This window comes from Lepidochelys kempii, chromosome 18 (assembly GCF_965140285.1).
Source record: "Lepidochelys kempii isolate rLepKem1 chromosome 18, rLepKem1.hap1, whole genome shotgun sequence".
In the NCBI taxonomy this organism is placed as follows: domain Eukaryota; kingdom Metazoa; phylum Chordata; order Testudines; family Cheloniidae; genus Lepidochelys; species Lepidochelys kempii.
In genome coordinates this window covers 9,755,268-9,814,143 of record NC_136397.1, presented here as the reverse complement: position 1 = coordinate 9,814,143, position 58,876 = coordinate 9,755,268, and the positions used below count along the sequence as shown (strand labels likewise).

The 58,876-nt window shown below is 43.7% G+C and overlaps 2 protein-coding genes across 2 annotated transcripts; one reads left to right on the top strand and one right to left on the bottom strand.

The window, feature by feature from the left end:
* Positions 1-10,477: 10,477 nt before the first annotated feature.
* On the bottom strand, positions 10,478-38,820 carry MICOS10 (mitochondrial contact site and cristae organizing system subunit 10). The gene is made up of 4 exons (XM_073316216.2): positions 38,699-38,820; positions 17,642-17,689; positions 16,117-16,226; positions 10,478-10,725 (listed from the first exon to the last, which is right to left on the bottom strand). Exons 1-4 carry the CDS (start codon positions 38,763-38,765, stop codon positions 10,717-10,719), a joined length of 234 nt encoding a protein of 77 aa, XP_073172317.1. The 5' UTR covers positions 38,766-38,820; the 3' UTR covers positions 10,478-10,716.
* A 9,702-nt stretch (positions 38,821-48,522) lies between these two features.
* LOC140900212 (uncharacterized) lies at positions 48,523-49,923 on the top strand. The gene is made up of 2 exons (XM_073317069.2): positions 48,523-48,752; positions 49,406-49,923. Exons 1-2 carry the CDS (start codon positions 48,542-48,544, stop codon positions 49,921-49,923), a joined length of 729 nt encoding a protein of 242 aa, XP_073173170.2. The 5' UTR covers positions 48,523-48,541.
* The last annotated feature ends 8,953 nt before the right edge of the window (positions 49,924-58,876 follow it).

Here is a 58,876-nt window from a genome sequence, read left to right as displayed (position 1 = left end):
CACACAGAATCTGTCTTCTATTAAATCCATGGCTGCAGGGACACTTTTGATCAGAGGGTCTGGGAATAGGGTGTTGGCATTAATTCACAGGTGCCCTCTTGCCTTGCCTTGGAGCTCAACTCTTTTTTGTCTACTTTAAAAATATGTTCTCTTTTACTCAGTTAGAAAAGGCTAAATCCCTTCTGATAATGATCTTACTTTTCCTACAGGGCTTTCCTCCCAAATCTCTCTCAAAACATTTTTTTATTACAGTAATTTTTTATATTACACAAATGCCTACAGGCCCCAGCCAGGATCAGGGCCCCCTCATGCTGGACACCATTCACACAGTAAGATGATGTTCTTGCACCAAAGAGCTTACAAAATATTTGCAGACTGTACAAACTAATATGTACCTAGACACAGGGAACACTTCGTCCACTACTAGAATGCAGCCAGCACTGGATTGACCCGGTGACTTGGCCCAAGGAATACCACATTATAGAGGAAGTTAAGAAGACTACTGTAAATTCACATGATTTTATGGTGAGTCACACAAAGTTGGGTGCTCTTCTTAAAAACCTATCTTCTGGAGTCCTGCTACTACATGAGAATCTCAGCTTTCATTTTTTTCTTTCAAAAAGTATGCTTCTAGCCATCATAGTTAGTGAGAAAAACCTGAAAAGGGTGACCTGTAAAGGCTCAAACAACAGAAAGCAAATTTAAACTTTTTAAAAAATAATAATAATAATGATTTTTAAGCCAATCTCATGAATTGTGACTTTTGAATTCTTAGGGTTGGCAATACTAGTGTAACCAATTGGAAAATTAATAGTTTTAGAGTAGCAGCCGTGTTTGTCTGTATCCGCAAAAAGAAAAGGAGGACTTGTGGCACCTTAGAGGCTAACAAATTTATTTGAGCATAAGCTTTCATGTGCTAGAACTCACTTCATCAGATGCATGCAGTGGAAAATACAGTGGGGAGATTTGTTTCATGTTCTCTGTGTATATAAATCTCCCCACTGTATTTTCCACTGCATGCATCTGATGAAGTGAGCTGTAGCACACGAAAGCTTATGCTCAAATAAATTTGTTAGCCTCTAAGGTGCCACAAGTGATTTGGCCAGGAGACTTATCTTAATACCTCTTCATCTGCAAGAAGTGTCACTGGATGGGTAACAACCATGGGATTGTCTTCACTAGAAGATACATTGAGGTTTGGTACCTCCATGTAAATCTCCACCTTTTCTCTCATGTATACACAAGTTAACATTTCTGACCTCAAGACAGCTGGTCTACCTAGGATAGACCTGGACCAACTACATAGATGTAGAAGACATGAACTTGCACCAACACTAGAATAATGGTTGAGGCGTAAGTTAAGGTAGCTAACCCACATGTATTTTTCCCTAGCGTATATGCTCCCTGTGATGAGTCATGTCTCAAGCAGGTTTTGGTAAAACAGCTAACATCTTCAAAGGGGTGGGGCTTGAGAGACTACTTCCTGCCCCATGTTGCCTTGTTCTACCTCACTCTGAGCCCCTTCCACTTGTGGCTGTGTCTCAAACCTGTCCAAATGGAATTAAGGCAGTTCCCAGTCCAGACAAAACAAATCATTAAAAATCAGAGCCACTGCTGAAACAATTGCTGCAGGACAAGAATTAACATTCCAAATTATTTCATGGACTACTTTAAGAAAGCCTCTGTTACATATTATCATAGGTTCTTCCTGTGCTTATAGAAGTCACAGTGACCTTTTCTCTATCTGCCAGTCTACCTCTCCTTATGCCAAGTATGGCTATAAAATTCACATTTTAGCAGATAGTGAACGGGATCCTCCCCCAGCCCTCCTGACACTAACATGTTTCCCAGGATTTAGGAGTGTTATTCCTTCTGCCTGAAACAACAGCAAATTCCATATTCTGCACATGGTCTTATGTGGTGCAGGGAAAGGCACTGTGCAAACTTTCCCACACAGGCCTTGAAATTCACCTCCAGTCCTGACCTGCAAACCTACCTAACTCTGCCAGCCCTCACTCTCCAACTGCCCCTCGTTCACTGATGCATTTATTGACATAGGAAATACTCCATCTTGAGGCAGATTATCTAGGATACCACACGATCTTCAGAGAGAATTAAAAACTGGGCCTTATGCCCGGAAAACAAAACAAAAACACCATCAACATTCCCTCAAATTAAAACAGGCAAGAGAACATAGTACAAAAGGGAAGAACTGGTAACATTCATGAGGACAAAGCAATACGGATCTGAATAGAAATAGCTTACACTATGCCTCAAAGGGGGCCACAGACATATCCAGTGTGTGAGTCCCACAAATCGGATTCCTGAACTGAGAGGGCCCTGCCTCCCGTTCAGTTCAGATGAAACCATGGGATGGAGACCAAGGAAAATTCAGTCACCTCTAATGGCCTTGGGGGAAGATTGATGAGTGTTTAAGTCCAGAAGAGACCATTAGAATATTCAGTCATCTAGTCTGACCTCCTGAATATCACAGGACTTTAAATTTCACCCAGTTACCCCTGGATGGAGCCCAATAATTTGGCTCTAGTCCAATATTTAGCTAGCACATATCTTCCAGAAAGGTATGCAATCTTAATCGAAAGACATCAAGAGATGCAGAATCCATCACTGCCCTTGGTAGTTTGTTCCAAGTAGTTTGTGATTAACCATCAGTGTTAAAAATGTGCACCTAATTTCCAATTTGAACTTGTCTGGCTTCAGCTTCCAGCCATTGGTTCCTGTGATACCTTTCTCCACTAGGATCAAAAGCTTTTTAATACCCAGTGTTTTCTCCCCATGAAGGTACTTGTACACTGTAATCAAGCCACCTTGCAATCTTCTTTCTGAAGATAAGCTGATGGAGCTCTTCACATTTTTCACTGTAAGCCCTCAAATATTTTTTTGTGGCTCTTCTCTACACCCTCTCCAATTTTTCCACATCTGTTTTCAAATGTGGACCCCAGAACCAGATGCAGTATTCCGGTCTCATCAATGCCATATACAGGAGGTAAAAATCACATCCCTACTCTTACTCGGTACGCCCCTGGTTATACATCCAAGAGACTGCAGTGGCCCTTTTTGCCACAGCATCACATGGGGAACTCGTGTTAAAATTCTTTTCCTGTGGCCACAGCCAGTATTGCATCTCGGGGAGGAGGGCTTCAAAGACAAGAGGCTATTTTGCTAACCCATTGTGTCATTTAACTCACCTGCTTAGAGCATTCCATTTCTCCCTCCCCCATGCCCCAGGAGCTCCACCCTCTCCCACCCCCACACCATTCTTCCTTATTGCTCTGCGGCAACTTTGCCTTGCAGAAAAAGTGCGTGAATGGGGTAGGAAAGTGCAATATTCCTCACCTGCCATCAGGGGCTAAGTAGTTTCCCATCACAGGACTCGCACCTCCAGCTGGCTGAGGAAGCATGAGACCAGATAACAGACCCCCTGCGCGTAAGCACATTGCATTGCTTCTGTACCACTGGGTCACAAAATAGTATGGTTCTGCTGTTTAAGCAATACCCTCCAAACTTCTGCCCTCCCCCATCCCCAGTGACACGCGTCTTCCTGTGTAATTTGTAACGGACACCATTCTAATAAGCAGCATTAGTATCTGCACTCTATAAAAGTGACATGGGAGAGGAGACCAATATCCCTATTCCTGCTGGCAGGATAATGAATTATTACACCAATGCTCTTATTATCCAGGAGCTCTGGGTGTCAAGCATAGTGTTGGAAAATGGTTATAAAGTGTGACTCAAAAAATCACACATGGTACTTGCATAATAGTTTGTTCTTCTATAGCACCTTCCATCGGGAGAGCTCAAAGCACTTTATAAACATTAGGGTGAAATTCAACCCTGTGCAGATGGCTAACACTCAAAATAGGATTTAAGTGGTTCATAGACTTTATGCTGGCTCACTGCACAAAGCTGAATTTTACCCATGAATGAACTAGACCTCAATGCCATTGCAAGGTGGGTAGGTACCATTAGGCTCATTTTAAGGGGGAGGGAGAGAGAGATTAAGGGAGTCTGTATTGGAGCCAGGAATAGAGCACAGACCGCAAACATTTAGACACCACAGTGAGAGGTGCTCTACAGATGCCTGAACACAAAGTAACCCAGGTTTCCATAATAATCACCCATCAGTTTATGTTCCTGGGAGGTAGAACTGATAGTATCTCCATTTTACAGATAGGGAAATGAAGGCACAGAGCAATTAAGTGACTCATGCAAGGCCAAACAATGAGTCAGTGGGAGAGCTGGGATTAGGCTCAAGAGATAGGTGCCTGCTTTGGGTCACTAAGCGGTTTATCTCTAGTTCAAATCCAACCCTGAATTGGTCGTAGAGAAAATCTATGAAAAAAACAAAGTGGTGATTGTTTTTGCCCCAATTTTCTAACTTCCTTGAGTCAGCACCGACAATACTGTTCGTATCTGATGGCCGTTTGGTGGCTTCTCTGCAATAATGTGGTGGATTTGGTCTAGTTTCCCCGTGGACAGTCATCCACTTCCATGCTTGGCACCTCTTTTGGCAGATTCAACAGAAAGGGCAAAGACTGAAAGGGGTTTACAGATACTTAGACGACGAATCTAAAGTCCCACTTATGCTCCAGAAAAATTGCATGGTGGGAGACCTGGTTACACACTGGACAGTGGTAGTAGTAACTGGGCCACCCGATTTACACTTTCACATGGTTGTACCTACAGATTAGGGAGGGTCTATGATCACGTATACCGCAATATTTTTCCTCATCAGGTGATCCTGAGTGTGTCCCTCATCATGGATGTCCCCTATCCTTGTTAAAACACAGTTCCATCCTGTAGAATAGATGGAACCTAATCGTCCAGCCTTGGACAGCAGCTTTGCTCTGGAATACATTTACAGACTGAACAAAGTTTTAGAGAATAATCTTTTGCAGGCAGCTCTACACAAAGATGGATTTGAGCCCCCTCAGCTTTGCTCAGATCTGCATCTGAATTGTGTGTTTGTCCCTTACCTCCATAATGAGCCAAAACAAGCCCTAGGATCCAAACATCACAGTTCAGGCTTTTCTCTAACTTTAAATTGATGGCTGTTATCCAAATGGGAGCACTCTAAAGCTATTGAATAAACAATCATTCCCCATTATGTGGAAGGGAAAAAGATTTACAAAATGGAATCTGAATTGGTTTGCGCATGACCATCTCTAGGAATTGGCAAGTACTCCTAGTCCTGATCTGAGAGCCTCTGCAACCAATTCTGCTGTTTGGAGAGATTTTAGGTGGAGTGCTATTATCTACCAACTTTCTCAGCATCTTTACAATCTACAGAAGAGGACACGGTTCGCTGCCATGAGGAACATACAGATCTAAATAGCTGCCTGTGTTGGGCTGTACACCGCTAGCCAGCAGTCATAGTAGAGACAACAGGAATCCACAGCTGAATTTCCATAAACTGTTTTCCCATTTAGTTTTGATCTGACTCAAGTTGCACATTTCACTGTGGGTGGCCCGAAGGCAGGGCTCTCAGAGTACTTGGACACAGTCAGCATTGCATTGTATTCTCCTGCCTGCTGGAACTTGAGTCCATTTGCCAAATTCAGTACCAGTCCCTTCATCAGTTTACAGGAAATAGGGGCAAGTTCATTTGTTTGTTTTATTTCCCTACCACCAGGTGGATCAAGCTACTGATCCAGAATAAGAGAAAGGATTGGATCCCATTTGAATTCTTGTTCTCTGGAGTGGGCAGGAGCTCATGGACGGAAGTGTAGTAGTCACGGAGCGATAGGAGGAGGCCCTTGTGTTGATGGAGACCCATAGGACATTGTTTATAGCATTCAGGGCCAGTGATAAATAGTAATCCTCTCCTAGACTAGGTACCTGCATGCCAATTTTCTGCTAGGAACAGATTTACAGAGGCCCAATGGGGCAGAGGCAGGATGGGCTGGTAAGGATCCTGCTCCACTGCTGTGAAGAATATGAGAATTATGTTACATTTGTAAGAATATTAGGTAGCTGTAGGCTTCAGGGTAATGGTGTTGCTGGCTAAAGGGTAAATAAGGTTTAAAATCAATCTTTGCTTGCTTTGATCTGCAGGAACCAAAAGGCAACAGCTGCAGACAGCAGCTATGGCCAGAACTCAAGGAACAGTGGAGGTGATCATTTCTTTGAGGCTTACCTCCACTAGTCTGGACTTGGGGGGCAGAAGGAAGGAGAAGAAGAAGAAGAGTGATCCTAGCTTGCAACCTTGAAACTGCAGGGGCATTCGGGTAGGAATTCTCACACAGTCTGAAAACAGTTACAAGCTGCTTTTGAGGAAACAAGTCCGCAGGCTGCATCTTGATCTTCAAGAAGAGAAGGGGGCAACAGCTAGGAACACAAAGGCTAACTAGGTCATATGAACCAGCTTAAGGGAAATGCTAGGCTTAGGTAAGATAATAAGCATTGACACGTCTATTGTTTTAACCTTTTTCTCCCAGCATATATCTGTACAGACAAATATTTTGTTTTGAACAAGGTGGCTGGTGTCCCTGCTGTCATTAGAAGTCCAAAGTCAGTCAGACCAGCTAGAGGTAACACTGCTTGAAACAGGGAGTGCTGTAGCATGATGATGTAATTTAAAAAAGTGGGGTGAAATTGTGCGATTGCATTTCAGACCAGTGCAGGTGTGCCTAAATACAGGGGCAGGCCACAGTTAAAGCTTAACCCCTGAGCCATAACACCTGTATGGAGCCACTCTCCTAGATAAGCAAAGAAAATGCACACCTAAAGTCACAAATGACCTCTTGCTAGCCCAACTTAGAAGCAGTACTCCATTCTCATGCGCCAATTTTCTTGCAATCCTGTCCTCTCCTGGCTTCCATGACTCTGTCCTCTCCTGGTGGTATTCTCTCTCTAATCATGCCTTCAGTGAGTCCTTCAGAAAATCTTCCTCATCTTCTTCTCCTCCCTCCAGCAGGGGGTTCCACAATGCTCCGTCCACCATCCCCTTCTCTGCCCACACCTTATCTCTAGGTAAACACACAAATGCAATGGCCATCTATACCTGAGGCACACAGTGTTTCACAAACACAGCCTTCATGGGAGGGAGTAGTTATTCCTATTTGACAAGAGAAACAGAAACACAAAATGGTTAGAAGTCTTACTCCAAGGTCACACAGAGTCAGTGGGTGGAGAACCGAGACTAGCATATAGAAATCCTGATCCCCTCAACCCCTAAGACTAGTCAGTGTCAGTCAGCTATCTCCCTTTACTATGATAAATCGGGGAGCATGAGGTCTGCTGACTGAAAGGGCTGTAGCATAACTCCACTTTGATGACTCCCAAACTACAAAGAGTAAGCAGCCTTTCTGGAGAGTCTCTGACAATAAATCAAAATTGAAGGATGGTTAAAGCAACTAATTAAGTCCTGGGTTCAGTTCCCAGCTCTGTCACATTGTGTATGAGACTTTGGGCAAGATAATTTATAGTTTCCACCTCAGATCCCCATCCGTAAAGTGGGGCTAAGCGTACCACTCTCTGCTTTTATTAATATTAAAAACTCTCCTGCACACGGACTGTTTTTTACATCACCAAGCTCCCTGGGTCCCTAGGCACCACTGAAATACAAGGAAAAGACAGTATCTTGATCAACACACTAAGAACCAAGATCAACAATATCAAGCTGCATTTGTATTTTTTTCCCCTCCAGCAGTCTCTGCTTTTCTGGGACTTGTTTATGCATTTCAAAGCCTCGGACGACATCTAATCAAGCTGTTAAGGAGTCTCAGATTTGTGGCTGGTCTGGCACTTAGGGAGCTGTTAAGCAGTCAAAAACAGTTCTAGTCAGCAATTTAAAAGAAAAAGAAAAAAGATGGAAACATGGTTTCTTTATTCTTCACTTCCCACCCTCTATTTTCCTATTATGTTGAAATTGCACCAGGGATGACATAAGTAGTTCTCTTAGTGGAGAAGTTACTAAGTTCTCAGTGGGAATACCTGCCTGTTTTCGGCCTATATTGTGTGCACTCTGATAGTGATCCAAATTATGCTACAGAGTCTGAGGGGAAGCAATGATTTCAGCAGGCTTAAGGAAGGAGGAAAAATGTGATAGCTTCCAGATGAGCATATTATACTAAATTTAACATTCCTTTTGGTACTTAGAATTTCCACTTTTTCCCCTTCCATTTATGTAATTAGAAATCAAGCAGCAGGAAGCCATTCCTAGTCCAACCTCAGTTAGGAACATTACAGTCTTACTCCATAGAGTGAGACAGGAGACCTGCCCTCACATGGAGCCATTTTGCATAATTTATTTGGACAGGTTCAAGACCTATTTTTGAACCAATACAATTTAAATTAAGCCAAACAAAACCCAATTACGGGTTAGTTAAAAAAACAAAAACAAAAAACCAACAAACCCAGAACGGAGAGGTCTTGGAAAAAAAGAGAACATTCAATCTAAATTGCTAGCTATCCCTTTCCAGTCCTTACCTCTTTTTAAAAGTCACAGTTTCTTTCTGCAAATTGAAAGAGGTCAGCACTGCAGTACGTACAATGGTGAATTTTACAGTAATGCTTAAAAGGGCAATATTCTCCAGAGCACACAGACAATATATGCTGTTTTGTGAAAGGAAGTTAACTTCATGACCCTTGCAAAAGCAGGTCACCTAAACTAGTTCAATTTCTCTCTCAAGGCCAAGCCGCACAATCAGCTAGCGCTTTTCATACACAAGTGTTGGCAGAGAATATTTTTTTAGGGCACCACAGCTTTAAGATTCTTTTGTCGTCTACCCAGAGATGCTCTCCTCTCTGGCTAAACCCATTAGCTTCCCAGGCTATTAGCGCTGCAGCACACAGAGAACTTAAACAAAAAAACCTCTCCAAGCCACAGAGGAGCCGTGGCTCCAAAGTACACAGCTCAAATTAAAAATTGGGGCCAGATAAAATGATTCAAAATTGGAAAGAAAAAAGTTACTGTTTCCAATAAACTGTTTTAATGACTAATTAATGCTGCCCAACAAGGGAGAGGAGGTGGAAAAAACAAGGACATGCTCTAGCAATGGTGCTGGATGGTATCACGGTTTGGTAGAGTCCAATCCTGCTCTGGCACTGAAACCGTTTTATCCAATGAATCTGTTGCTCACTCTGGGTACAGCCTGGCATGTTTCTTTGGCAAGTGAGATTTGTACTCAAACCCCTCAAAGGGATGTGGGGGTGGATGATTACTGTAATGCCCATACCAACTCCAGTTACTGTTGCCCAGTAATATTAGGAAGGAGTTTCTCAAGCCTTTTCTGATCTCTAAGCACCTCCTTAAAGTCCACCCCCCTCCTTTTTTGGCGAGGATTTTAAAAGCATTGTGCAATTTTTATTTTCCAGTGTGTGTTCTTTTTGGAGAGAAAGTTATTCTTTCCTCTGCCTGGCTCACCATGGAGCAGAATAAATTTTCAAAAAGGAAATATAATCAACACAGGCCTTTAATGTTAGTGTTAAAGTTACCAGTGCAGGAACAAGCCAGGATTATAAAATAAGCCCTATATAAATTTTCCCTTTATCATACAGGATGCCTTGGTGGAGTGGACATACAACATGTGATAGATCACATACACTAAGAGAGGAGCAGGAAGCTCTCCAGTAACAATTATTCTCATCTTGTGCTACAAAAGGATAAAGTTTGCGGCAAATGCCTCAACAAGAAGAGGAGAATAGATCCGAGTTCAGTGAAAGCAAAAAAAAGTCCACAGGAGTAGAAGTTAACAGCTGGTACCTCTTGTGGGTGGAGACAATGCAAAAGAGACCCTTCCACCAGAGGTCAGCTAGGAGAGAGCAAACTGAGAACAAATAGCGTACTTTTTTTTTTTTAAAGTGTTTAAGAAAAAAAGGGGGGGGGAGGGGGCATTTAAACAGTTATTTACCTTAAACTACATGTTAAGCTCCAGAGAGAAGCTGGCACAATTAATTGCCAAAGCATAAAGAGCTGTAAGTACCATCTTTGTCCCATTCCAGATATAAAACCTTAGACTTAATACAGAAAAGAAAGAGATTGGGGGCTGGGGATGTGAAGGTAAAGCTCTCAGTCAGATAGCACATGCATCTGTTTAATTAGGTCACTATGCAGGGAACAGTTTCAAAGCCTAGCTCACTTCAAGACTCTTTAAAGTTTCAAGAAGCAGCATCAGTTAGGTAAGCCAGTAAAACAGTCAGATTTGCACTCTCCTATGCTTGGAGAGGACAGAACTTAAGTCTTAACAGCAATTGTTGTAGGGACAGAACACTGGAATTTGTGTGCCTCCTAAAACCAGCCCAGGCAGCTGGGTGTCCAGCAAGTGATGTGAGGTGGGGATATTTCTGTGAACTGCATGTTTGGTGCAGGCTGCCTGTTAGAGTGGGAAGGAACACACAACAGCTGCCATTTCACAAGGACTTGAACAGTGGCTTTAACCAGGTGGTCCCAGCTGCTACCATTACAATAGGAGTCCTCTCCTTCCACTCACACGCAAAGAAGCCAAAACACCAGGGGGGTCCACTTTTGTTTTATTTATTTTTCAGAAGAGTTCCTCCTGGCACTTTCTGGAGAGAAAATACAAAACAAGATGCAGAACTTTGTTCCACGTACATAAACAGCTTGTTGGAGTATAAAGAGCAACTGATAAGTGTTTCAGAAGAACGTTGGCTTACTCCAGGGGCACTTCAATATTCCTGAGGAATAACCATGATTTCTCCTTTCGTCCCACTGGGATGTTCTTAAGTCATTAGTCACTGTTCCTGTAAAGCAAGAAGACTCCCATAACATTTTGTATCCTATAGCACCTTCTACCTGAGAAGCTCAAAGCAAGCAGTTTAGCCTATAGCACCCACATGAGGCAGGTCAGAATTTTGATCCTTATTTGATAGATGGAAAAGCTGAAGCATGGAGAGGTTAAGCAACCACATTCACACAGGAAGTGTAGAAACAGAACCTAGATCACGCACTTCCTGGTCTCATGCTTTATGCCACAATTAGTAGAACTTCACTGAATACATTTGGGGATACTTTGGGGGGCAGTGTCTAGATTTAAGGGTAGTCTCCTGTGCAGGTGTTATTGCACTCCCCATTCACTTTGATAACCCACAGAATGGATTCAAATGTTGTATAAGAAAGTTAAAAATCAAGTTCTAACATCATTTTCTAGGAAAACAGATGAGTGTGATAATGCAACAATATTTTCCACACTGCTAACTACCAGAAGTGAAATAATTCCACTTTAATAACCCTGGAGCTTTTACTCATGACCAGACATTTTGGAGAGAATTAATGATATTAACCATTAGATAGCTTCATCTCTCCCTTCCCTCTCTCCAACATGTCAGACTCTTTGTGCCAGGGAAAGCCAGCAGAGACCGTGCTGGAAACTTTGTCCTCAGCTCTAGAGCCACGCAGGCAGCTGTGCTTCTTCTGTGCAGTGTCCCTCTGATGACCTCATTTTCAGAGAGACCACCCTTGTTACAGAGTTGAGATTATTCCTTAAGACAAATATAAACCCTTGCCAGGCTAGACTCAAGTCAGCCTTCTATTTCTCAATGTTCTCAGGCAGTTATTTTGCCATAACAAGCATCTTCCAAAGGACAGAGTGTTTCCTAGAGTTTCTGGATTGGGTGTTCACACACCCAGAGTCCAAACTGGAGAAATTTCATTCCAATTTATTTCTGACTGAAGTCCACAAAAATAAGACAACACCCCACAATGGTTTTATGTTAAACTCTCACACACTTCTGTGGCAAACACTCCTAGACGGATCTAGAACATTACGGGGTTACATTTGTTTCACTCATATAAGATGCCAGCTACTCCATGTTTTTATCCAATAGAAAAGTTTCTTTAATGTAAAGGGTTGGCACACAGTCAATGGCAGAGCACATTTCCAGTACAATATTCTGAACCAGGTGGATTTGCTAGGACTGTAAAAGCCTGTTGAAGGCTAATCATTCAATAAATCCAGGGATGATTCGACTTCATATTCTTGAGGTAAAAAACGGGCAGAAAAACCCTTCTTTATCCATCATGAAGGAGCAAAAAAAGGCATAGGACCATTCCAGGTGGTGCCAGAGAGAAGGCTTTGGATTCTTTGACCATGGGATGGTGTTCCATGAAGGAGGAGTGCTGGGCAGAGACGGGCTCCATCTTACGAAGAGAGGGAAGAGCATCTTTGCCAGCAGGCTGGCTAACCTATTGAGGAGGGCTTTAAACTAGGTTCACCGGGGGAAGGAGACCAAAGCCCTGAGGTAAGTGGGAAAGCAGGATACCGTGAGGAAGCACAGGCAGGAATGTCTGTGAGGGGAGGGCTCCTGCCTCATACTGGGAATGAGGGGCAATCAACAGGTTATCTCAAGTGCTTATATACAAATGCACAAAGCCTTGGTAACAAGCAGGGAGAACTGGAGGTCCTGGTGATGTCAAAGAACTATGACGTGATTGGAATAACAGAGACTTGGTGGGATAACTCACATGACTGGAGTACTGTCATGGATGGTTATAAACTGTTCAGGAAGGACAGGCAGGGCAGAAAAGGTGGGGGAGTAGCTCTGTATGTAAGGGAGCAGTATGACTGCTCAGAGCTCCGGTACGAAACTGTAGAAAAACCTGAGTGTCTCTGGATTAAGTTTAGAAGTGTGAGCAACAAGAGTGATGTAGTGGTGGGAGTCTGCTATAGACCACCGGACCAGGGGGATGAGGTAGATGAGGCTTTCTTCCAGCAGCTCACGGAAGCTACTAGATCGCATGCCCTGATTCTCATGGGTGACTTTAATTTTCCTGATATCTGCTGGGAGAGCAATACAGCGGTGCATAGACAATCCAGGAAGTTTTTGGAAAGCGTAGGGGACAATTTCCTGGCGCAAGTGCTAGAGGAGCCAACTGGGGGGGCGCTTTTCTTGACCTGCTGCTCACAAACCGGGTAGAATTAGTGGGGGAAGCAAAAGTGGATGGGAATCTGGGAGGCAGTGACCATGAGTTGGTTGAGTTCAGGATCCTGACGCAGGGAAGAAAAGTAAGCAGCAGGATACGGACCCTGGACTTCAGGAAAGCAGACTTCGACTCCCTCAGGGAACGGATGGCCAGGATGCCCTGGGGGACTAACTTGAAGGGGAAAGGAGTCCAGGAGAGCTGGCTGTATTTTAAGGAATCCCTGTTGAGGTTACAGGGACAAACCATCCCGATGAGTCGAAAGAATAGTAAATATGGCAGGCGACCAGCTTGGCTTACTGGTGAAATCCTAGCGGATCTTAAACATAAAAAAGAAGCTTACAAGAAGTGGAAGGTTGGACATATGACCAGGGAAGAATATAAAAATATTGCTCGGGCATGTAGGAATGATATCAGGAGGGCCAAATCACACCTGGAGCTGCAGCTAGCAAGAGATGTCAAGAGTAACAAGAAGGGTTTCTTCAGGTATGTTGGCAACAAGAAGAAAGCCAAGGAAAGTGTGGGCCCCTTACTGAATGAGGGAGGCAACCTAGTGACAGAGGATGTGGAAAAAGCTAATGTACTCAATGCTTTTTTTGCCTCTGTTTTCACTAACAAGGTCAGCTCCCAGACTGCTGCGCTGGGCATCACAAAATGGGGAAGAGATGGCCAGCCCTCTGTGGAGATAGAAGTGGTTAGGGACTATTTAGAAAAGCTGGACGTGCACAAGTCCATGGGGCCGGACGAGTTGCATCCGAGAGTGCTGAAGGAATTGGCGGCTGTGATTGCAGAGCCATTGGCCATTATCTTTGGAAACTCGTGGCGAACGGGGGAAGTCCCGGATGACTGGAAAAAGGCTAATGTAGTGCCAATCTTTAAAAAAGGGAAGAAGGAGGATCCAGGGAACTACAGGCCAGTCAGCCTCATCTCAGTCCCTGGAAAAATCATGGAGCAGGTCCTCAAAGAATCAATCCTGAAGCACTTGCATGAGAGGAAAGTGATCAGGAACAGCCAGCATGGATTCACCAAGGGAAGGTCATGCCTGACTAATCTAATTGCCTTTTATGATGAGATTACTGGTTCTGTGGATGAAGGGAAAGCAGTGGATGTATTGTTTCTTGACTTTAGCAAAGCTTTTGACACGGTCTCCCACAGTATTCTTGTCAGCAAGTTAAGGAAGTATGGGCTGGATGAATGCACTATAAGGTGGGTAGAAAGCTGGCTAGATTGTCGAGCTCAACGGGTAGTGATCAATGGCTCCATGTCTAGTTGGCAGCCGGTATCAAGTGGAGTGCCCCAAGGGTCGGTCCTGGGGCCGGTTTTGTTCAATATCTTCATAAATGATCTGGAGGATGGTGTGGATTGCACTCTCAGCAAATTTGCGGATGATACTAAACTGGGAGGAGTGGTAGATACGCTGGAGGGGAGGGATAGGATATAGAAGGACCTAGACAAATTGGAGGATTGGGCCAAAAGAAATCTGATGAGGTTCAATAAGGATAAGTGCAGGGTCCTGCACTTAGGACGGAAGAATCCAATGCACCGCTACAGACTAGGGACCGAATGGCTAGGCAGCAGTTCTGCGGAAAAGGACCTAGGGGTGACAGTGGACGAGAAGCTGGATATGAGTCAGCAGTGTGCCCTTGTTGCCAAGAAGGCCAATGGCATTTTGGGATGTATAAGTAGGGGCATAGCGAGCAGATCGAGGGACGTGATCGTTCCCCTCTATTCGACATTGGTGAGGCCTCATCTGGAGTACTGTGTCCAGTTTTGGGCCCCACACTACAAGAAGGATGTGGATAAATTGGAGAGAGTCCAGCGAAGGGCAACAAAAATGATTAGGGGTCTAGAACACATGAGTTATGAGGAGAGGCTGAGGGAGCTGGGATTGTTTAGCCTGCAGAAGAGAAGAATGAGGGGGGATTTGATAGCTGCTTTCAACTACCTGAAAGGGGGTTCCAAAGAGGATGGCTCTAGACTGTTCTCAATGGTAGCAGATGACAGAACGAGGAGTAATGGTCTCAAGTTGCAGTGGGGGAGGTTTAGATTGGATATTAGGAAACACTTTTTCACTAAGAGGGTGGTGAAACACTGGAATGCGTTACCTAGGGAGGTGGTAGAATCTCCTTCCTTAGAGGTTTTTAAGGTCAGGCTTGACAAAGCCCTGGCTGGGATGATTTAACTGGGAATTGGTCCTGCTTCAAGCAGGGGGTTGGACTAGATGACCTTCAGGGGTCCCTTCCAACCCTGATATTCTATGATTCCCTCCCCCAGCCCCCTTTTGAAAGGTCACTTCTAAGTTTTCTGGCAGAAGGTTTTAAGTGAGCACTTTGATGTTTTATAATGTAACTTTACACATGCTCAGGAGCATGCCTCTGCTACTGTGTCATCTCAGTGCTTTCAATGATGCATCCCTTCACAATATTTTCTGTGCATTCCACAGAAATAATCCCTATTTTATGTTTAATTTTTATGTGAGAGAGTGGGGGATTTTTACCACCAATGCAAAGATCATTCTAAGGTGGTCACTTTGTGTGACCATAATCATGCCTAACATCATAAAACTAGATTAAATTGTACCAGCCGCTTGGCTAGTATCAGTATTCCCCCAAGCCACTTACAACACAACCCTCTTTAGAGAGGGTGGACCCAAAGTCACCTTTTTAAATTGTGCCATGTCTAGATTCTAATGATTCCAAATTCATATGATCAAACAGTCTATGGTTCATTAACATCCTTGAGGACAAAGGAGACTTTATTAGTTTGAGTCATGAAAACACTAAGGCCCTGATCCTTCAATCAGATCCACCAGTACAGAACCCTGTGCAGAGCCCCACTGAAGTCAAAAGAGCTACCTACAGGCAATTAAATCCTCCCCTCATAGTTCCGATTGCAAGACTGGGGCCATGTCGTTTATGGTAAGATTAATTTTCCCATATTTCTTACACACTTGTACATTGTGGAAAAACCACCTGCAGCATCTAAACTGATCCTGTGGAGATTCCAATGCCCTCAAAGAGAGATGGTATGTAGCATAAGTAAAAAAAAAAAAAATACACTGAATATTTGAAAGGATCTGAAAAGTTTGACAAAAAAAGATGCCACACACAGGAGCTCTCCTCCAACTAGTGGCAACGTATTACTTCTACACTTGTTTTAGACAAGAATATTTAAGCACTGAATGATGCCTACACACATTTTACTCAAATACTTACTTTTACAAACTTGCCATGGAGAAGATATGGAGACTGGAAATCATGCTGACAATTAGAATAAGCCATTCCTAACCCCATCCCTGACCCAAATGCAATAGGCCATGTCTTTCCTGTGTGGAAGAGAAGCAGAGAAACAAGAGATATTGAACATAAAAATGAGAAACACTGCATTAATTTCAAGCTATAATGACAACTTCTTATCAAACATAATGGCAATAAGTGGTAGATTACTGGAAAACATGCACTGTGCATTTTCAGGTTCTATGTATTCTGAAGTCTCCTAAAAAAAAAATCTTAGAAAGTTGCATTAGAGAGCAACAAATGTAATTTAGAGTCTAATGGGAATAAATCCATGGTACAGTATTTAAAGAAGTCACATTAAACTAGCAATTTCAATCTGTGGATCTCAGAAGTACTCTACAAGTATTGATAAGCCCACAGTGCCAGATCCTCAGCTGGTGTCAACTGGCATAGCTCCACTGACTTCCAAACAATTATGCCAATTTACACCAGCTGAGGATCTGGTCCATTATATCTTAGTGCCTTCCAGATCAAATCTGCTCATCTTAAAAATAAGAGGATTTTTCTTTCATGATGAGTTTGACCCAGAATCTTGAAAGTCTGTATGTGGTTGGGTTTTTTTCTTTTTTTTCCTTTTAAAAAACACATGCAAGCATCACCAGTAATAAAAGGATCCTGCAACTGGAATTCAGTTAGCAGAATAGAATCCAGCCTTGTATTGGCTCTGCAGCATTAACAGAAGTTGTAAAAGTTACTGTTAACTCTTTGGGGCAGACACGGTTGTAAGCATTTATACAGAGCCTAGCAGGGGCCAAAACTCTGACTGGGTCCTTTCACCTCTACCAGAATGACAAACAATACACACAAACAGCAGGTTTACTGAGTAGAAAAGCAGTTATTTTTCTGACAATAACTGCATTTTGAAGAATATTTCATAACTTAGATCATACCATTAAACAAAAACAAAAACAAAAAAAAAACACTGTTAACAGAGCAAACAGAACCTGCCAGTCTGCCACAGTTTGCATTTTGAAGTCATTCGGCTCTGTGCCTAGGAAGAATCTAGAGTCAGGAACAACATGTGCTCTGTTACCTGCGCTAGAGTTGAAGATTATTCTAGTATCAAGAAAGTAAAGTAAATGAAGAGAGCGGAGACTATCTAGAAAGTATTAAAACCCTCGCAGGACGGGTTAGGGCTGATGTCTAGACATGTGGCTAATTAGTATTTTGATGCAGGGTCTCTCATAATTCCAGAGCTTTGTAATCAGAAGCCTGACTCCATGCCCAGCCTGAGTTCGGAGATGTTTCATATATAGTGACCTTGTTTGACCACAGTTCGAAGTCTAGCTAATTTCACTTCAACTAATCTATTTGGACAAGTAATGGACACGTTGGAATAACATACTAATTAACATTTACACGCTTCAAAGAATTCTGTTTAAGAGGCGTACCCAAACAATCTAATATCATGACAACAAACAGCTGAGCACATAGGGATACTTACTTTTAAAGAAGATAACTGAGAAAACAATTCCTAATCCAAAACCAGCACCTGCAAAGAGAAAATTGCAATAAAAGGAGGAAGTCAGACAATATGTACAAATGGAAATCAATTCCATTCTTTTCATTAATTACTTGTTCTGGCTCAGGAATGCCATCCCAATCTTTTAGGTTTCTCCACACCTAAAGAACAGGTAGGTTATAGGCTTGGCAATATTTCTTTTAAAAAAATGCTTTAAAAGTTAGATTTAAGCAAATATAGACACATACCTAAGAAACCTACCATACAAATACAAGAGATCATCCCATGACATATCCCCCATTTCTTATTATTAGAGAGTGAATCCTGGTCCCAGCAAAATCTATGGAAATTTTGTCACTGACTTCAATTAAATCAGAATTTGCTTCATTGTCAGAAGAGAAAGCTCAAGGACACACAGTTACACCTTCACTGCAAAACCAAATTAGTTCCCTTTTAGGTTTGCAGATTAATATCTTATTGTACTGTAAGTACTTCTAACTACTTCAATGTGCGTCCTCAGGGCAATAAACTTATGATGCTTCCCACTATTCTATATCTTACAAAAGAAAGCTCTGGGCTGCTTTCTTTTACATCCACAGCATTCATTAGCCAGTGTAGTTAAACAGATTGGGAAGGAATACTTTTCACATCCTAGACAGATTTAAAAATTTTATTAAAGCTAATGTTTAAAATCAAATTTACACAAGTTAAGAGGGAAGGTACTGTACCTCTGGGGTCAGGCTTAAGTTATAAGTATTGGTTGCAAGGTTCACAACATACATACATACCACATAACCAGCAAAGACCCAGATTGGGGTGCAGGAGTTTTTAAAGTGTCAGTGAAAAAGTGGTCTTGCCACCCATAGAATGTATTTAGAGTCCAAGTCAGTGTTGTTGTAGCAAATAGGTACATGGGTGGGGTGCGTCCCCTTGGTTCATCAGGGGAGGAAGGGGGTTATTTTCCCTGACCAGTGGTCTCGTTTACTTGTCCTAGTACTGACGGTGGCCCATGATGTGCTCCGTGTAGATGTCTCTGGACCGCTTGATGTGCTCCGTGTAGATGTCTCTGGACCGCTTGATCGGACCCCATGAGCTGTCTCATGAGAAAGGTGTAGCGCCGACCGACTCCACTCACTCTCAGCTCGTTGTGGGGGTCCCATGCGCCCAAGGCTCCCACAACCAGGGCGTGGATCTGGACTTACACTGATTGAGTTGTAACAGCTCAGAATTTCTCCATCACCACTTGGGAAATTATTTAGCGTGTTTCAGAAAAACGCTTCTGTAACTCAAAGAAAATTCTTTTCCCTGGAAGATGAATATTCCGAATTTCGTGAAGAGCTGGGGAAGTTGTCAGTAGATTTTTGTTATTTCAAGAACCATTAAACAAAATAGCTAAAAATTCTAGTTCAATGGGAAAGTTCTGCCTTCAATTACCTGGGCAAGGCCACTGACTTTAGAGGGGACTGCAAAGGTAGAATAGCAAAATTCAGCCACATATGCACTTATTTAGCCAATGAACAAAAGTTTCAAACACACTTAGAAGTAAAAAAGAAAGTGTCTGGGCTTGAATTAGTTTTTTTTTGTTTGTTTTTTTTTTAAAGCAAAAACCCCACCATTCTTAAAGTTATTAGATCTCATCATTTACTGTCTGCACCGAGAAGGATTATATTGTACTAAAGAATGGTTCCTACTACATGCATCACTGAATAAGGGCCACCTTATATTCTCACTGCAGGTTGGGACTTAAAACAGCTAAGCAAAATGGCCCCAGGACCTAGAGTGGACAACCCCCAAAAATTGCATACATCTACAGCGGCTTCTGTGTGGGCTGAGTCCCCTTTTTAGTTTGTTCCACTCCCCAGGCCAACTTACACAGCCTGCAAAGAAAAAATAAGTAATGACAGCTCCCACTCTTTCATCATTCTTTGCTCCAATAAGCAGCTCTGCACTTCGCTGCCTTAGCGAATAATCTGTGAAGCATCACAAGTGCTTTTATTATAGAAAAACACTGCATTTTAGGAGGTGAGATAATGACTTGGTCTGAACAGAGACAACTGACCTTTGCTCTCAGAAAACCTAAGTTATCCTGTTAGAACGAGAGCTAGAAACAAAACTGGTTTCTGAAAGCTCTCTTCACTCTACTACAGCGTTTCAACAGAACCAATTATCGCAGAGGTAACTACTTTACCAAGGCATTATGGTTATTACAGGGCAGGATTTCAAAACATGCAACTTCAAGGGAAGAGGTTTGATGACAGCTTGCCAAGTGGTCCTGACATCAAACCCCCAGACATCTTCGCAATTGAACATTTCACAGAAGGACAGATTTTCATTCTCCTCAACCATGTGCAGTTTGCATAGCTTAAAAAAATAACCTGAACTCCTCAGAGCTCTTTAGACGCCTGGTCAGACTTTCATGCATTTTCTGAATTGGGGACACTATCAAACACAATACTTACTAGAATCTTGTGTAAACAACTCTAACCATTCAGACTGTATATAAAAACTCTGGTCAGTGATGTACAATCTGGGAGATAAATAGTGGGTCGCCATTAGCAATGGCTCAGTTATGCCTTTTCCCCAACTGGAGCTTCTCTTCAGTACCTTTGCAACAGCACAGCTGGTGTTGGCTCCAACAGAAAGTAATTATCCTTAATAGCATAAACAATCTACGAGTATTCATCAAACGGACAAACTGTTTGGCTTCCTGATCCCGGGCGCCTTCTGACGATCCTTTCCTACCATATGGGGCTATGCTGTCTTTTTGTTTTGGTTTGATTGCTGGACTATAAAATCTGAATCTGAACTGAAAGCGATTACTTCAAGAAATTGGACAGACAGCACTAGGCGTTGTTTGAACTGTCCAGCTGAGAAGGGTGGTCATGCAGCGATACTGCTTTATACTTCCTGTCCAAGAGGAATTCTCTCTGCCAATCCAAACAGTTAGGTAATCAATGAGAAATTATTTGCAGAATGACAAATTCTACATCAGCCACACGCAATGCCCAAGTAGTTGCTAGTGTCACCACATTTCCATGCTGTCGGTCAAACCCATATTCCTCTTTGCCACAGCTGTGGCAAAGGGGTAAGTTTTGAAGGGTGTGACAAGAATTATATACTTGGCAGGCAGGGGAGAAATAAACCCAAAATAATATCAGACATGTCCCCTCACCTTTAGGAGTCTTCCATCTTTGTTGGAACCACTAAGATTCCCCTCAGTTTTTCCCCCACTCAATCACTGGCCTAAACAGAAACCCATCAATGCTGTTTCTTAGCTGGCTGGTAGGGAAACTATAGAATGAACATGCAAAGGCACTGCCTGTACAAGTAGAGAGCAATACAGGGCCAGGAACGGAACCCACATCTTTCCACACTACGCAGCCAGGCGAAGCCATGTTAGACATTTTAATACAGAAAGGAAAATATATTCTGCTAGGGACAGGAACATATTCCTACTGAGCTCACTGCTTTGGTGGGAGTGCAGCAGACTAAATAGGTGACCTGGGTTAGGAAGAAAGCTAGAAGCTCTCATTATCTGGGCTGCTGAAATTCAAACACGTCACAGTGGTGACAAGCCTGGGTTTCAGGGAAGGGACAGGAGATCTGGTTTAGGCCTGCCTCCTGTGGAACGACATGATGTTCATCTTTGAGGATGCTTACTCCATCCTATTTCATCTGGAAGATGAGTAAAATGGCAGATCCGTACTAGAAAATGGAGTAAGAGGTTTGGATTAGCTGGTAGATCTAGGGAGTGAGAGAGGTAGGTGAAGGCAGAAGTCTGTTACTGTTAATGCTTTTTATCATCTACAGGAGGAGGAAGTTTCACAAATATGAAGCTAAAGAGGGAGAATCTGAGTTTCGTTGATCACTGCTCCCAATCCAAAAGGCTGTCAAGCTTCACTCTGCTCCCTACTGGGGAATGGGCTAGAAACAATGCTGAACTCTCAACTGGTGGGAAATGTTGTGATCAGGAACAGTAAGAAGTGTTCAGATTTTCTCCCCACCCACAGAAACCACTATTTATGGTGAGTCTGCTTTTTCCTGGCTGGTTTTTGCCTGTAAATATTGGTTTTAAAACTTAAACAGAAGCCTAAGCTACATTTAAGTTTTTATCCTGCCGGGTTAAGAAACTGTTACTGTGGATAATTTGTCACTCATCATCATCCCACTAGGAAGTAGTTGTGGTTATGTGGTCATTTCCTATGCGTCTCCAAAAAAAGAGGAGGGGTGCCCTAAGTCATTCTTTCTTGGAAACAAAAGGAAAAAAAAGTGTGTTTCACTTTAATTCTATATAGAGTTACACTACAGAGAAACAATGGGAGAGCCTGCTGATGCATTTTACAGGTTCAAGTTCTCACATGCTCAATTTCCTTTTAAAAAAGCAACATGTTGCTTCAAAGAGCCTCCCACCTGATCAGCGACACTAACTCTACAGCTGTTTCCACTAAAGATGGGCACCTCTGGGCCAGGCTTTAACTTCATAACAATAAAACATGAAGGGTTTATCTTACAATAAAAACAAAACGAACATGGAAAAAGCTAAGGGCTTGATCTGTGCTGGGTTGCTTCTCTCACCTCCCCCACCCCCACCCCGCCACCTTCTTGCTCAACAGAGCCTCTTTGGAAGAAAAGGCCACCGGAAAGTGTAAAGAACATTTTTCATCTTCTCTGACAGCTTTAAATGTTTAACTAGAAAAACAGCCTCTTCAGCCCTTTGTCGTTTCAGTTTGAACCCATTTATAGTCAATACAGACAGCAAACATTAAGATTCTATGCATATCTTCTTATCCTATTCCTGCCTAACAGTAAAGGCTGTTTATGTACAAGCAGATACAGAACTGGAATTAGGCCTCTAAGCCTGGGCTCTGTGCCCTTTTTTTTTTTAAATACACTTTGGCTCATGTACTTTCAGAGAGAGAGATCATTATACCCAAAATCAATCTAATATACACAAGAGCATGTGCCTCATACCCAAGAGGATATCATAAGAGGATCGCAGATAAGCAAATCTTTGAGACAGACTTATGTCTCAATAGTACATCTGGGAAAAGATTCTTCTATAAAGTTTATCAATGCTCCCTTCAACGCACGTAGTTACCATGAGTTTTAATAGTATGCCCAAGCAACAGTGGGCTTAAGCAATTATAAAAACCTAACAGTCACACTTAGATACGGTTTTCTTCTTAAAAAGACAGTGAGACTGAAGGTGAAAGGTTTAAATATGCTCAGTGACAACTGCTGTTACTATGTCCCATAGAGGTTTTCCAGTTTCTTAATGCAATTTTCTTTTGTAGTTCATTAGACAACTACATACACAAAAATAGCAAACTGCATCTCCCTCCCTTCAGGTTTTGTTCTTTTACATAAAGAGCTACGGTATTAAACAAAATGCAGACTAAGCTGCTGGTAGATAGCTACTTAGTTGTAAGAAAGTAGTAACTAGTCTGTACAGGTTAAGCTTTCTGGAACTGAAGAGCTAGCGTCATCCTTTTGGGATCCAGACCTGGATAGGACTAGTTAGAAAAAGGACAATGATCTTTCATAAAGCCAACTTGACTGGAACAATGGCCACCATTAAAGTCTGGAAATTTCAGCAAACCATGAGTCAATTTCACTGTTGAAGTGGTGGTAGCAGCAGCTTTGGGGCAAAATGGCAGCTGTCAGCCTTCAATTAAAAAGCTATTGAAAAGGATTAAAAATTCAGTGTGATAAGTTCTGAGTAAATATCAATGCAGTAGCTAGGTAAGGTATTAGAACTTCTACTTTGTAACTTACAAAAACTGTATTTAACAACACTTTTTGCATAAATATTTACAAGCAATATTCTTTCATCAGAATTATGACAGGGTGCTCCCCATCGTCTTTCCTTCCTTATCATGCCCCAAATGAAGAAGTTAAGTTTGGCAAGACCTATATACAAATAACAGTTGTACAAAAATGCCTTTGTAGATTAGGACAGGGCAGTTCAGCAGGAATTACATTTCTAAGAACTAGTTTTCATTTATTAGAGGTGCTTAGGGTCCAACAAAGTCATTTAAGCAGACTCCAAACTATATTGCTCAATCTTTTTGAGGCAGGAATCAGATTTTCCCAAGTGCCAATGCTCAATGTCGTCTTAAACACAAAAAACAAACCACCAACCACTTTTCCTCTACTTTGTTGATGTTGTTCACACAGCAAACAGGGAAAACTGAAGGATGACACAGGGGAAAACAGTGAAACTGATTATATACACAGCGTCTTGTCAAATACACAAAGTACTCTAAAAATATACAGCAAAATGCATTTTTACTTGGTTGTTATACTGATTTGAAGTACTTGAAATAGGTTTAAAAATTCCAGATGTAGTTGTGATTAAGTCATCCCCTTAAGAGAAAAATCAACAAAAAATCCAAACATGGATTTCCAGGCACCCCCAATCCTACTGCTGTTTGTCTGGTATCCAAAGGCTGGCATTAGATATACAAAGGCTCTTCCAGCTTCTATTCAATACTTCCACAATGGAACAAAAAGATGCTACCCACACGCTTTCCAGACATCCTGGATAAAAACCTATACAATCGTATAGGCAGATAGCTCCAGCAGGAATTAGTTCATTTCACATCCAATGGTTAAAGGCTGGTGGGGCAGAGGGAGAACATCCCCCTGCTTCTGCTAAAGAGGGTGGGGGGAGGAAACAAGAGTGGAGGCCTATGTGTAACTCAGGCCAGCACAGCATCTTGTCAATACTACACCAAGGCTTTTGTCCAGATTAAACATGTATGGATAATTTAGAGGGAAAAATGTTACAGTGGTGTCTCACTCACTAAAGGAAATGCCATGGAAAGAAGCCTAAATCCTCCTCAAATCTCCAGTGAGGAATTTATCATTTACAAGGACAAGTGCCAGTAGTCCTTAAGTTGCTCAGGATTTCTTACAAAAATAAGTTTTATATATCAAGGAATTAAGAGCCAGGAAACATTCCCACCTACTGGCATCGTGTCGCAGGGATAAAATAAATGAGTGGATGGTTTAGGACACCAGTTGGCTGAAGTCCCTTTCCACTGGCTGATTGGACTTTTTGGCAACATCACAGCTATGTACCAACTCCCCAAGAATGCACAGCTGGGGCCTCATCACTGTACAAATATAGCGGACCAGGAAGTCAGTATATTTGGCTTAACTTCCATCATAGCAGACCTTCTCCTTCTGTCCAGGCTTTTGAACAGGCTACACAATCATAGGAATCCAGACTCAGAACTACCCCCCCAATTTCTCTTCTCTCCTCGAAAAAAAGAAAGTCCCACCCTGCAGCTGTGGAGGTTGAAGTGAAGGCCAAAAAGAACTTCAGTTCTCTTCCTGCACACAACTTCAGGTCGTTAGCGGACCAGATGGAGCTAGGAAGGAGGGAAGCATCTTCAGAGCTGCTTCCAGACACCTATAGTTGGCCAAACAACTGAACACAAGCTGATCGCCAATTCAGGCAGCTTTTCTCCTTCCCCAACTCCCTCCCCAGAATTGCACGAGTTAATGTGAGGAGCCAAGTTCTGAAAATACAACTTCAACTCCAACCTCCAATGGCTGAATGGAGATGGAAGAGAGTCCTGGCTCAGCATTGAGTCCTTGCCCTGGTGTAAAGCAGCATGAGAAGTAAGCCAGAAGATATTCCCCTAACTTCAAACTGCAAGGGAAGCTAAGTCCTCCATTAGCTGCAGCATGTGGAAGGAGAGACAGCACAAATAAAGACAGCAGCAGAGAGCAACACATAGGAGCAATGGAGAGTTCAAAGGAACAAAAAATTCCCCGCAAGATAGGACCCCAAAAAAAGATTACAAAGAAGGGAAAAAATAAAAGTCACTTAGTTTTAGGGTGGGACTTGTTTTTGAAGTTCAGCTACCACCTTTCAGATTGGGTCTAAAATGTGCCCCCCAACTAAAATCTGAATTTCCAGTTTGAAAGGGTAAACACCCCTTTAAGTAAAGTACTGAAATAAGCCATCTGTCTAAGAGACATATCTTTTCTAGGATCATTTTGTACCCCTAGGATCATTTTATACCCATCCGTAATTTACTTAGTGCTTTTTCCTCAGAACTGGCTTCATGGGCACACATTCTATATTATACTGAGAAGTGATCTCCCCTCTTAAAGTTCTAACTTGTTCTCTCTCCTCTCCGTGAAACAGGCTTCCAAAACAAAAGGGACAAAAAAGGTGTCCCACTTAGAATCATAGAATATCAGGGTTGGAAGGGACCCCTGAAGGTCATCTAGACCAACCCCCTGCTCAAAGCAGGACCAATTCCCAGTTAAATCATCCCAGCCAGGGCTTTGTCAAGCCTGACCTTAAAAACCTCTAAGGAAGGAGATTCTACCACCTCCCTAGGCAACGCATTCCAGTGTTTCACCACCCTCTTAGTGAAAAAGTGTTTCCTAATATCCAATCTAAACCTCCCCCACTGCAACTTGAGACCATTACTCCTCGTTCTGTCATCTGCTACCATTGAGAACAGTCTAGAGCCATCCTCTTTGGAACCCCCTTTCAGGTAGTTGAAAGCAGCTATCAAATCCCCCCTCATTCTTCTCTTCTGCAGGCTAAACAATCCCAGCTCCCTCAGCCTCTCCTCATAACTCATGTGTTCCAGTCCCCTAATCATTTTTGTTGCCCTTCGCTGGACTCTCTCCAATTTATCCACATCCTTCTTGAAGTGTGGGGCCCAAAACTGGACACAGTACTCCAGATGAGGCCTCACCAATGTCGAATAGAGGGGAACGATCACGTCCCTCGATCTGCTCGCTATGCCCCTACTTATACATCCCAAAATGCCATTGGCCTTCTTGGCAACAAGGGCACACTGCTGACTCATATCCAGCTTCTCGTCCACTGTCACCCCTAGGTCCTTTTCCGCAGAACTGCTGCCTAGCCATTCGGTCCCTAGTCTGTAGCGGTGCATTGGATTCTTCCGTCCTAAGTGCAGGACCCTTATTGAACCTCATCAGATTTCTTTTGGCCCAATCTTCCAATTGGTCTAGGTCCTTCTGTATCCTATCCCTCCCCTCCAGCGTATCTACCACTCCTCCCAGTTTAGTATCATCCGCAAATTTGCTGAGAGTGCAATCCACACCATCCTCCAGATCATTTATGAAGATATTGAATAAAACCGGCCCCAGGACCGACCCTTGGGGCACTCCACTTGATACCGGCTGCCAACTAGACATGGAGCCATTGATCACTACCCGTTGAGCCCGACAATCTAGCCAGCTTTCTACCCACCTTATAGTGCTTCTCCTCAAACAAGTTATTTATGCTCCAACGGCTGCAAGTTTTGTACTTGAGTTACACCAGGATGTGGATTGCTTATCTATTAGTGTACATGTCGATAAATGGAATCAGTATACCTTAGAAATGCCCCTGTTGTGACTTAGTGAGGATGTAAAAGCTGCCAAGTGAATTGTCAAGCTACACTGAAAATTGAGTTCAACCCAGATGGTTGGTTTGGGGGGGGGAGGGGGAGTCAGCACAGAAATATGGAGTGACTAAGATTTCACTAACTGTGTAGGTCACTTTTTACAAGATAAATTTGACCCTTTACACCCTAAGGACAATACCACATAGCAGTAGTTTATAGGTAAATGTCAAATATTTCTAGCCTCTAAACAAGAACATACCTAAAAAGGTTAAGGAGTACTTGTAGCACCTTAGAGACTAACAAATTTATTTGAGCACAAGCTTTTGTGGGCTACAGCTCACTTCATTGGATGCATTCAGTGCCACTGAAGTGAGCTGTAGCCCAAGAAAACTTATGCTTAAATAAATTTGTTAGTCTCTAAGGTGCCACAAGTACTCCTTAACCTTTTTGCGGATACAGACTAACACGGTTGCTATTCTGAAACCTAAAAAGGTTGTTACACACATGCAACTCTATTTAAGGCAATAAGGTTATAGGCGTGCCCATGTGTAACTAAGGACAGAGTTTTGTCCACGAAGGGTAACGAAAGCAGTATTTGATACTAGTCTTTATCTGTGCCTTTGCCAAGGACTCTGATGACTTACACATATGAGGAAACTAGAGACAGACATAAGGAAATATGCAGTACTCTAAAAAGTTTCTAATTAGCTGATTTTTTAAATTATTATTACATTGTCTAATTTTGATTATGAAGACATTACAAAGGAAGCAGCTTAGTCAGCTTGTTGTATATCAGGACAGGAAAATCTGAGCTGGGGGAAAAACAGGAATTTTCTACATTTGAGTTTGATTATTTTTCCAGGGATTTTTGGTTTAGGGCCCAATCCTAATCCCACTGATGTTCCCATTGACTTTGATGGAAGACAGATTAGGCCCTTATTGTATATATATATATATATATTCATATACTACACCTCTGTCAGAGCAGTATCCTGTGGATCAAGAGTGTGAAACCTGTCTCTGATCTTTCTATCCTGAAGGATATCAAGTTGCACTTCCTGTTGCTATTATTAAAATGGCAGCCCTGAGAGATTACACAACTGCCCCGCTCATATCAACAGGCAGTTTAAACGTTCAAGTACTTTCCAATGAGGTTTTGAAATTTGATTAAAGTAATTTTTCTGTAGTTATCCAAGGCAGTAGTAAAAATCATTGCTGATTTCCTTAAAATAAAATTAAAAAGGGGGGGGGGGGAGGAAAACATGTTAGAGTCCTTACACAAGACAAGGCGGCAATACAAGAAATCCAGATACAGCTAAAGACAGTTTTTACAAGGCTTTTACTCCAAATGATAGCTAACATGCAAGATGACATTTGAAATCAAGCAGCAAAAAATAAATTAAAAAAAATTGAAAAGGCAAGTTAGCACTTTTTATTTAAAGAAGTTGCGCAAGCCCTTTACGTTTATACGGCACAATGGGAGACGCTGGCATGAAAACAGTGAGCTCTCAAACCTACAGTATACCATTCTGTATACAGCTAACAGATTCTCCATAGGACAGTGTTCTAACATTTATATTTCAGAAGGATCTTTAGTTTACCTTCCAAGTTTGCATTCAATTTCATAAACTAAAATTCTAGAGAATTATGCAACAATAATTATAAGGGCAGAGCTAACAGGTTTTCAAATCTACCAAAACTATATCCACTTGGCGAAACATGTTTCTGGACAGTATTTAGAAGAACCATTCAGTGGAATAAAAATTGAACAGGGTCTTTATCCTAAAGCCGTACTTTGTGTGCTTTAAAGCTGTAAACTATTACATATTACATATGTGCACTACATAAAAAGTTGTGTAACAAGTCCAGTTTTCAGAAAGGTCAATAAAGTTTTTACAAGTAAATACACAGAATCAACCCCATTCATGACCATAGGAAGGATTACCAATAATAGCTGACACTGCAATACAGACAATTAATCTTACTGAACATCATTCAGACTACAGAATAGGCTGACACTAGAACCAGTTTGAGATTTTACCCTCAATATACAAAAACAGACAAGATGATGCGAGCCAAGAGAAATCACATTTCAGCTGCTGCAGAAGCTAAAGTGCCTTTTTTCTCTCATAAAACATTATGAAATGAAGATTAGAGGCATTTCATGCTCAGATGTCGAAACAAACAGAGGATTAGAAGGAAATTAATATTACCACTATAGTCAGGGTGGGTTATTTATGAGTTTTTAGGCCACAGCTTGGTCATGTACAGGCATATGTTGAAATAGTACAATATCCTCCAAATAATGGATTTCAACAGAGTCATCTGAAATAGAAGCCAAGAAACCAGCAGCTTTCCCAGGGTTACTTCTTAGTGACAAATGGATTATAGCGTTTAAATCATTTACCTCACTTAATCATTTGAAAATCCTTTATACTACAGTTTCAAAGAGGGACCTTTGCTGTTTTAAATGTTCCTGAGAACATCAACAATAAGAAACAGTTGTTCAAACTAGTACCCTTTTGTCAAAGTGAAGAAAATCTGCCAATCTTTCAGCAATTATTGTCATTCAGAATAAATACACATTACCTAGAAGTCTTTGATATAGAGTTTAATCAACAGTACAAAAGAAGCAAAAGACACTGTATTTACCTCCCCATCCTTAGTCACAGTAATAGTTCATGACATAACTTGGATGAAAAAGTTCACATGTCCTTTTAAAAACCCCTGTAATATAGTTTCAAGCAAGAGCTTTTGCCATATGTGTTGACATTCTAACTGCATGACTAAATATTACCATTTATACATTCCACAATTCTCTAATTTCATATTGGAAGTAGCTATGGCATTTTCAGCCTATTAATTAATAAAAATTAATTGATTAAGTGATGTTTCTCATATAATCTTAAATGCATAAATTCAGGTTAACAATCATTTAGAACAGTTTTAAATGTCACTTAAAACTCCTTATATTTAAAGTAAAAGAATAAAGATCTAGTTCTCTTCTCACAATTCACTCAATTTGGAAAATAAACGTTGACAATATAAAGAAATGAAACTGACAAATGTATTTCTTTTTGGTTTCATTTTGCAACTGTCATACATAAGTAACATACTGCAATGGTTTGAATTCAAACTACCTAAGTTCTTCTCCCTTTAAAGAGGCCAGACAATCTTGGTAAAGCCAGAAGTTAACATATTAGAAACAGCAGGTGCAATCCTGATCCACTGAAATCAGTGGCAAAGCTCCCATTTACTTCAATGGGCCAGGATTTCACCAAGCATGTTCTACTGACGTCTTCTTTGTTTTTAAGTATTTATGTTTCAAACACATCGCACACAAGTGCGCAACTGATTCAAGGCAACACAGATCATGTGGCACATCTTAATTTCACACACCATTAGAGTATTTCCCCATTCTGATGGGGAAAAGACGGAGCATTCTTATACCTTCCCTCAAGGCACATTTCTGTTGCTGAAAGTCAAGAGTAATGAAAGAATGTATTGGGATGACTAATGGGGTCAAAAGGGGGAATATAAAGACTTGCAAACTGGGAGGAAAAGCATTAGGAGGAAGAGACTGGAGCATGTGTGTATTAAAAATACTGGTGGCAGGAAAATATAGTGTCTAAACAAAAAACATAAGTGGGATCATGCAAACTTATTAAGATTCGTAACAGGTATTAGCATTCAAGTCTCTGAAGACAGCAGCAGTTCAGGTCAACCAGCTCAAATGCAGAGAGGCTGCCAAAGCAGCCAAGAGGAATCTCAATATGATAGTGCACAGGAGTCATGAAGTCAACAAAATGGCCTCCATTTTCAGTTTTGCTGATTTTATAAAGGCAGTTTGGTTTGGGAAAAAACTGACATTTTATATTTCTATGGTTACACCAGTATCAAAGTTGAGTTAAAAAAACAAGCAAATATGATGTTAGGCTTGTCAATGCACCTTGTATTGCAAGGAACTATTTGGTTAAATACTTTTTTCAACCACTGGCAATTTAATTTGAAAAATGAGTGAAAGCCCCGACATACATTTTCCTCTGATACAGTCAGTTCTGTCTAAAAGAAACCTGCTTCAGGGTTTTGAACTGATTTAATTAATTATACTGAACAGTCATGATATAGCTTTCAAAGTACCAAGCATGACTGGCAGGTTACATTTAAATTAGGTCCATTAAAATGTTAGACACTTGGATTTGAGGTCTATTTTCGCAGTACATCACTGAACACAGACAAAGGGCAACACTGTTTTTGGTTCATACCTTAGGTGAATTATTTGCTTATTGCAAGTTCTCTTCATTGTAACTTCTCAAATACTCCAACAGAGAAGGCTTTAAATGTATCAGTTATGAAGTCTCCCTCCTCTGCCTGCAAAAAGTTTACCGCTATTTTACTCTATGTAGAACCTGAAGGTGCTAGTGTCTTTCTGTGCATAATCCGGTTGCCCATAAATTCAACCACTTAAAATTTTAATTTGGCGTCTTCTTTAAAGTTGTGCTTTTGCATTTTAAAAGTAAGACCTGCAAAATCTTATTTCCCTCTTCTCCCCTCCATACACTAACACATTTGAAAGATATTTTTCTCTTGATAAGCAGGAAAATCCCTTCCCCCCATAGTAAGTGTAGGCAAGCAGAATGTGTGCGTGGGCTGGTAAATATTCTTGACATTCTGCAGGCTGGGGTGAATTGATTTAGGCAACCCAGATTATAACACGGTTTGGCTTGCCACAGTAAATCAGACTTAACTTGAGCTGTAACTAGATTTAAAGGTGGGGGAGGGAGAGAAGTGTCCTAGTCTAGATCTCTACCTTGGCCTATCCCCAGTGTCTGTCAAAAATGTGTTGCAATCAATTTCAGTCACAATTGAGTTTAAATCACACTCAGTCATGGTTTTAAAGCCCTGTGCAGATATACCTAAAGTTTTACAACACTCTTTGCTCTTTCAAATAAACCATTGTCTAAACTGAAAATGAAAATATGTTCTAATGTGATGGAAAAAAAACAAAGTCTAAACAAGCAGAAATAACAGTAAATTATGAAATGCAGACAGAGTAGCAACCCAAAAGTCAAAAATAAAGTACTGAAGTACAAGAGGAAATGTATAAATATATATTTTGGACAGTTTACTTGGAATCATTCCAGGAAGTTAATCTCCAAGTAAAACAATACAGTATAATTACAAATAAGCTGTCTCAAAACAACTGTAGAGGAAAGCATGACAAACTACACAAGACAGAGGACTGGCTGTGCAAACCCCCAGCCATAAGTCAAAAGTTTACCTTTACTAATCAAGACACGTCAACATTTGCTGTTGGCTTCCTCCCCACTCCAACTTATGAAAATTGCATCCTATGTTCAGTACACCACTGTTCAAAGACTGACATTTGCGGCTTCCTGTGACAACAGAACCTGGAAAACTCTCCAACAACCAGGACTTCAGAAGATTCATTTTCTTTCATTTGAATTAGGTAAAATGGGAAAATTGTACAGAGCTACCCAAAATATTTGTTTTTCCCCTAACCATCACTTAGAAAAATATCTCTGGCAATAAAACAAAATATTTTTATAGATTCCACAATTAATGGACACTAACCTTATCCTGAGCATGCATTTCCAATCTAAATTTGGATCATCATATTAAATACTGTGAAATCTGAAGCCATTGGCTACCAAAAGGAAACTAGAGAAACTTTGGGTAGCCCACCATTAATTGATGGTATCCCATATATTTTATCAAAATTATCTGATCTTCAAATGAGAATTATTCATTTGATTTCTCGATTTTGTTTTTCTTAATTAAAAAAAGCTACTCACGCAGCATTTTTTAAATAAGTGAATTTAGTGAACAGAGAAGTACCAGGAGGGAAAAAGAGTTTACCAGCTGACAGCCCTGGAGGTTGAAATCTTCCATTGACAGAGTATGGGTAGCCACAATGCAATGTCAGTTAGTCCCCATGTCCATCCAGTCCTTGGTAGCTCTGCAGGGACTTCTAACAAGTATGTCACTTTTGGTGATAGTTTGTGAATTCAGCACCTGGGCATCAGGCACTGGACTAAGGCCACCAATTCATTTTACACTGAACATCCATCACTACTTTCAGTAGTTATCAATTAAGCATCAGTAAGCTAGATGGCTCATGTACTATGCCTATGCTTTCTCAGTGCATATTGCATCATTAATATTTAACATTACATTTTAATACTGTATTACTAACATAGCAACTTTAATGCAAAAAAAAAAAAAAAAAAAATCTCAGAGTGGTTTTAAGCACCTCAACCCCCTCATTCCCAGATGGGTGCAATGCATATTTTGGCACTATAAATGGGCAAAATTTTCCACCCTCAGCATCAAGGCTTTACATTTCATTTCTCCTCCACAAACTTTCAGATAAAATATCTTCCTATAATACTGTCAGTTTCTTTTGACCACCCATCCAAATGGCAGCAACAAGTATAATCATTAGTCGAGAAAAACATATCCTAAACTTACACATTTAGCTTTTGTTTTTCCTCTCTCTGGTCTCCTTGCCACACTAGAATTTTTTTTTTTAATTGGTTTTAAAGGACCTATTTATTTAATCTTGGGATTTGTTAAGTCATTCATTTTATGTACCCTGCCTAACAGTAAGCTACAAGCTGCTCCCCTACCCCTCAGATGGCAGCAATAGCTAAAGAGCAGAATGGAAGTGGAGACATTTCTGCTAAACAGACTCCAGCAGGCCCATTTTCCACAAGTTGAATTTTGATAACTAGAGTGAAGTTAATGTGATTTGTAAGAAAGCTACATAATGAAATGATTGTGAAGTAATCATTTTATTATATATTCAGTGTATAAATACTATACTGCTTATTGAAGATTATTCACTTTTTAAGACGTGACACATACTATTCTAGATATCAATTTTCATGAAAGATGTCCTCTTTAGGATTTTTACACTAAGTCTGCTACAATTCATAGCTCTGATGGACTAATGAGTTTGATATCAATTCTAGTCAAAGTTCTCTCAGTGATACCATGTAATTTTTCTACAGCTTACTGCAGATTTTATTTACATTACACACAAGATAAACATTTGTCAAACATTCTTTGGATTGCAGAAATACATTTAATCCCTGAAATAATGTATATCCAGTAAAAAACCAACACTGATTAAAATAAGTGAAAACCCTACCAAGACAAAGACTATTTGTTAATTTTATTCTCATACACAGATGAAGACCAAGAACGTATCAATCCTGAAATGTAATACTTCTAGCTCCCGTTAAATTTCCGGCAATAAGGTTTTGGCACCATGTCACAAACACATGTACCAAGGCACAATCTAACAGAGCCAAGATTACACTTAATTTGTTCAGACACAAAAAAAGCATCCTCCCATTTTATATTTTTTGGTCTATGCTGAGCACTCTTGTTACAACTACTTAGCTATCAAGATGTATTGACAGCAATTTGGACAATGGTTGAAACAAAAGACATAATAAGAGTCCCAGGAAATAAACTGCGGAATCAGCAACTGTCCAAAAAGCAGACAACACTGTATAAAAATAGGCTTCAAATATTTTATCATATACAGTATAAAGGCTAAATACTGATTATATCATAACAAAAACCCCTGCACATTAATCTGGTTTTTAACTATTATCTCAAGAGGCACCTTGGTCTACTGAACTTACTATAGGTCTGGAACTCCCCACTTATATTTCCAGAGCTGTCACTGCTTCGCTGTAGCACCTGGGGCAACATTTTCTGTGCAGTTCCCTTTCTGCCTCTAATCTATAAAATGAACATAATACTTACCCCCCTGAGAAGCTGTGTTTTAAGGGACAGGACCCAATCTTGCAAGATGCAGAGTACTCTCCACACACTACTTCTCTTGAAATTGTAGGCGCTTAGCAACTTGCAGAATCAGAGCTTAATGTGCTTACATGGCTTTGAAAATGCAAAGTGTTTAGCTTTACGCATGAGAGTAGTCACATCCACTGTAATGACAGCACTCACACATGCTTAAAGCTAACACCACATGTTTGGAGGATCAGGGCTTCAAAGACTCAACAATGATGAAGTGAGCTTATGCTCAAATAAATGTGTTAGTCTCTAAGGTGCCACAAGTACTCCTTTTCTTTTTAACAAACTAAGCGTTTATCAAGACAATTCCTGATTGGTTATCAAACTAATCAGATAATCCTTCTAAAAGGAGAAAGTTATAACTGAGGAGTCATGACCAGACAAAATTAATGAGGTAGGAAGAATGGGGGAACTGGGAAAAGGCTGTTTCACAGACCTTTTCAGGATTTTTTTTGCAGCACTCTGACAACAGTACTATTAAGTGCCACCAAAATGAGCAAAATAACTGCTTCCAAACAATAGAAAAGAGAGAGAGAGAGAGAGAGAGAGAAAGTAAATAAAAATTGGCTAAATAAAACTCCATAAGTCCCCAGTTCAGCAAGATTTATTTACACATGTACCTAACTTTAAGCACCAGTTCTAGTCATGCCTGAAAGTATAGGCCCACCTGGTATAAAATCCGGTCCCTGATAAAGTCAAGGCAAAACTCCTGTTGCCTTTGGTGGGACCAGAATTTCACCTCAGCTGGAAAGTCAATGATGTGTGCATCCATGGTGGTGTTTGACTTAGGCTTTGTCTACACTACAGGGAAAAGTTGATCTAAGCTACGCAATTTGAGTTACGTGAATAGCATAATTCAAGTCGATGTAGCTTAGATCTACTTACCATGGGGCCCATACAACGCAGCGTCAACGGGAGACTCTCTCCCATCGATTCCCCTTACTTTTCTCGATCTGGTGGACTACAGGAGTCGACAGGAGAGCGATCTGTGGTCAATTTAGTGGGTCAAAGACCTGCTAAATCGACCACCGATGCATCAATCGCTGCACATCAATCCCCATGTAAGTGCAGACAAGCCCTAAGGTAATGAGTACAAAACAGGTCATCCTGGAAACTTAACATTTTGAATCAGTAAGTTTTCGTATCAATTCAATCTCTTTCAAAATACTTATTCAAAATAGTATCTCAATTAAAAGTGGAATCAACATTTACTTTAAAATAATCTTCCTCACTTATTTATTGAAGACTCTCCTGTATTTATGATCTATCTGTTATAATAATCCAGCCCTCTCTGTCTGTAGGTTTACTTAGAAGTCTTCTCTCTGGATTCCATGAGACACAGATTTCTTCTCTACTAATCTTATATTGACAATTAGATTTAATCAAAAGATATATCCCTGTGAAGTAAATTCGTATGGGTCTTCACAAAATGATTGGCAGGAAGTGGAATATCTGTTGTATTGTATTCTTGTATTTATCACTAACTGTAGTCTCATGTGCAAAGGAATTATTATAGGAGCTAGTAGTGAGCTCTATTTAGGTTGCCTAATACCTTCCATTATAAAAGATTTTTTCAGTCTTTCTTTGAGGAAACTGAAACTATGCTGGGAACCTTGGAAATAGGCAGCCTCTCCAGGAGGTTGGGAGAGAACAGAACCAGGCTTCCCTACAACAGAACACATAGCTCCAGTGGCCCATCCCTCCCCTCTACCTCTAGGGCCACCAAATGCAGAAGTTCCCTATACCTCCTGAAAGCAGGGGGGGGGCGGTTGGGGGGCGGAGAGAGAGGGAAGAGCTGGATCAGGTTCCCCCTTGGTCACACTCTAGACCAGTGGTTCTCACCCTTTCCAGACTACTGTACCCCTTTCAAGAGTGTGATTTGTCTTGTATACCCCAAGTTTCACCTCACTTAAAAAGTGCTTGCTTACAAAATCAGACATAAAAATACAAAAAAAGTGTGACAGCACACTCTTACTGAAAAATTGCTTACTTTCTCATTTTTGCCATAAAATTATAAAATAAATCAACTGGAGTATAAATAGCGTACTTACATTTCAGTGTGATACTTGAGCCTGTTTTTCACTTATGAGCCTTATCTGAAGCCAAAGCCCTGCCACCCGGGGCTGAAGCATGTAACTTAGCTTTACAGGGCCCCAGGCAATTGCCCTCCTTGCCACCCCCCAAAGCCATTCCGTGACCCCCAGGTTGAGAAACACTCATCTAGACGAGTTGAGTACCCCATGGAAGATCTCTGAGTACCCACAGAGGTACATATACCCCTGGCTGAGAACCACTGCTCTAGACCCAGCACGTGGCCCCAGAGACCCATTTCCCTCACCTGGTATAACAGCCCTCTGCTGCAGCCAGTTAATGTAGTTAGTCCTGTAGTTCAAGCTATGCTGAAGGCTCACAGTTCAAACCCTACCCCTGATGCATGGGGAAAGGAGTGGTTGTTATAATTGCCCAGAAAATGTTTTTATTTTTTTTTCCCTTTCTATAAAAGAGAAAGTAGGAAATTACATGGGGGGAGGTGCGCAACACCCTACTGTTCTCAACTTTGCAACCTAAATAATACTTTAATGTATTTTTATATGTAATTATATTAACACCTCTAGAAGACGTATTAACAGTATCTGGACCAAAAAAGGCTTTTGAGTTGGAATCTAAAAACTGAAATAATTCACCATCTAGATGTAAAGTGCTACTAGTAGATATGAGATCCTAATTGAGGTATTTCATTACTTTGATTTCTTTGTTTCAGAATAATACTTGCGACTTTGTGTAGCAAGATCCAGACATTAGACAAAGCTATTCATAGAATGTACACTACAGAATATACAGTCCTGTACCATGTACATTGCTGGTTCAAAACTAACAGCATATAAGATAGTATCAAAACTTTTGTTTAAAAAAGTTACGTTTTATGTATGTGTTGACAGAAGTCTGTTAACAGATTTTTAAAACTGTTTCCCCATCCTGAGTGAAATGAGCAAACACAGGATTTATGGCAAAGCAGGGCCTCATGGAGCCTCAGTAGAATCAGCCTACTATTTGGGGGTCTTGTACTCAATAGGAATGGAGATCTTCATGTCTTTCACAGACAAGCCAATCTTAAAAAGGAAGTCACCAGGAGGTCAAAAGCCAGTATGAGTGAATCAACAGGGAAAGAGTATGAAATAAAGAGAGAGGCACAAGCAGGCATACAGCTGGCACAGAAAGAACCATTCTGCACTGGGGATCCACATGGAAAACCTTGCAGCTTTCAGGCACAGCTCTCTTGCTTGTCATCACAATCTCACCAAGGTCACCTTTCAAACTCACATTTTGCACTGGCGCTTGTGATACGGTGATAAAAGTATCAACTAAAGGAACACCTGGGAGGAAGGCGGTGCAGAAGAATACTGTGGCTACCTAGCCGTACTTCAGAAAATGAGCACCAGCCACTGGCAGCGCCCTGCACTGCTGCTGTTTCATGCCCTGCAGTTCTTACCCAGGCCCTAGGCTGCGTGTCACCATCCGAGCAGGAAACTGGGGCTCAATCTCCTGAAGTGACACAGATCCTAGATCTACCCGGCCTGTGTAAGTCACACTCCCTCCACGGACCCACCCAGGGTCCCGGGTCCCCCTCCCCACTCCACTGACCGCCCAGGGTCCGGCTCGGCCTCCACAAACCCACCCACCTCCCAGGTTCCGCCCCCCGGCCTAACTCAGGCCCCACGGCCGGGGTACCTGGGCCGCCGCCGCCTACCCCGTGACTGACCCAGCTGCCGTGCCCCCGCTTCTCCCCGGCGCCCCAACCCCCCCTTACCCAGCTTGACGACCGAGTCGGCCAGACACCGATCCCACTTCCTGCCCAACTCGCCCTCCGACGCCATCTTGTTCCCTCCCCCCCGCAGAAGCAGCGGCACTCGCGGGTCACACTCAACTCCCCTCCCCGCTTTGGGGCCCGGCTAGCATCGCGAGAGCTGCTACAGGTCGTTCCGCAAATCTCGCGAGCACATGGCGCTCTCGCCGGCCCCCGCTGGGGTTGCCAAGGTTACCGCTCCTAGGCAAGCCCTGGCTCCGATGTGGGATTGACCTTGGGACCAGGCCTGGGGTGGAGATGCTGTCCTTGCAGTCCCCGCGCCTTTCCCCAGCTCCCCATCCCATAATAAGGAGGAAACTGGTCTCCACGCCCCCACCCAGCCCATGGGGCCTGCTCTCTCCAGCTACCTCCACCCTCGTGGAGGGTCCAGCCTGTCCCCTTTCCTCTGTAGGGTCAGATACGTCCTGAAGGACCCCCCACCCTGTTAGAGGGCTCAGTCTTTCCTACAAGACACCTGTCTCCTCATAGGGCCCAGTCTGTCCCTTGGGACTGCCTTCTCCTGGCAGGACCCGGTACCTCCTGCAGGACAATCACCCCCATGTGGCCTTCCCATCCCATGACACAGACGTGCAGGTAAAGGCTGTTGCCTACCCCGGTCCCGCAGATTACATTGTGGGGGGGCCATCCTGGTTTGATCAGCATGGAGGAGATCTTGCATCCCACTCACAGGACCCAAAACGAGAGGTGGGGAGTGGGAGTGTCTGAGGATGGGGTAAACCCTGGGGGAGAGAATCTGTGATTCCTAAAACGAGGTCAAGCGTGGGGACATCATATGACAGTGCAGAATTGTTGGGGGTAAGGGGGAAAATGTCACTGGAGCTCTTCACTGACACAGGGTTGCCAACTTTCTGATTGCAGAAAACTGAACACCCCGGCCTACCCCTTCTCCGAGGGCCAATCCCCACTTACTCCATCCCCGTTCCCTCCGTCGCTTGCTCTCGCCCACCCTTGCTCACTCACTCATTTTCATTGGGCTGAAGCAGCAGGTTGGGGTGCAGGAAAGGATGAGGGCTCTGGCTGTGGGCTCCAAGGTGGGGCCAGAAATGTGGAGTTTGGAATGTGGGAGGGGGCTCCGGGCTGAGGCAGGGGGTTGGGGTGCAGGAGGGAGTGAGGGTTCCGGCTGGGGGTGCAGGTGTAACCCATACACCTCCTGGGTGTGGTGTTCTGTCCCATCTATTGGCACTGAGACCACTTAGAGAGAGAGTTAAATGAGTCTGCTGTACAGCCTTAGCTAGCAGCCAGTTCAATTTTAGTTCATGCAGTAGAGGCTCATGCACTAAGCTCTAGAGTTCCCCAGTTCAATCCCGCTCGCTGACAACCAGGGTCTGTCGCTGTTACACAGGCTCCAGGGTGGGGCCAGAAATGAGGGGATTCTGGGCTGGAGCAGGAGGTTGTGGGGGTACAGGCTCCAGGCAGCTCTTACCTCAAGCAGCTCCTGGAAGCGGCCAGCATGTCCCTGTTGCCCCTCGGCAGAGGCATAGCCAGGCAGCTCTGCATGCTGCCCACGTCCACAGGCGCCACCCCCATAGCTCCCATTGGCTGTGGTTCCTGGCCAATAGGAGCTGTAGAGCCAGCACTTGGGCCGGAGGCAGTGCACAGAGCCTCCCTGGCTGTCCCTCTACCTAGGGGCTACAGGGACATGCTGGCCACGTCCGAGAGCAGCGCAGAGCCAAGGCAGGCAAGGAGCCTGTCTTAGCCCTGGGCCCCTGCCAACCAGACTTTTAATGGGCCAGTCAGCGGTGCTGATCAGAGCCACCAGGGTCCTTTTTTGAAGAGGTGTTCCAGTCAAAAACCGAATGCCTGGCAACCCTGCTGAACACAGCAGTCTGCCCCTATGAATCGCAGGATCTGGGGCATAAGCACAAAAGAAACTCATGCATAGTTACAGGTTTCAGAGTAGTAGCCGTGTTAGTCTGTAGTCGCAAAAAGAAAAGGAGTACTTGTGACACCTTAGAGACTAACCAATTTATTTGAGCATAAGCTTTCGTGAGTGAGCTGTAGCTCACGAAAGCTTATGCTCAAATAAATTGGTTAGTCTCTAAGGTGCCACAAGTACTCCTTTTCTTCATGCATAGTTGTTCCTATAGCAAGTTTTTAATGTGAACAGGGATTTTTTTCCAGAGAATTATCCTAGACAAGCCTTACTATAGTTTATAGTACAAATTTCAGGGGATAAAATCCCTTGTTCACACTCATTAAGGAAACTCTTAGCAGCAACTGTGTTTGTGACAAGTTCAAATCCTTTCACAGTCTACTGTAGCAGAGACACAGGACTTTTGACTAAAGACTGGTGATGTCACAGGGTGACCGGCTCCTTTAAGAGATAATGGGCCCAGCCAATCTGTGACTCACTTTCAGCTCTCCTCCCTAGGTAGGAAAAGCTACTAGGGTTAAATCCAGAGGTGAAAGTAAGCCGGTCCAGTCCAGTCCAGCGTACCGGCAAGAGCCAGTACGCCGTGCCGGACTGGACTGGCTTCCCCGGTGGTGATTTAAAAGGCCCAGTGCTCCTGCCACTGCGGGGAGCCCCAGCCCCTTTAAAGCGCCACCGGAGCTCTGGCAGCAGGGCTCGGGCGGGGGCTCCCCGCAGTGGCCGGAGCACCAGGCCCTTTAAATCCCCGCCTGAGCCCGGCTGCCGGAGCCCCGGGGCTCCGGCAGCCGGGCTCCAGCAGGGATTTAAAATGCCCAGAGCTCTGCGGCGGCTGGAGCCCCGGGCCCTTTAATTCAACCCTGAGCCCCGGGGCTCCCAGCCACCTCTGCAGCTGGTAGCTCCAGGGTGATTTAAAGACCCCAGGGCTCCCAGCCAGAGCCCCAGGACCTTTAAATCGCCTCTTCCGGTTGAGACCATGCCCCCACTCAGGACTCGGGCGTACTGGTAAGTCCTTTAAGTTACTTTCACCCTTGGTTAAATCAATAATAATCAGTAATAAAAGAAAAGCTTCCAGAGAGCCAAGGGAGGAGAGAAGGAGACGGGGAGGGGAGAATACCTGCTTGATGCTGTGGTGTTCTTCACACTCCCCATGATGACTGTGGGCCCCCTGAATTAAGTGAAAGAGGGGCTCTGTGAAGCAGGTCTGGAACATAGCTACTGTTGGGCTGGGGGAAGATGGTGTTAATCACAGAGCAGAGGGCTGTGGGATTCCTGAACCAAGGAGAAGGGTTTGGGACTGAGAAGCCAAACAACATAATCTGAAAAGAGTTAGGTCCTGATCCACAAAGATACTTTGGTGTGTAAATCTTGGGTTCAGGTACCTAAATCATAGTTTTAGGCTCCACTGTGATCCACAAAACTCCTACTGAAACCAGTAGGCACCTAAACTCATTTGGCACCTCAGTTTTCAGGGTAAAAGTTCGCTTGGCACGTAAGGGTATGTCTACACTACAAGTGCTACAGCAGCACAGCGGCAGCTACACCCCGCTAGTGCATTGCAGACAATTGCTGCAGTGACAGAAAGGGTTTTTCCATTGCTGTAGTAAATCCACCCTTTTGAGAGGTGACAGCTTGGTTGATGGAAGAATTCTTCCATTGACCTAGTGGTGTTGGCTTATCTACGTCTCAGGTGTGAATTTTTCACGCCACTGAGTGGTGTAGGTAGGTCAACCTAAATTTTAGAAGCTGAAATTAAAGACTTATCTACACCTGAGTATGCACACTGCTGCCTCTAGCCAGGTGTCTGAACACCTATCACCTGCCTAAGACCCAGATCATTTCGCAAACAGGCATTTGTCTGTCATGCACAGAGCCTGATCTGGTATTTGGTCCACTCTGGAAAAATACTTAAATATTCATTGGACCAGAGAGAGAAAGGGAGAATGACTGAAGTCCAGTGGTTAGGGCCCCCCCGCAAGAAGTGGGAGTCCCAGGGTCTAGTCCCCCTGGTCCAATCACTTTTTAATTATTTATCCACTGTGGAACAGTTTCAACAGGAGCGACTGAGGAAGCCCACATCAGATTATCCCATACCTCAGTGGTTAAAGTACTCTCGTGAAAGATGGAAAACCACTGTTGAAATCCTGACTCCACCTCTGACAGGGAGGGAGGAAGGAATTGAACCTGGGTCTCCCACATACCAGGTGCATGCTCTACTATCATGCATCCACAGGATTGGTGCTATGTCCTCAGCTTCGGAACAGTCTCTTGGAGGACCCCCTTCAATGTGCCAGAGCCCTCAAGAGTTCTCACCATTCCTTCAAGGTAGGCCACATGACCTCACTGCCTCCTAAGACTGCATCTCTGGGGTTTCATCACTCCTGCTTCATACCATGAGCTCTGTTCAGTGAATCCAACTGAGATAGACCCTTGGTAGAGACTTGTAAGACGTGTAAAAGGCACCCTAGAATAGAGAATTAAGGGGACACAGCTGTTCAACAGTGCAGATTGTATCCTGGGGAACGTCACAACACCTACCTACCTGACTCCATGAGACAGGTTCCCATTCATGGATCTCTAGGTGCCTCTGTGGAGCCCAGACTTAGGTGCTTATCTGGGTGGCGTTATCACCTCCCCCCCCCATCAGCATATCCCATTGGCTATCTTAGGAGGCTCCCCGCCTAGCATGCCGACTTTTGTGGCCTGCATTGTAAGACTCCTGTCTTTCCCCATTCATTGTATAGTGAGCCTAGCTGCCTAACTCAGGCTTTGTGGATCACAGTGTTCTTCCTGTGACTTTCTAGGCACTGTAAAGTTAGGTGCCATGATACTGAGCGTTGCAACACTAAAGTCACTTAGTGGATCCAGGCCTTATCTTACTTGAATTATTCTGGTCTCTGAGTGAGTTATTGCAAAAACCACAAGGTTGCTGAGGGTGGAGCACCTGCAGGACCATGCTGTACTTAAAGGGGATGTCCTCTAGGACAGCACTCTGCTACAGGCTTCTTTTTCTGGGTCACCAAATCTAGTTTTTAGTCATCAAATTTTTTATTTCTGAACTGGATCCAGGAACATGGACCTTCTAGAAATTAAATCAGATAAATAAAACAAAAGAACAAGGCCATGACTAGAACTCAAAAATATCCCTGCTGGGTTTGCCAAAATTTTCCAGAGGTTTCTGTTGTTGTTTTTGAAATTGTCCTTGTGCCATAAAAGTTTTTGATCTAAAACAAGAATGGAAGATTTCACTATATTTAGTTTATTCAACACCCTCTCTCCCAGAAATTGCTTAACCAGCCCTGTTAGCAGTGATGTTTATCTCATAAATATTATAAGCACATTTTTTGCCATTGAAATGCATTAGATTGCACCAAATAGCAGTCAGTTTAAAAAAACTTTTCCTGGAGGAGGGTATCCCAGTCCCCCTATAAGGGAATATTTTCTTCCCTTGCTGCAAATTTATTCAAAATCAAACAACATTGCCTTATCCTTATTATACAAAATAGCGGTGTGTACCAAGTTACTTGTGAAAATACCAGTAGGATCTGGCAGTTCTTTCCCCACCCAAATAAATAAGTGTTTTCTAAAACCACAGATCCAATGGTACATCCCAATGTGCCAACTCCACCCTCCATTGCTGAGCACCATCAGCTCTGGGAAGCATCACGAGAAGATGCCTGGCGCCTCCAAATGCCTTTTTTCCCCAAAAATCAAATTCCAGAAATCAATATTTTAAAATAACCACAAAATGCAGTCTTCTTCTTGGCAAAAATAAATGCTTGACACAGGCCAATGTGCAGTCTCACTTCACACTTACTCATTTTCAGATGTTGTAGGCTCACTGTAAAGCTCTGTTTCTTTGAGGGTGGAGGAACAGGGGTTGAGCATTTGGATTCTGAGTGAGGTGCACTTTATTAAGGCTCAGATTGCTGTATAATGGATCTCAATGTATATGACAGCCTTGTATCAGGAACCTGATGTACAAAACTTTTTTTTAGGACATGGTTCTAAATTGTTCAGTGTAATACTTTCCAACATCCAGCTTCCCTTTGAGAATTCCGTCTGCTTCTTTTGAATACTGGAGTTGCTGAGTGATCAGAGAGGGCACTGGAAAACATTATCCATTAACAATCTAGAATCCATTCCACCTCCTGGGAGAAATTAATGTAGACTGGAATATGTCCAAAGGCAGAGTTTTCTCTCCATTGCCACAGTTACTTGGCAATTAGATCCTTTCAATGCAATATTGACTGTTTATTATCATATGAATTTAGGGTGATGTTTAGAATATGCTGTTTGAAAAACATCTTTTTGCATTTCACAGTCTAATATGCACTGTGTCCTTTTCCCCACCTTTTAGCCTGTTTTGTGAGCAGAATACAGTATATATCTGTAAAAGAACAGAGGAGGTTTGAGAGCAGGCAAGTCAGAAATCCTTTCAAAATCCATGTTTGCCTTTAAGTTAGCACTTACCCCCAAAGGGCCAAATTCTGACAGAGTCAGGCATCAATTCAGAAATGTACTTAAGCATGTGCTTAACTTTAAACATGTGTTAAATCAATGGGACATCTCATATGCTTAAAGTTAGGCATGTGTTTAAGTACCTTCTGATTAGGTCCCTCAGTGCAGTGGTTCTCAACTAGGGGTCCAGGGCCCCCTGGGGGGCCTCAAGTATATTTCAGGGTGGCCTCCAAGCAGGGCCAGCAGCATTAGACTCGCTGAGGCCCAGGGCAGAAAGCCGAAGCCTCACCACGTGGGGCTGAAACCCAGGTCCCCGAGCCCCGTCTCCCAGGGCTGAAGCCTGAGCAATGTAACTTCATAGGGGGCCCCTGTGGCCTGGGGCCCAGGCAATTGCCCTGCTTGCTACCCCCTAACGCCGGCCCCAGCTTTTATATGCAGAAAACCAGTTATTGTGGCACAGGTGGGCCGTGGAGTTTTTATAGCTCGTTGGGGGGGCCTCAGAAAGAAAAAGGTGGAGAACCACTGCCTCAGTGCATAAGTGCCCACCCGACAACTCAAAGCCAGTGGGTACAATGTATCTACAGTGATTCTTCAATAAATAGAGCCCTGTGCGGAGACAAAATTTGTATCTGCATTCGACCCACGATCAACAAAAATGATCCATGGATATCCATATCTGCGGATTTGCAGGGCTCTATCTATAAGGCCATTCTGCTGACCCTCTATGACAAGAGTCATTCACAGTTGATATGGGGCAGGTCCAGTTTTGGGGACTTGGCCCCCCATACATTTACCTGCATATGTCCTTTATCTCAGTAATGGTCCCTTATGCACAGCCTCTCCCCACCCCCACCCCATTATTCCTGTAAGGGATGGGATGAGGAGTTATTCAAAGGACTATTCACAGCCAAAATATAGGTACTGTTTTATCAGCTCTTACTTGGGGGATTGTTACACCAGCATTTCCCTCACACTAGCCAGAATTTAGGATACATTCTCCCTCCTCTTAAAATACAGGTCTATGTTTTTAAACTATTTACACGGTCTCCTACTTTTGCTGCATTGGTGGTTTATTCCAATACTTTCTGGTTAAGAAATTCCAAGCAAATTTCCTTAATATCTGACTCTTCCATAGGATGAGTACATGGCCCCTTATTTTTGTATTTGGCACTGTTTCAGAGTCCTGTAGCATCTCTCCTATCTATTCCCTTTAGCATTGTATTGACCATTACCTACTCTGCTACAGATTTAATTTCTCTGATATTTCATGAATCCCCTCCTATGCACAGATTATTTTTTCCAAGAGCAGCAGTAATCTGCGTAGGACAGGAGTGTAGGAGGCATCTGCTTCACATGGTTCACACAGCCTCAGCACTAGACCCCATCCCACTGGGTCTCCATTCACAAAAAAGAACAATCTCTGCATGAGTTTAAGGAGAATCAGATTGGGGCAAAACAATTCTATTCCACGCTCCCCACCCTCGTTGAAATTTTTCACACATGCTTCATGTGCAGCCAGAAGCCAGTAAAATATTATTCAATTTTTGTCATTATCTTCATGGCAATGGGCAAGTAGATTTTATGCCTGGGCAAATACATTTTTCACAACAATTTTGCAAGGCTGATGTAATCTTCATCAGTAAGCTGTATTAATAGTTACAGTTCTCAGGTAAGGCTGAATGAAGTGGAACTTTGGAAAATGGAATAACTTCTACCACAGCTGGTTGCTCATTCTGTTTCAAGTTGTTTGTGCTATGATTGTGAAGTTTGCCCCCAAACACTCAGTTGGAAATTGCATGCATGTGGAAAGACTGATCTGAGTGTTTGCAAACTCATATGTTCAAAGATAGGTTTCAGAGTAACAGCCGTGTTAGTCTGTATTTGCAAAAAGAAAAGGAGTACTTGTGGCACCTTAGAGACTAACCAATTTATTTGAGCATAAACTTTCATGAGCTACAGCTCACTTGCTCAAATAAATTGGTTAGTCTCTAAGATGTTCAAAGATACCGCTTTTTCTCTCTCTCTGGTATCTAAGCACCAGTATGATGCTTCTGACTTTATTTGAGCTGTACTGTGCTGTGATAGCTTTTGTGGTTTGTTTTGTAGTAAAAAGAAGACCATATTGATAGAGCTTTCCTAACAAGACTGCAAATGGACACAAATTTTTCAGTTCTATAAATTAATCTTTTCCATTGTTCCACATCAGTGGCTAATTCCATACACATTCTGACCAGTGAACCATGACTCCGCTGTTAAAAAAGAATCTAGGCTCCTGTGATTCTGTTGACTACTATACTGGTAAGTTCCAAAGGAAGTACAATGTGTCAAGGAAAATGTGAGGGAATGGAAAGTTTTGTTTCTATCTGGTGCATTTAATCAGCCTCTCCTTGATTCTTTTTTAATGACAAGGTATACTCAGTGAGCAAGTCTGAGAGAAGTTCTTCTGAGAACTAACCTCACTTTGGCTGTTTCTGAAATGCCTGGCCTCTTAAGCAAGCAAGTGATTTGTAAGTACAGACTAATATATTAGGTAGCCATCTAGGACAATACTTCTAAAAAGAGCCATTAGTCCCAAAATGCACTTCTCTGGCTGTAGTTTCTAATTGTGTGGCAGTCCACCACTGACGGGGTATCCCTGTTTCTCCTTAGTCATGATGGGGAGATCACAAATGTGCCTCAGAATCGTTCACCTATCTGCTCCAGCACTTCATGTGAAGCACCACTGCAGGATACCGTCCAGGGGCTTGGCTACTCTTGCGAGTTACAGGGCAATAAGGGAGCCCCAGCCACACTAGCTCACTCCCCGTCCACACTGGCAAGGCACGTAGAGCGCTCTGTCTCCGCAGCTATAGCTCTGCTGGTCTCCACCTCGGCACGTGGAATAACGTTTGCTGCACCACTACTGGAGCGCCACGGCACCAGGGTGGATGCCCTGGTCTGTTATTGCGCTGTGGTTGGCCTCCAGAAGTATCCCACAATGCCTGTGCTAGCCACTCTGGTCATCACTTTGAACTCTACTGCCCTGCCCTCAGGTGACCAACCATCAGACCCCTCACCCTTTAAATTCTCTGTGAATCTTGAAAATCCCCTTCCTGTTTGCTCAGCCAGGCGTGGAGTGCTCTCAGCAAATCTTTCCAGGTGACCACGCCTCCACGCACCAGGCGAGCCCCAGTATGGAGCAATAGCGAGGTGCTGGACCTCATCAGTGTTTGGGGGAGGAAGCTGTCCAGTCCCAGCTGCGCTCCAGCCACAGGAATTACGATATCTTCGGGCAGATATCAAGGGCCATGATGGAAAGGGGCCATGACCAGGATGCAGTGCAGTGCAGGGTTAAAGTGAAGGAGCTGCAGAATGCCTACTACAAAGCCCACGAGGAAAACAGCCGCTCCGGTGCTGCCCTTGCGACCTGCCATTTCTACAAAGAGCTGGATGCGATACTTGGGGGCGACCCCACCTCCATGCTGAATACCACCATGGACACTTCAGAGGCCAGTTCAACAAGGCAAGAGGAGGAGGAGCAGCAAAGCAGGAGCGAGGGTGCTCCGGCAGAGGAAGACACCCCGGAATCCCTAGATGCATGCAGCCAGGAGCTGTTCTCAAGCCAGGAGGAAGGTAGCCAGTTGTGGTGGCCGGTGCCTGGGGAAGGACAAACACCAGAGGAGGTTCCCAGTAAGTGGCTTTTATTTTGGGAAGGAAGTTATTCAGTGCGGGCTCTTGGGGCGAGGAGGGTTAGGGCTGCATGCATGCCTAGATGCGGAATAGGGCGTTGATGTGCTCTCTCACATAGCAGTAATTGGCCTCAGTGATCTCTTCAAAGGTCTCAGCCAGAACACTTGTGCAGGTTTTTCAGGAGAGCCACTGTTGTCCTCATCCCAGTAAGGCTAACTTGTCCACGCCTCTGTGCCGTGAGGGGCGGGGGGACCATTGCTGTACACAGACAAGCATGTGGACCAGGGCGGAAGCCGCATTGCAGTAGAAGACCCTCCTTTGCTTCCCTGGTCACCCTCAGCAGCGAGATATCTTCCAGGACAAACTCCTGCTGAAAATGTGGGGACAGTGTTCAGTATAGGGGCCCCCTGCTGCTGTTGGCTCTCCCAAAGGCTCAGAAACCCAGAGGACAGTACAGCTGTGAAACAATCAGTCACGCTTGACCCTGTGCTTACTCACCATTTTGGGGCTCCCATGGGTTATGTGCGCTCGCTTTGGGACAGGCAAATTATGCTATTGTGCAGACTGTGCTTGCCCTTGAGTACGGGGGAATCATTGCTCTGTCTGGTGTGAACAATGCTGCCTCTGTTAAGTGTTGCATTTTGCCTTTACAGATGCAACCTTGAGATCTCAGCCATCCATGTTGTCAACGGCCGAGAGGCTGCAAAGAATCAGGAAGAGGCCACGTAGAAGCCATGAAGTCATGCAGCATTCAACTAATGAAAATAAAAAAGAGCAGGAGCGGCGGGATAGTGAAAGGAGGGTCCGCCAGCAGAATGCGGCTCGCCAGCACCAAAGCACAGAGCGGCTGATAAGCATCATGGAGAGCCACGTGGACTTGATCCAGGCGCTCGTAGCCATGCAGGCGGAGCACTACCGCGCCCGCACTCCCCTGCAGCCCTTGAACCAAAACTCTTTCCCTTGTGCCACCATGTCACCTCCAAACCACTTTCCCCAACACCCAGGTTCTTACCGCCACCCGCTGCCTCCAACACCTGTAGCTTCACCACCCAGCCCTGAAAACTACGACCCTTACCCACTGCCCTCAACCCCCATCACCATGCAGTATAGCCATCCTGAAGTGCAGCATGCATTGCACAACACTCCAGACAGGACATACACAAATCTGTGATTATACCGTTCCCCACCCCACCCCACCCCCTTGCCCTTTGTGTTTCCCAAGCAATTGTGTTGTGTTTCTTTTCAATAAATTGATTTTTTGGCTTTGAAAACATTCTTTATTATTGCAGAATGTAAAAGAAACCTTAGCCCAGGAAAGCAACAGGCACTGCAAGTCAGTGTATCATATGTAGCAAACAGAGATTCCTACCGGACTTCACTCCCATGCAGGGCACCACACCAGATATTACTGTTGGCTTTCAGCCTCAAATTGCTCCCTCAAGGCATCCCTAATCCTTGCAGTCCTGTGCTGGGCCCCTGTAATAGCCCTGCTCTCTGGCTATTCAAATTCAGCCTCCAGGTGTTGAACCTCCGAGTTCCATGCCTGAGTGAATCTTTCACCATTCCCTTCTCAAATGTTATTGAGGGTACAGCACGCGGATATAACCGTGGGGATGCTGTTATCGGCCAGGTCCAGCTTCCCATACAGAGAGCGCCAGCGACCCTTTAAACGGCCAAAAGCACACTCCATAGTCATTCTGCACCAGTTCAGCCTGTTGTTGAACCACTCCTTGCTGCTGTCAAGGCTCCCTGTGTAGGATTTCATGAGCCATGGCATCAAAGGGTAAGCGGGATCTCCAAGGATCACAATGGGCACTTCGACTTCCCCTACGGTGACCTTCTGGTCTGGGAAAAAAGTCCCGGCTTGCAGCTTCCCAAACAGGCCGGTGTTACGAAAGACATGTGCGTCATACACCTTTCCGGGCCAGCCTGCATTAATGTCAATGAAACACCCATGGTGATCCACAAGCACCTGGAGAACCATAGAGAAATAGCCCTTCCGATTAACGTACTCAGAGGCTAGGTGGGCTGGTGCCAGAATTGGAATATGCGTCCCATCTATCGCCCCTCCGCAGTTAGGGAAACCCATTTGTGCAAAGCCAGCCACAATGTCATGCTTGTTACCTGGAGTCACGGTTCTTCTGAGCAGGATGTGATTAATGGCCCTGCAAACTTGCATCAACATGATTCCAACACTCGACTTCCCCACTCCAAACTGGTTAGCGACCGATCGGTAGCTGTCTGGAGTTGCCAGCTTCCAGACTGCAACAGCCATCCGCTTCTCCACCATCAGGGCAGCTCTCAATCTCGTGTCCTTGCGCCACAGGGTGGGGGCGAGCTCCCCACACAGTCCCATGAAAGTGGCTTTTCTCATCCGAAAGTTCTGCAGCCACTGCTCGTCATCCCAGACTTGCATGACAATGTGATCCCACCACTCAGTGCTTGTTTCCCGAGCCCAAAAGCAGCATTCCACGGTGGCAAGCATGTCTGTGAATGCCCCAAGCAAACTCGTGTGGTTTGCGTTACTCAAGTCGATATCGTCGGAATCCTCGCTGTCACTTTGGATCTTGAGGAATAACTTGACTGCCAAATGTGACATGCTGGGAAGACTCATCAGCATATTCCTCAGCAGTTTGGGCTCCATTCCTGCAGATGGAAAGGGAAGATAGAGTGCGCAGTACAAAAACCGTTGAAAGGTGGTGCCAAATTTGGATGGCAGCAAAGGGAATGCTGGGATGCGAACCGATGCATTATGGGGCGTTGGGACAGGACCCAGAATGCCCCGCACTCCCCGCCCCCTTCCCACAAGCCACAGCGCCAGACTGGGGAAGGTGCTCTGTGGGATAGCTGCCCACAATGCACTGCTCCCAATGCCGCTGCAAGTGCCGCAAATGCGGCCATGCCAGTATGCTTGCAGCTGTCAGGGTGGACAGACTGCAGCACTTTCCCTACAGTGCTGTACGAAGGCGGGTTTAACTCTCAGCGCTCTACATCTGCAAGTGTAGCCATGCCCCAGGGCACATTTGCAAAGGATTCCAAGGCATGTCTGGGAACAACAGGGGCTCCTAATATGTGACTGACCACTGCTGGGGTGAAATAAAGCAACTCTTTGACAGTGCACAGGAACACTACATAATGCCAAAAGGAAGATAAGTTGTGTGGTTAAGGCAATGGATTGGATCTCACGGTTCTATTCCTCCATCTCAGATTCTCTCTGTGTAACATTAGGAAAGTCACTGAGCCTGTTTCTCTATCTGTAAAATGGGGATTATGATATTTATTTTATTTCCACTCATTCCTTGTCTTATCTATTTAGATTGCAAGTTCTTCAGGGTAGAGACTATCTCTTGTCAGGGGTGGCCAACCTGTGGCTCCGGAGCCAAATGTGGCTCTTCAGGAGTTAATATGCGGCTCCTTGTCTAGGCACTGACTCCCGGGCTGGAGCTACAGGCGCCAACTTTCCAATGTGCCAGGGGATGCTCACTGCTCAACCCCTGGCTCAGCCACAGGCCCTCCCGCCATTCCACCCCTTCCTGTCCCCTCCCCTGAGCCTGTTGTGCCCTCGCTCCTCCCTCTTCCCCCCCCTCCCCCAGAGCTTCCTGCATGCCACAAAACAGCTGATCAGGAGGTGTGGGGCGGGAGGGGGAGGTGCAGATTGGCGGGGCTGCCGGGGGGCGGGAGGTGCTGGAGCAGGGCAGGGGAGGAGGGGAGCTGATGGGGCGCCGCTGACATATTACTGTGGCTCTTTGGCGATGTACATTGGTAAATTCTGGCTCCTTCTCAGGCTCAGATTGGCCACCCCTGTCTTATGTGTTTGTACAGTGGAGCTCTGATCTCAATTGGGCCTCTAGGTACTACTGTAATAAATAAAAATCATAATGTTTATTATCTTCTCTTACTTTAACCACATTTAACATTTTTATTAATGACCTGGAGGAAAACATAAAATCACAGATCAAGTTTGCAGGTGTCACATAATTTTAAGGAGTGGAAAATAATGAAGAGGACAGGTTACTGATTCAGAGTGATCTGGATCGATTGGTAAACTGGGTGCAAGCAAACAATATGTATTTTAATGTATTTTACTATGGCTAATCATAAATATATACACCTAGGAACAAAGAATGTAGGCCATACTTACAGGATGGGGGATTCTATCCTGAGAACCAGTGACTCCGAAAAAAATTTTGGGGTCATGGTAGATAATCAGCTGAACTTGAGCTCCCAGTGTGATGCTGTGGCCAAAAGAGCTAATGCAATCCTGGAATGCATAAATGGGGGAATTGCAAATAGGAACAGAGAGGTTACTTTACCTCTATATTTGGCATTGGTGCGACTGCTGCTAGAATACTCTATCTGTGGGGTTGAGTGTGGAATTCAAAACCATTGGGTAGCTTTGTGAGTATCTTTGAAACACCATTTTCACTCTTTATATTTCCAAGAAGCACTGATGTTCTCAGCCTCAAGCCAGCCAGTGTCACTGGTTTACAAATTCTGAGCAATCAAAACCACAGAACTGTCCCTTTACCATAGCTAGAAATGGAGGCTCTTTCAGCGGTAAATTGAATTTCAGAATACAGTGGGTTTATGAGAAGTCCTCATGAAAGCTCATATGCTTTTAAATTGCTACAAGCTTAAAACAAATAAATAGCTGATGTGGGAAGCTGAACCTCAAAAACCTAGTTTTATTTCTTTACATAGGAAGAAAAATGAAAATTCCATTAACTCAAAAAAGTTTTCTGTAGGACCTCTGTCACAAAGCCAATAAACTCTTCCATGCAGCTTCCCTGACCCATGCTAAGCACTGGAATAGAGACCACAGAAAGCATTTCACCATGCATTCCATACATGCAGGAGGATGAAATTAAAAGCATGTCATGTCAGACCACAAATGCTTTACAAAGTTCTGGCTTAATGTGAAAAGCACTTCATAATGCTAATAAAAAAGTATTTATCCTTTTGCTTCCTTAAATACAGTCAAGTTTACAGGGAAAGCACGTGGATTTTATAGTCGCTGGTTGCAAGATCAAAAGCCCCGTTATTAATTGCACATGAATCTGACCTTGCAGAACTATTAAGCTGTCAACTGACATCATTGTTTGTCTCCTTTGTTTATATTCCTCTAATTTTTAAGACACTCTGTGCCTGACCCTAAGCCCCTCGGAGCGCATTCAGTTTTTCTTGTGGTGGATGATCCTATATCATCATGTGAAGGAGATGTATGCAGTATACTAAACCTTGATCCAATGGAACTGAGCAAGGTGCTGCCTCTGGAGGTGGTGAAACAGCTAATCCACCATTGTTTTCCTCTCTCTTCAGTCCGGTGCTACCGATATCTCCCTCTTCCCCCAGCCCAAAGATTTCTGCTGCAACTGAACCTGGTGACAAAAGCCAGAGCTTGAATGTCTTGTTTTCTTGTGGTTGTAATCAATGTACAGCTGTGTTGAGACATCCATATGCCACTGGATCTTAATTAATCTTTAGCATCAACTTCTTACCTGTTGATGTTGAAATAAAATAATAATAATAAAAAATAATATCTTACATTCATGTAGCACCTTTTCCATTCAAAGATCTCAAAATATCTTTTAGATGTAAGTAGCATCTCTGCTTAGCAGATGCAGGAACTGAGTTACAGAGAGGTTGAGTTGGTTGCCCAAGCTCACACAGCAAGTAAGTAGCACGGCTGGAAACAGAATTCATCTCTCTGGGCTCTGAGCTTCTTCCCGCTAACTGAAGTCTTGCTGGTCAACTTGTCTCCCCGGTAGACTCCTGCAACTCTAAAGATCTGATTCTCTGTTGCTGTGCACACGGTGCAGGCATTTACACCAGTGCAAAGGGGATATCAGATGTTACCATTCCAATGTAGTAGCATAGAAGCCGACTTCATGGGTGCTCTGGGGCTGAAGCACCCATGAGGAAAAATTGGTGGGTGCAGTAGCTCCCTGCCGCAGCTCACCTCTGCCTCCGCTCTGCCTCCTCCCCTGAGTGCGCCGCGTCCCCGCTTCTCCCCCTAGCTGCCAGCGCTTGCCCCTGCAAAACAGCTGTTTCACGGTGGCAAGCTCTGGGAGGGTTGTGGGAGGAGCAGGAACGTGGTGTAGTGGGGAAGAGGCGGGGCCAGGGCAGGGATTTGGGGAAGGAGTCCAAGAGGGGCAGGGAGGGGGCGGAGACTTTGGGGAAGGGGTTGGAATGGGGGCGGGGCAGAGGTGGAGTTGGGGCGGGGGAGGTTGAGCACCCACAGCACACAGTGTAAAAGTGCACAGCAATAGGAATCTGGTTCCTACCTATAACTCACTTTCCAATCTCACAAATCCCTGCTGCTAATAACATTTATCCATCTTGCCCTCTGTCCTCCTCATTTCCTCATCCTGCCTTATGGGTCCCAGAAAGATGGCTTCCTTAGCTGCCTGTTGAGGTGCATCCTTTACATGTGACCATAGCCTGAAGTCTCTTCTCTTGGGTAATGTTTAAACCTTGATTCCATCCTGTGCTTCCCTTTGCTTTCTTCAGTTTTCACTCTTTTTTAGTACAGCACCATGTCAGTGTCAGGAATTTCCCTGAACAGAGACTCCCATTTCCTTTCCTCTTTATTCCAGCTGTCTATCTGTTGCCTTTACATTAGTGTGCTACACAACAGAACTGGGAAAACTCATCACAGTCTTTGTTGTCAACAACACCACAGCATTCCCAACTGAATTTGTTTCTGTTAGTTAAGAGAAAACCAGTCACTGGTAAAGGTGATACTAATTACTGCCTCACACACATATATTGCCTTTCATCTCTATACTTTCAAAATCAATACACAAATTATATATTGATTATTATTATTACCAGGGAAACATAAATATGCATGGCTCTTTTCAGACAAATCAAAAATAATACAGAGACAAATGTAACAAGATCACTTCACCCAGCCCTGAAATGTATACACCTCTGAGGAAGAACACAAGAGCTGTTTTAACAGAGCAAAGGAATTACTTTGCAACAATGTAGGATAGAGGAAAAAATCCTGTAACCAACTGAAAACTGCAAAAGGAATTTAGGGAAGGACTGTGTAACTACCCAAGTGTGAATTGCCCCAAGACGTTAGGGTTAACTAGCATCACATACTCTCCGCAAATAAGTACTATGAGATGTTTAATGGCTCCAAGTGAGAAGTGCTCCCCGACTTTTTTCAGGTCTCATAATAAAGATGGCACTTTCAGTAACACAGTACCCCTTACATCAGGGGTTGGTAAACTATGGCCTGCGGGCCGTGTCTGGCCCATCAGACCTTTTAATGTGGCCCTTGAGCTCCCGCGAGGGAGCGGAGTCGGGGGCTTGCCCTGCTCCACTCTTGCTATGGCTCTGCAGGGCTCCCAGAAGCAGTGGCATGTCCCCCCTTCAGGCTCCTATGCATAGGGGCAACTAGGGGGCTCCGCATGCTGCCCCTACCCCATGCACCAGCTCTGCAGCTCCCATTGGCCAGGAACCACAGCAATGGGAGCTGCAGGGGCGGTGCCTGCAGACGGGGCTCTGTACAGAGCTGCCTGGCTGTGCCTCCAGTAGGAGCCGGAGGGGGGCCATGCCACTGCTTCCAGGAGCTGCTTGAGGTAAGCGCTGCCTGGAGCCTGCACCCCTGACCTCCTCCCGTGCCCCAATCCCCTTACCTCGGCCCTGATCCCCCTCCTGCCCTCCGAACTCCTCGGTCCCAGCCTGGAGCACCTTCCTGCACCCTGAACTCATTTCTGGCCCCACTCCAGAGCCTGCCCCCTCAGCCAGAACCCTCACTGCCTTCTGCACCCCAACCCCCAATGTCATGAGCATTCATGACCCGCCATGCAGTTTCCATACCGAGATGCGGCCCTCAGGCCAAAAAGTTGGCCTACCCCTGCCTTACTTGGATGCAATATGAACTCCTGAAATCACTATCACCACCTCCACCAATGCTTACACATTTTTGGAGGTCTCCCATTCACAAACTGATCCAGCCAAGCCTTACTTACTTTGATAGGATCTCAGCAAATCACAGCAGAGGGTGGGATGGTGGCAACTATAGTTACATGCACAAAACTCTCTCCTTATTAAGCTATTGGGGGAAGGGGTAGCTCAGTAGTTTGAGCATTGGCCTGCTAAACCCAGGGTTGTGAGTTCAATCCTTGAGGGGGCCATTTGGGATGTGGGGCAAAAATTGGGGATTGGTCCTGCTCTGAGCAGAGGGTGGGACTAGATGACCTCCTGAGGTCCCTTCCAACCCTGGTATTCTATGAGTCTATGATATCACCCAGATTGCAAATTACAGTTTACCAGAAAGACTCTGGTCCCACATCTTAATAAACAAACACAAAAAGTCCTTCAAGCATGTCGTGCCATAAACAAGCAGAGCAAGCAGCTGGTCCTCATTTAAAGAGATGTTCCATCAATTTGAGCAAGAATTTGCAGATTATCTTAATGCAAATATTTCTGGGAAAACAGAAAGCAGCTGTTTATTCTTCTTTATACCTTCTAGCAGGAAAATAAAGTCCAGGATGCTTGTATTTCTGCCACAAAGAAAAACATCCTCTTGGCCTCAAAGTTCACTTGGACTTTGGAAATTGTTTAAAATAAACCAGGCTGCAATTTCCCTCTCCTGCTGTATGTTCCTTCACTAAACAGCAAGGTGCAATTACAGCCTATAAGCAAGGAGGCTGGGCCTGGGCCCAACTAAATATACAGCTTGATAGTGCTGGCCTACCTATGGTGTTTTGAGGCAAAAGTCATAGGTTCAGTCATCATCTGGTGTAAATGGACATACTACTACTCTCCTCAATGAAGCTATATTTATTTACACTAGCTGAGGATCTGGTCCATGGAACATAGCGCTAGAAAAATGATATTAGGTCCATAACCCACCTACAAGATAGTGCAAGATTGTTCCCTACTGTACATGTGAAAATGTTTTGCCCTGTCTTGTTTTAAATGCCCCAAGTGATACCCCTTCTAGCATTTCCCCAATGATACAGCCTAATAACTCTCCACTTTCCAGGGGCCCCCTGTCACTGAGCTAAAAGGAACATTATTTTCAAATTAGCAGCACAGAAACACATGGGGTGAGGGGGAGACCAAAAGGGCACAAGTTGACTTAGAAAAAAGGTAGTATCAGATTGTCAGGCAAATTCAAAATGTGCGCAACTGCATATCTAACTTGCATGTGCAGTGACAGATGATATATGTGCAATTTGGGTAACTTTTCATGAAAAGTCACCTATTGATCACATTGTAGGTACTATTACCCAGTTCACCTAGTAGCTGTGGTAAGTGTGCACTAAAATTTGTCTGAAAACCTATCCATTTTCAAAACTGAAATTTGCAGCTGCTTAGTTTGTGCTATGTTACATTAAATACAAATGAACAACGGCAGAGCTCTTTCCCTTTGGAAAAATACTGTAACATATCTGATATATTTAATGACATTTAGGTTCAAGCAATGGACAATGGTGTTAACCTAGTAGAGTCAAATCAGAGCTGTTCCCTCATCATCTCCAGCCAGAAGGGTATACAGGCATGATATTATGTCCATGGAAAATTTGAAGTAATTCCCCAAAGAATGCAGAGCTTCTGTTACAATCTTAATGCAAGTGTTGCACTCCCACAACATATCAGAGAATTTCATACCAGCTCCAGTGACATTACATCAGAAGAGGAAGCATTCTGTGACTCCTCGTCAGCATTTCCAGTTTCCACAGCAAGCACCTCCAGGCTGAGAAAAGTAAATGGAGCGACAAAAGGGTTTTTGGTTTATGCTAGAGTCAAGTCTGCAATTCGGATGCCAAAAAGCACTAACAGAGGGTTCTCCGGAACCTGGCACTCCAACTCTTGTGAAACACGGGCCAAACACTTGTTCCAAAAAAGCTATACAGAAAAGTGCTGCCATGCAATGGGCCAGTTTCTCCCTTGGTGTTACTCTCCTGACATCAGTGGAGTTATATTTGCTGTACAGTTGAACTGGGGTTTGAGTTGCAGAAGTACTGAGCGCTCACAGCTACAACTGAAGTCAATAGAAGCTGTGCTTTGAACACAAGAACTTCTTTGTAATACTCAGTATTCTAAAAAATCACGACTTAAAGCACCTCAAAGTGGGCACCCAAAAATAGTAAACACTTCTG

Excerpts from the sequence above, each read along its gene's own strand:
- MICOS10 (XM_073316216.2), bottom strand. The coding sequence starts at position 38,765 with ATGGCGTCGGAGGGCGAGTTGGGCAGGAAGTGGGATCGGTGTCTGGCC. Across the intron at positions 17,690-38,698 it reads CGACTCGGTCGTCAAGCTGG|GTGCTGGTTTTGGATTAGGA; the intron begins GTAAGGGGGGGT and ends TTCTCTTTGCAG. Across the intron at positions 16,227-17,641 it reads CTCAGTTATCTTCTTTAAAA|GAAAGACATGGCCTATTGCA; the intron begins GTAAGTATCCCT and ends TCTTCCACACAG.
- LOC140900212 (XM_073317069.2), top strand. The coding sequence starts at position 48,542 with ATGCTGAATACCACCATGGACACTTCAGAGGCCAGTTCAACAAGGCAA. Across the intron at positions 48,753-49,405 it reads AACACCAGAGGAGGTTCCCA|ATGCAACCTTGAGATCTCAG; the intron begins GTAAGTGGCTTT and ends TTGCCTTTACAG.